This window comes from Phalacrocorax carbo, chromosome 3 (genome assembly GCF_963921805.1).
Source record: "Phalacrocorax carbo chromosome 3, bPhaCar2.1, whole genome shotgun sequence".
NCBI lineage: Eukaryota > Metazoa > Chordata > Aves > Suliformes > Phalacrocoracidae > Phalacrocorax > Phalacrocorax carbo.
The window spans coordinates 92432687-92495597 of NC_087515.1; the positions used below are offsets into that span (position 1 = coordinate 92432687).

At 39.2% G+C, this 62911-nt stretch overlaps 1 protein-coding gene and 1 long non-coding RNA gene across 7 annotated transcripts; one reads left to right on the forward strand and one right to left on the reverse strand.

Annotated features, from left to right (window-relative positions):
- Positions 1-6180: 6180 nt before the first annotated feature.
- On the reverse strand, positions 6181-43550 carry TTK (TTK protein kinase). 6 transcript variants are annotated; one of them, XM_064447746.1, is made up of 25 exons: positions 43410-43547; positions 42775-42841; positions 39822-39998; positions 38948-39029; positions 34734-34878; positions 34227-34452; positions 30687-30793; positions 26561-26704; positions 23340-23448; positions 23163-23238; positions 22986-23080; positions 21865-21967; positions 21081-21204; positions 17795-17973; positions 17537-17673; positions 15845-15971; positions 14633-14725; positions 12540-12697; positions 12297-12448; positions 10921-11045; positions 10524-10604; positions 8403-8579; positions 7897-7987; positions 7631-7728; positions 6181-6429 (listed from the first exon to the last, which is right to left on the reverse strand). In XM_064447746.1, the coding sequence occupies exons 4-25, from the start codon at positions 38972-38974 to the stop codon at positions 6340-6342; spliced, it is 2664 nt and encodes an 887-aa protein (XP_064303816.1). In that variant the 5' UTR covers positions 38975-39029; positions 39822-39998; positions 42775-42841; positions 43410-43547; the 3' UTR covers positions 6181-6339. The 6 variants fall into 6 exon arrangements, with proteins under 6 accessions (XP_064303816.1, XP_064303819.1, XP_064303815.1 ...); XM_064447749.1 differs by lacking the exon at positions 42775-42841 and having other exon boundaries at positions 21865-21964; positions 43410-43550; XM_064447745.1 differs by lacking the exon at positions 42775-42841.
- Positions 43551-43552: 2 nt separating this feature from the next.
- On the forward strand, positions 43553-48519 carry LOC135312640 (uncharacterized). Its single transcript, XR_010372287.1, has 3 exons — positions 43553-43842; positions 44239-44423; positions 46130-48519. It is a non-coding gene; the product is annotated as an uncharacterized LOC135312640 (long non-coding RNA).
- Positions 48520-62911: the final 14392 nt, after the last annotated feature.

Consider the following 62911-nt stretch of genomic DNA (forward strand, 5'->3'; position numbering starts at 1 on the left):
TTGAGGGGTCCAGGCCACTAGATACATCCATATGACAGGTAGCACAGGCAGACACGGAAGTTTTGTTTTGCATTACAGTGCAAGAGCTAGCGCGTTCATCAGCAAAGTGAAACACATAGGCGGCAGGCCTTCCTCTGCCCGTGGAGCCCCTCCACTGCGCGGCAGCTGCTGCAGTGCCCAGCACCCCACAGCCACCCTGGAGGGGACATCGCTGCCTTCTGCTGCGCAGAACTGCACATCCATAAATCAGACCCCCATTGTACGAACATCCAACCACCACATGGATCACAAATTTCACCCCCATTAAGAATATTTCAAAGTGTGATGGCACTCTGCAAGAGCTCTATCCCCCAGAGTCACCGAAGGCAACAAGCATTGTACGGACTCGTGCTATGAAGCTGCCAAGCTGTAAGCCGACAAGGAACGCAAAGAGCAAAGACTCATGGAAATATTTTATCCAAGACCACATAGGAAGCAAGCATCAATGCCAAGAATCTAGTTCGTATTTCTGTAAATATAGTTACTTAATTTATTTTTAATTGTTTTTCAACAGCTATGTAAAATAGGGAAAAAACTTGAGGTGGATAGACAAAGCATGTAACAAGCAGGTGTTCAAATTGTGCTTGCCATGTAACATGCACATTAAGTAGGTATAGACACAAGCGAGAGACCTTTACAATACTGTAAGAGTCAAGACCAATGGGCTGATGCTGTTTAATCATTCACCTTTTCCTTGTGTTTATTAAGGGTTCAAAACAGTAACACCACTGTTCTTCACAAAATTAGTCATCTCTCATTGCAAAAGCTGTCTGGATTTTAGCAATTCATCTGATTAGAGCTGGCATCTTGGAATTGCATCACTGTTTAGCTGTGGATATTCCACCCGCCAAGGGGAGAAACTGAGGTGAGGAGTCAGATTTTTATCTCAGGTTTCATTTCAGCAGCTCCCATGAAAGTGTAGAGGCAGGCTGTACGAAGACCTCTGCTGTTTGCATGTAGCTGTAGTACCTCTCTATGCTACAAGTAAATCACACTACATTGCCTGCATTGAGCAACGAAGGGAATACTTTTTATTAACAGTTTATACTTGGCTGAAACAGGATGTGTCTTAGTCTTAGACATGAGTTTCTAAGATACAAATATGGTAACAAGTAGCATTTTTTTTCTCCTTGCTGCTGAGAACTCAGGCAAAAGGGAGGAGCAGCAAGCCTTTGAGAGTATAGACAACAGGAAGGAAGCAGCAAATAGTTTTCAGCTCTTACTTGCCATAACTGGCGCCTGCAAGGATTAGCCTGTAATCCTTGTGGAGGAGCTCAGGAGTAAACTGGCCTTCAGAGGTGGACTAGAACTCGTTTACTTCAACTGTTTAATTTGATACTTATCAGCACTTCCAGAATTAGTTTAGCATGAAACCACTATCAGGAGCTTAAAGAACAAACCAAAACCCAGAGGAGGGACCAAACATAGAGTGACAGTTGACGTCTTACCTTCAGGCTAACTCACACCCTGCTCTGCACTCTGCTGTGAGGGATTTAACCATTTGCTTCCTGCTCAACTACACATTCAGCAGCAGGAGCTAAGACTGCCTTCAGCAAAGCCAGATGAGAAGCCCGAGTCTGACTCCTCCAGGACCATGGGCATAGACTTGTCTTGCTCCTTGGACAAGTGTCCTGAGCACAGGGAGTTACGGAAGAGAACAGCCTCCTTTTCTTATATTTGTCAAGGACTCAATTCTGGGTGTAAGAGCAGAGCCTCCAAAACTTGAACTCCATTTAGCCTTTGGATTCCAACTATACATACAGCTGTTCAGGCTGAGTCATGCTATACCCATCCATAAATAAAAAAAAGGAAGTCACCTTTCTGTAGTTAGGCTTTTCTTAGTGTTAGCTGCCGAGTAAAGGTTTTTTGGACCAGATTTAAAGGTTTAAGTTTCCAGACCCATTTTTTTAAACAAGAATTACTAAAGGGAACTTACCGAAGTGTTCTCTTTAACCTTTCTACTCTTCATGTAGTTGTGGTATCTCAACGTTAGCTGTTATAGCATTATACTGTACGTGTATCCAGTAACAGTGATTACAGACTTACTCTGGCATAGTCAGCCATCTTCTCTCCTCATTTTATACACACACAATGCCCTGAACTGTGGCCTTGAGGGTGACAGTAACACATGACAGGCATTTTGTAATCTTGAAAGAGCTTCAGGCAGCAACTTCTGTTACCTAACATTTAAGAATGGTATTTTCTGTCTTTTAAAGCTACTCATGCGTAGCTATTCTGTACTTCACACACACTTTTAAGATCCCAGCAGAATCTGAAGAGGGGGATGGTTGTTTGTAAAGCAAAAAACCCGTAGGAATAGACTGAGGGCCGCTAAGTGGCAGCTGCTAAGGTAGGCAGACATCATTAGCGAGTCACTGCGGCAGAAAAAGAGTATAATTCAATTACCCATTTGCAGTGGAAAATTTTTATTTGAAAGGGATGACTGATAACAACCCGCTGCCTCTCATCAGGCCCAGTCCTCTTTCATAAGCCACCTCCCATGCCACCTATATTTCCTGTGGATTCTTTAACAGTCATGGAATGAAAGAAATGATTGATAAACCATACACTACAACAGGAAAAAAAATATGGCATGTATTTTGCTTCTCTGCATATTCAACACTAACCAAAGAAGAAAAACAGTGAAGGTTAACAATTATAACATCAAAATAATTATGCAGAAGTATGTCAAGATCTGTAATCTAGACAAGTAGTTGGGAGACACTTCAATAACTCTTCATGAAAACATGTTTCTGCAGAGTAAATATTTTCTTCACAAGTTTTCCTCTGAAGAGGCTGATACTTCTTTTCCCCTCTCCAGAGAAAGTCAGAGATAGCATTTCACTTCCCATGCCCTAAGTAGCCTCCCAAACTGTCTAGAATATAAAAGGTGCAGAACGTTAACATTTTTTTCTTCAGTAGCTACAAGCTTTATAACTTCAACATTTATAAAACAGACAAGCAGAATACAATTAACATATGTATTCATTATGCTTGAAAAAGCACTGAACTTCCACAGAAGTATTAAAGTCTGGGATTTAAAAAAAACCCAAAAAGTCAGAACAGGATCTTCAAAAGGAAGAAGTCTATCTTTTTTCCCCTAGAAATACGGGATAGCTCCCCCACCGTCCCCGAAGATGACTAATTGAGACACCACAATCTGTTTCATACAACAATTAGATTAACAATTAACAATTAAGTTTATAATTCCAAGTTTGCCCTTACAAGGGATATGTGCTGCTCCTGCATGTGCCCCGTCACTGGGGTGAGCACAGGTTCTCTGCCCCCTGCACCAGCCCTCCTCCCAGACCAGGCTGAGGGGAGAAAGGCTGGTATCAGGAGTAGCTCCCACCCCTAATCACTCTCCCTGTACAATCCAGAGAATAGCTGCTAACCTGAAATAAAGGAGGGCAGGTGCTGAACAGACACAGGAACACCACACCCCAGAATAATTAATGCCCTTCTACGAGCATAGTTCTGTCTCAGCAGGATAGTCTTAACTGGCATGAAAGTGGTGAGGGCTTGGAGTTTTGAAACAAGACATTAAACAGAGGCCTAATAAAGTTACAGAAATATTATTCCTCATTAAAGAACTTTAAAATTATTTGAATAAATGTTTTGCTGCTTTGAATATAAGAGAATTAAGAACAAAGTTTCCCACCTATCAAGGGGTACTTTTATTATATTAGCAAGCTTTGAAAACCTCAAAAAAACCAAAGCTACTAAAGTTTGGGAAAAAATACAATACTTCCAAGTTTCATGTATCATTTGAGATCAAAGTGTGTGCTATTCTTCTCATTCTTTAGTTCTTATAGGGTTATAAAGTAATAAAAAAAACCTGATAAATTGATGGCAGGAAAGATAGAAAGAACACATTGAAATAAGGTCTCTCCTCCAATATTGCCGCTGAGATAAGTATTAACAACTCACTATCTCTTTTCTTGGCTATTAACTTCAGATTAAGACATTATGATAGTGCTATGAGCGATACCAATACAGTTACTGCTGCTTAGTGTGCAAGCATGGGAAAAGGTTCTGCTGTGAGCTCAGGAATCATGCAGAGTACAGATGCCACTCTGCATCTCGATCACTGCAGAAATACCTTTTATTCCCGGAAGGCACAGCTAACGCATTTTCTTTAACTGAAGTTGTCACTAAAGAGTGATCCCTCATAAACACAAAGGGAAAGTAGAAGAGAGCATGCAGTACAATATGCCTATTCCTATAGGTATAAGATAAGCTTACCTAGACAAAGAGAAGATAAAGGTATCTCAGTCCTGGTTAATACACATGGCAAAGGCAGTGGGAATTCCCCTTTTACAGGGTCAAACTGAAACTTCTGGAGAACAATATCCATGTCCTCAGAACATCAAACACAACTACCCAGTATTTTGTGATGCTCAGTCATTCGTAAGAATTCTCTGGATGCCAGCCACGTCTTCCCAGGGCAGCAAGATGTGCTGGTTTAAGTAAGCCTCCAGCAGCGTTTTCCCCCTCCAGGCAGCTGACCTAACCGACCTGCCAGATGGCACACAGATGACAGAAGTGCTATGTACATGCACTTCCACCAGAGGTAGAAAATTTCCAGGCACTTGATTTGTGCTCCAGTGCTTGGATGCGTAAGTTATACTTCTGTCAGGTAGTAAAACCTGTCATTTTAAACAAGACTGCCTCCCTTCTTCAGAAGCTTTATGGAGATTTCACAGTACTGTCACAGGTTCAGGTTAACAGGTCACCAGTAGTGCCATGCCACTCAGATTTTTGATCCCCTAAATCTTCTAAGAGCCATGGAAATGAAAGCTACAGAAATCAACTGGTAGTAAGACATCAGTGAGACCTAACATTCCGATATCAAAGAAAGCAACTAGAACCCGTGAATCTAGGCAATCCAAAGAAAAAAAAAAATACTCAAAATGGGGGAAAAAAAGAATATTTAAATATATGTTTACAATGAAAGACAAAGCTCCCTCAGTTTAGGCCTTTGAAGCTTATGACATCTTTTCCCAATGAGTTATCCAAACTTAAACACAAATACAAAAGCTATCACAAGCACTTTAAAATTTTTCAGCACTCTTCTGAAGCTAAGAAAACATTAACTCTGTAATCTAACACATAGAAGTTGAAGGTCAGCACTAGGGAAGCTTTCCTTGACAATTTTTTCCATCATTGATCAAGGAGTATGGCATACTCTAATTCATGCAGATAAACAAGGAAAGAGCCACTTCAACAGTGAAATTGGGATCTTTATATGTAAGGCTATTATGAAGGAAAGACAAAACAGTAGTTCAAAATGCTCAATCAAGACAGAGAGCTGACAAGCTCCAAGTTTTAGAAGGTATCTGGACAGTATAGCAGCTGTCATGAAACTTAAATTGAAAAAAATCTTGCCTTCAAACTATTAGATATTATTTTAACATCTTTCAATTATTTAAGTAAATTTAAAATTCATACACTTACACCAGATATGTAACTCGGTTAAAACAAAACCTGATCAGTCCACTAACAACTATGTAAAAAACAGTCCTTCTATGTTCCACGCATTTTAAAGAGTGCTTAGTATTAATGCTTTTAAAATTTCGAATTAGTGATTTCTGACCATGATGAATCTTGATGGGTGTTCTATTATTTTGAAATTTGAAAAGCATATTGGATTTATAGTAGCATTTTTAACAGAACAAAAGTCATTTTAGTCACGTAACTCCTCAGAACAGTACTGATGCTTCCACCATGTCACTTAACCACAGGAACAGCTCCAAAACTGGGTGACATTTGCATGTATCTATCAGTATTGTAACCAATCACTTATACAAACAGAGTGCTTATTTCCTTAGTTACGATCAAAGCTGGACACAAGCAGTATTTGTTGGCAAAGAACACAACAGCATAATACTCTGTGCTCACGTCACAGGAGATATTTCAGGAGGTATTTGAATGTTTTCTATGTTCAGCAAAGGGCACTTTAGGAACTTTTTTGTTTTAGCTTCAGGGGGATAAAAGAGCTTGAAGAGACTCATACAAGTTTTTGTACTCCATACACTGTAGTTCTTTGCAAGTAACAAAGACCATAATCACCAACTAACAATTTTCATTCTTCGATCCAAGTGGCATGGCAAGGAGTCAAACAGCCCACAGTGAAAAGTATTCAATTAAATTCTTTTTAATGATCTGCAAGCATTATCAGAAGACACAAAGAACATTTAAAAATGTGAACTTCATGCTGAGTGTCCTTTTAAAAGCTAGCAGCACAAAATATTTTTTGAACAAAACGGACATCTCTGTTGCATCCTGAACAGTAGTACATCATTTTGCTGTCCATGATTTTTGACTCCCACGTTTTGCAAACGCTGATACATCAAGACTTTTACCACTGTTGCACTGTTCATATAAAGTCTGAAAGGTAATAAAAACACAGGTATTCAGGTGAACACAGTTGTATTGAAGATGAAAAACTATCTTTATAACATTGCCACTTGAAGTAAGTTACCACCTACTGCAATATTCCAAACTCCATATTACAATTTCTCTCTCAAATCAGAAAAAGGTACACTTAAGACAGCACAGTTGTACCAGCTGTAATGCAATGTAGTGCCTAAAAGAAAACACATACACTGACTTAGCAGCACGCGCAAAGGTATAAAGCTTCACAAGGTGGCACAGAACAAACTAATTAAAGATTTAAAATCAAGGTTACTCTGTTAATTGTCCCTGATGTGGAAACACCAGCATGGAACAGATGTACTTGCATAGTCAGAGTGACCAAGCTTTATACAAGATAGGAAAAAAATCAGTGGCCACAAGCATAGCCACATCGCAATATTGTTAAAAGAATAACCTCTTGTTTACCCTCATATTTTAAAAAAAAGGTCAGGTATCACTAGCAGTGTAAGTGTACATAAACTTTAGATTTACTTTATGCATACTGAATTTGCTTTCCTCCCCATGAAAGCAAGTTTCCATTCCACCTGAATTTATTACATCTTTGACCACCATCACCTCTTCTGTGAGACAGGTGGAGAGAACAGAGTTGGCAAAGAGTTACCAAACTTCTCTTTCAGGCAGTAAACTGAGAGGCTGGAATCATAATACCTCAACATACAGGGACTAATTTACACATAACAATGCATTAACAGTTCAGGAACTTCCACGAAGAACAATCGCTGTCCAAAACTCGCACACTTGACAGATAAATTTAGACCATTTCTCCATATTGATGGTTCTTAAATTAGAAGACCTCCTACAGTTTTTGGGCAGCTTAAAAGCAAAGCAGCACAGTAAGAACTGTTTTAGAGAGGAGATGCTGGGGCAGCGGGGGGGTTGGAAATAAAGCGATACAGATATACTAGGGAGGTGGAAAGGAAAGAAAAAGTTAAAAAAAATCAAGACCACCATCATCCTTTCAACCCTTCCCATTAGGAAGGATGCAGCAAGATTCTGCATGGTTGCAAACAAAAGCACTATCATGTGTAATGTTCTTCCAGCTATAGTTAAAGCTTTGATATATGTATACTTTCAGCTTTCACTACCAAACATTCTAACCTTTGTTTGCATGAACGCGTGCTACCGTACAAAATAGAAAAGAAGATTTACTTACCCTAGCAGCTCTAGAAATAGAGTTGGGAGAATTCAAGCCAACAAGCTGGCCAAGGATACGTTTCATTTCTTCAGTTGTTCCTTTTGCATTTGGAACACCTGAAGTTAATTTATAATTATGTAGTTTATACATAATTCTAAATCATAGCATATTTATAACTTAAGTTGTATGCAACTATGCATAAATTACCAGCGCAGTTTGTAAGAGGTATCTTAAACAGAATTATAAATACTATTTAATAAAAATATATTTTAGAATAAAGGTACCTGTTTGACAATGACTTTGAATTTGCACATAGGGATGTATCAGCAACTCCGAAACAGATATTCTTTGTTTAGGATTTCTTACCAAACAGCGCTGCAAATGAAAAAAGAGGAAGAATTCTTTGCCCATAAATCAAAAGTTTTCCTAAGAATTAACAATAAGGATATTTAAAAGACCCTACAGATGCATGTCAGAACTACTTACTGCCAAACTACATTACAAAAGCTACTGTATTTACTTTGGGTTGTTCAGCCAAAGGAGTTAAGCCAGACTGCTTTAAGTATTTACTTGTAACCGAGCTGAAAGTAGACATTTACTATGGAAACTCTATGAAGGAGCTCTAGCTTCATTAAGTCTCCTTTTGGAATACGGCCTGTTACTACAAGCAGCAGTGAACATTTATTTGTGACAGAAGTTTCTCAAGCACAAGTCATCAGTTTAAGAAAATATGCTTTAAATAAAGAAGTTGCCATTATTTGAATAAAAATTTATCCTAATGGATGGTTACCTTTAGCACATCTTGAAGATCCTTTTCAGCAATTTCTGGAAATTCTATTTCATAACTAGGGTCAACGATAGCATGCAGTTTATTAATTGGATTTGTTATATGTTGAAATGGAGTCCTTCCATATGTCATACAGTACAAAATACATCCCAATGACCACACATCACTTTTGGGACTTATCTAATATAAAAACAAAAAGTATTACTCCTCATTTAAAGAGCGGTCCCTTCAGTCAATTCATCATGTAAGTGTACAGTCATTTCACTTAAGTGTATCTATTTTACACTGGATAACACATCTTAGTAACTATCACAAAAAAATCACCATGACAGCATGCCATTATCTACCAAGACAGTGACGTGGCTTCATTAATATTCCATAAGTTAATAAAAATAACTATCTTGGAAAATAAAAATAAGTTAGTTATTCAAGTAAGTTAAGTTAGAGGCAGTCCTTAGCAAGTTGAACAGCAATATTCTAGTTTTGGATTTATGAGTAAATACAAATAAAAGCATACTAAATTAATTCAATCCAGAGAACAGTGAGACATCACAGCTATGTCCCCAGAGTGGGAAGCCATAGTTTAGTTCCTCTGGGTTTAAAGGATTGAGATCCAGATTTCAAACACCACACCTGGGCTGTTCCTTATAGGAGGAGTTTCCAATTCTCCTGTCTGAGGCACTTTTAGAAAAGCACATAAGGTTGGGGGCGCAAGGGGGTGGAGCAAGGTGGGGAAAGAGGCGCATAGAAAGCCTGACTCCCAGCACAATGGTTAGATTTTTGCTTAGATGAGCTGAGCTCCAGGACAAGTCTGCACTTTGCATGCAATTTTTAAAAAATGTAAAGGTAAAACTTTGAAAAGATAAAAAGTATCATCCTTAAAAGAAATCCATCTATAAAACATTCTGTTCTTTGTTTAGAAAGACAAGATTGTGTTTCACTACTTAGTAATACTTCTATTCATCTGTTAAAAAGTCACAATCTTTGAGTGTGTTTATGCCCATACATATGGATACGGATTTTTTTGAAACACCTTTCCACAAAACTATGTGCCCCTTAACTGAAGTCTGACTGCCAAAGCGAAATTGCTTTCCCTCAGTACTCATCATTTACATTCCGTTGCTCCAGCGATGTCATAAAAAGTTCTACAATACACAGTACTCTGTAGCATAGAAAAATTAATGGGATACACAGAACTAACCCATGTGTTCCCTAAAATACTAGATTTCATTGTATCATCTTTTAAAAAAATACCTTATTAGGTATCACTTATTTCCTGCAAAGCTTGTCTCTCACTTAAAGAGCTCAGAAATATGACATTGACACAAGCACCATATTTGTTGTTTAAGCAAACATACTAACAAAGGTTTATATCAGAAAGCATATTTTCTTCCTTTCAGAAAAAGGCTTAAGACGGTATTATTTATGCAGAATGCTAAAGCTGTGTAGCAGCTAGCGGTAAAAAAGCTCTACCAGTTTTTGGCAGAAAAAAGCTGAAACAAAAGGGCATAAGGAGCACAATATGTGACCAAGTAGTAACTGGGGAAGGATTCTCTCACTCGACTGTATGGAAGATCCTCCCAGAAACACCCCCTGAAAGCTCTAGCCTGGAGTGATTCCACTGCAAAGAAGGACTTGTCAGAGATGCAGAGCGTGATGGACCCTGAACCTGCTCAAAACAGTTGTAACATTAGTCATGAGTACAGCCTCTGATATGTGAAAGGCTGCATGCATTTCACTGTACTCTATATTGCTGTCCAATGCCGTTCACACTGATAACATAGTGGAAGTCTATTTTAGATTGCTCCATAAAAATGGATTTTAAAGCATTTTTACGTTATCAGTTTAGATATTATATTATTATCAGTTCCTCCAATACCTGAGCCTGTGCATCTGTTTGCTTTCAATTTTACTATTAATTCAGCACTTATTTTTCTAAACACCACCTGCAAAATGCTTTTAGGTAGTTGAGAGAAATAAACTTAACCTTCAATCTTTGCCCAACACCATCGTAGCATAATGGATTTCCTTGTGTTCTACTGCCAGTGGAAGATTTTTGAGATGTATGCCTGAATTACTTTCTTCTTACCATGAACGAAATAGGAGAAAGACAGACCACGTTACCTTAGATCGAGATTTTCCATTTTCTCCATAGGAAGACATATCTTTTATCGCTTCAGGTGGCATATAATTCATTGTGCCAACCTAGCCACAAAAATGTAAAAATATTGCTTTAAGTGAAGCATGCACTTAATTTAACTCACTTGATAAGAAGTTAAGATTTTTGTCTCAAAGCACTGAAAAGCATCTTGAAAATTTGTTTCTCTTAAGGCTGAAGGCCTTTTATTCTGTTCAATTAGAACAGCTGAAGTTAATATACATGAATATTTTTATATACATATAGAACCATTCAACATAAAATTTCAGTATTCATTGAAGTTAACTACACTAATCAACATAATCAGCAAGTACTATAGCACTTTACAGAAAAGTGTACATCAATTTTCCAGAAGTATTTCACCTGAGAATCTTTAATGATGCTTGTCACATCTGGCTGCATTTGGTTCGCAATGCCAAAGTCAATTAGTTTTAACATTCCATCAACTATCAGAAAGTTTGCTGGTTTCAGATCACTGTGAATAATGCCTGTAAAACAGCATTTAAAGTCAATCCAAGTTACTACAGAAGTATGAGGTTTCTTAATTGCTCAATTTCCATAGCCCTTTCATGGAGAGATGGCGCAGACCTGGCCAAAACCAAATTCTTCTTTGCAGATTTCATACAAGTGTTTCTATTTCTTTTTAAACAGTTAAGACTTGCATGAGTTTATAGGTTGAATTATTACTTATTTAAATCTGCAGGCACCCCAAAATAGCTCCAAGAGAATTGAGTTGCATAGTTTCTCTCAGTTAGGGATACTCTCTAACACAGTAAGGGCACACTGCCATACTGAACTGCTGTTCTGGAGCATTCAATGGCCTGTCCACTCCTGTAGCTTTCTCTTAAATTAGCTAAGCAGGTACTTAAAATAAAATAATTATATTGCTTAGTCTGATGTTTTCTGCTTCCTAATCTCAAAGGTACCGTTCACTGAGGATTACACATGACTGACCTCTCACAAACTCTACTCACATGATTTATTATGGATTTTGGTTATTATCCATATAATCAACCAATCCATCTTTATATTTTGCAAAATTGTTTCTTTCAAGGACACATCATGTAGTATGTAGCCTGTGTTTTAGTATTATTAGTATGCTGTCTTTATGTATTATTGAATGTTCTAGTCTTCTTGCACTGTTAAGAGATGATGCTCTCTGCTCTATGTACAGGTCTTCACTTTTTTTTTTCTTAAATAGGAAAAAAATTTGAATCTGCTCTCTCCTTTATGTTATACAGCCAAACAGAATACAGATACGTGCACTTCAATTACATAGGTAAAGATGAAAAGAAGGCCCAAAGAACTATGAGAAGAAGCTGAATCACTATGTCAAAGTAAGGAAGAGCGCTGTGTAAAAGCCATCGTTAATGTCAAAGATTCTTTGGAGAGTAAGTGGCTGAAATTTAAGTCTAATGGAGAACAAGCAGTATTGCGAGTACACAACATAACCTAATACAGGAAAGATGATTTTCTGGCTGTTGCAAGGAAATAGAAAGCATTATACAACAGTGATACTTGGAGATACCTTTGAGTCAGCAAAGTAAGTCTACCTCTACATCACGGTTTACCTTTCCCTTGTTTCACTGAAACTTTTTCCACAATACAGTAAATACCCATCTTTGAATATCACTAGGCTTACACCAAAACTAAGAGCAGTACCACCTCCAAAATTTAAACACATTCGCATTATCTCTGCCATATAACCTATACAAATACCTAGAATTATTTAAGAATACCATATTCATGGATTGTGTGAACAGCTTCCAGCATATTTTTCCAATAGCTCTTTCGTTCCAATGGATCAATGTTTTTTTTCTTTTTGAGCCAGCTATTGAGATCAATATTTCCGCACTCCATTACCATGTAGATATGATGATCAGTAATTTCACTAAAAATAAATAAAATACACTTATGTTAAAATTCAAGGCAACTTCTTTATATCAAAAGATACTGGTTTAATAAAATCAGTGTTTACTCACTAGCCATAAAGGCGGATGATCTTATCACTATGTTGCTGCAGTTTACTCAAATGAGCAATTTCATTCTTATAGCTCTCCACAGTCTGTTGATCAGCTTCCTCTAGATTCACATATTTGACAGCAAACAGCTGCTTCTTTTCATTCAGTACTTGAAACACCTGCAAAACAGTATCAGTTAATAACTTCCTTCAGTCCTAATTCTGATTTACTATGGTCCTTCATCTCACCACAGCCAGAACTTCAAAGAAAAACTGTACCTTTTCAAAAGGAAGAAGCAAAACTGAATTTACAAAGAAGTTCATACAAGTCAGATTAAAGAAAAGCTAAGAAAGAAGCCACCAGTTACAACAGAAACAACCCTCTATCAGAAACCATCTTGGTAACATATATTTCATTAGATGTATTTGATCACAAGGCTGAACTGTTTCTAAGATAAAGGCAGCAAAATAACACCTCCCACAGATATATAATGGTTTGACCTGCCACTGCACATCCATTCTGTCACACCAAGGTTTGGAGGTTAGACCACATGGCACATAAGAACAGGCTGAGAGCACTGACTCTGTTCACTCTTAAGATGAGAAAACTACAGGGAATCTTATTGCTGTCTTCAGGTATTAAATTGAAGGTATTAGAGAGACTCCTCATGAACCATTGATGCAACAGGCATAGCTAACAAGAAGGCAAATTCCAATTAGATATCAGGAAACTTTTTTCATCATCATGTAGTCAAACAGGGGAACAGGCTGTCCAGAGAGGCTGTGAAATCTCCATCCTTAGCGATACTCAAAACTCAGCTGCAAGAGTTCATGAGCAACCTGCTCTATTTTGGCCTTGCTTTAAGCAGACCATTGGAGCAAGTGACATGCAGAGGTCCCTTCCATCCTACCTCGTTCTACGATTGCATGCTGCCAACACAGTAAGTATTTATATTTCACTGCATGCCTTGGGTTAACTAAATATAGCCATTTCACTTTCCACATGCTGCAGAATAAGTACTACATAGGCTGTTACTAAGATTTAACCACTGTGTCCATGTATCAAGTTTCCCTTACACAAATTCTTAGGCTGTGCCTGTGACCAGTAACAGAGTCTTCAGACAGAAGCGTACGGGTGAAGCAGAGGCATGGGAGACAAATTTCTCTTTGGTCTGCTTTCTTCTAACTCACACAAAACTGCTTATGTTATTTTTGTTATAGTTCTTTATCTTCTGAAGAAGAGATTTTACCAAAACTGTTTCTCAAGCTCCTATGACCCCATTCTTCCTTATAAAAAGCATCTCACCACTTCAGTAATGCCTACACTCCACTTCTCACACAAGTTACAGAAGGCTTCAGTAATGGGTGATGGTCTGTCCACTTCAGGAACTTTCAATTAACCTTACAAGCCACACACTTCCCAACAATGTAATCACACTGCCCTAAACAATAGCCTCTCAAATTAAGATGTACAGTAATACTGCAGCATACCTCTTAAAACAGAAGAGCTGATTTTATCAGGAATTTTAGTACTTACTCCAGCATAGAAATTATCTTCAAGAGCATACACAATCTACCTTCAGGCCTTCATGCAGACACCAGAAGGAGGAGGGCATTGTTTAAGTGATGTTTTTAGATGGTCATGAGTTGGGTGATCACTTTTTCCTATTTCTGTAACTTCTGTTCAGTGTTCTGTCCACATCTGTTCAGCATTTCTGGTCACTGTTTATTCTTTATTTCAATACACCCCCTTTTATCTACCCTATCTACTGTTTTTACTTTATTTCTCCATTAAAATAAACAGCACTGTGCTCAACATCCTGTAATAATTGAAGCATCATTTTCAAAATAAAACATTAATTCAATTAGTATTGCTGGCTATCTGAAGACTCAGATGAAACAGTATTGTACCAAATCTAATCTATGCACTATGTTTCTTCTGCATCCATGAGGGATAAAGTCTAACAACAAATTTCCAGATTCTCTGGGTCACTCAAACACTGTACATGTTAGTACTAGGCACTCCTTATTAGATTACTTCAATGTGTATGTAATACACTACAACTACTACTGTGTAAATGAGTGACTGTCTAAAAGGACAAAAGAGCATCTTACCTTACTCGATCCTCCACTCCCTATTTGCTTTAATATTGTATAAACTCTTCCTTGGATGGCAAGACATTCATGGGAAGGTATAGAAGCTGGAACCTGTGTACATACAGAAAAAGTTCAGAAAATAATTATTGGTGTGCATGCAGCTGAACGCGGTAGAGCTCTACTTTGTATTAAGTTAATATGCTTTAAGTTGTCTTGGTCTTTCTGAACAAGACAAGAGTGGTAAAGTTGAACTTGAAATATGTTTATCTTAACAGCTAAAGATTCCCATAGCAAAAATATTTGTATAACGGTCATCACTTGGCATGTAACATCATTGAACTCTTAAAGATACCTGTACTCTGCACATTGGAAAGCAAGAACAGTGTGTTCTTTAATTATGCTTCTCAGATCATTAGAGGCACCTCCTTCTCCACAGATAATGTTGGAAACTAGACTAAGAGACTTTCAGTCACAGCACGCAACTAACTCTGAGCTGTACTCAAATCACCTGGTATTTTATTTGAAGCTAACTACTAGTTAGCAGACTTCAGTGCTGTGAAGCTGAAACATCCTGTATTGCACATACCTGCTATACCAAGCTGTAGAACAGCCACAAATTTTATATGTTAATCCTCTGGTAGGGACCTTAAACCTATCCCTCAATTCTACCTACAATTGGCAAGATGCCTACCTGAACGTGCAACGCATCTATGATAATCCCTTTTTACACGATTTCAGGCCACTACAAATGAATCAATCTGTGAAATCTAACAAAATGGAGAAGGAATGTAATTCTTCATTCTTTTACCTCCCTCAGACTCTTATGGTTTCTAACAGACACTGGTTCTCTTTCTCGGTACTCCACTGTAGCAGGTAGTACCACTATAAAAGCATAGCAGAACAAAAATAGTGACTCTAGTTCTTGCCTCTGTCACAAAGTAGGATCTGAAAAGGCTTAGATTTCAGATGTAAAAGTTCCAGGTTTTTAATACAAGTGAACTGTTTTTTCAGAAGCTGACTTATTTTACCTAAATTGAGACATACATATAAAGAAACAGTTAGTGTAAGAATAAGCAATACAGACTACTTTCCATTACTCATCCAGAAAGATGAACAGCAACTTTAGATTAAAATATATATATACACACACACGCGCATGTATTTAACCTAAAGTAGTCTCCAATACAAATATGCACTGAAAAATGGCAGAAGACAGCCTACAATCATTACCTGCAAGCCAACTTGATTTTGAAATGGAGTTGCTGGAGTATGTGGCAGGAAATATGGGAGCTGGCTGTAGGGAGTAGAAATTTGACATCCTGGTAGAAGGTTGTTCTTTACAACTGGCGTTCTGAAACTAAAGGGAATTATGAAAAATATCTTCATTTAGTTGTATTTTTTTAATATGATTCTAACAACAACGTTGAAATCTTCACTGCTGCTTGAAAGTTAAACCCTATTGACTAGCAAAAGGCTGACCCTCTGCTACATTCAACAATTCGCATTAAGATCACTTCAACTTCTTGACTTAGAAGCCCTTTAGAAGTGCATTTAAAGTTTAACATACTGAGGAAGTATTTCTTAAAACACAAACTAATTAAATGCCCATCTTTAGATACTAGCTGGCACTCCTCAAACTGGAAAATGAAAGCACCATATAACTAGAAGAGTTGACCATAAGACAGCAAGATCATCTGAGCCACAGTTAGTTTTCTTTAGCTTATTGTTCTTTATTCAAACCCATTTTAGATGGAGACTTTTTTTTAAGTGAGCATATTGAGACAAACAACTTCAAGACAATCATGAGAGGTGTGGGTTTTTTTGTTTGAGAGCTTTAGTGACTCTATGAGCGGAAAGATTGTGTATTTAAGAAAACTAAAGACTGCAAGAAATTCTTGATGTTTTTTCCTTTGTTGCTTTGATGTGTCTACCATATATTTAGTTGTATTACCAAATATACTTTTTCCCCCCACAGAATTTACAGAAATTGATGCTAAGATCAGAACTGGAAAAGAATTTATATACCTGGACTTTTTTTGTAGAGAATAAAATGGCAAAAGTTTGAAAAAACACAGTCAAAACCAGTCAAAAGGACAGTTCTCAACGAACACAAAAGCACTCAACAATTCTGCGTATTCACTATGTGCCACACATACTGTGTGCAATGAGAATTTAATTTTTTAAAATTTCCATATTATCCAAGTTTGAAAGAACCAAGAACAGCATCTATTCAAGGATGACTTTTACCAAGTTCCATCATGAGATGATGTACTTAACTCGCTACATATATTCCAAATTCTACAGCTACAGACACACAGGTTCTACTAACAGTGCTTACACATAATACAGCCATGACCTATTATGATTCATCCTAGAGACTTATGAAAATAGTAAGTAATCATATAATTAGAAAGATTTATCAACATATATGCACAGGGGTTTATGCCTAATTTAAGACTGCATGGATAAACAAATGCTAGCATTTTCTAACTTGAGTGCTCAATCCTGAAAGCCTCTAGATTCCTTACGCTTTTTTTTCTTCTCTCCAAAATGCACACTCACATCATGGGAACCAGACTGGTATATAGTTATCAATCTAAAAAGCCCATCAGCCACAAAAGACAAGGCATCTAAAAGAAAGTGTAGTGTAGCACAGATGAGAGAAAGAGGTAAGTGCTGTAATAAAGACTTATTGATTTCATAGTGTACTTCCAAATGCTGAAAAGCTGACCAGGAAAACAAAGTTCCCTAAATGCAATCTGAATCTTCAAGTCACATACTTGGCATCAGGTGTTGGAAGCACTCAGAAATCTTGTTTGCTATCTGAACAGAAAAACCTCAAGAAACCCTGTTAAGAACTGCTGAAGGCTTTCCAGAGATCAACTACTGTTCATGAGCGTGCAGCCCAAAGAGGTGGCTTACCAGTCCATATAATCATTGTATGTGGTGCTTGGTGTTCCACAAACATGTGATGGATCGCTTTTCTTAGAAACAGCATCTGGTGGTGATAAACCTCTTGAAACAGGATGACCAGATTGTTCAAAGCTCGATTGTTTTCCCTACAGAGGGCAAAGCAAGATATTATTCCACACAAGGAGCCATAATTAAGACAGAAATCACTTTTTCAACACGTGAAAGCTGCTGCAGCTAGAAACCCACTACGTATTCCTGTTACTTTACCTCTCTAATGCAGCTTTTCTGTGTAACTTCTTGAACTGGCCATTTTTTCCTGGCATTAACACAGTTTAGTTTAATCTGATCCAACTGTTTTCTGTAGCTTTCACCAGAACTAGATGGTTGCTGTTGGCTTTCCAGGCTCCTTGGCTCTGGTAGCTTCAGCTTCTGATGCTGGACTTTTTCTAGGGGGGTGTGATGGAAAAAAGATTACTAGAAAAGACTTGATATTTAGTACTTGAAAAAGTTCCTAGCAGATTTATCCCACAGTTTCTAGAAGAATTTTACCTCATTTTCTGTATCCAGAATAAATGAACACAGTTGACTTACTGGAATCAGGCATTAGAAGGCATTAATGTAATCTTCAGGATTCATATTCAGTTCAGTGTAGTAACATGACAACTTCCTTCAAAATCTTAGGATACTACTGTAACAGTAACAGCAATATAACTGTTTCCTTCACCAACACACAGAACAAGATTATATTCATCATTTGTACTATAACATACTGGGAAACTGCACGGGTTTATAAAGCATTTAAGATAAGCTTTTGCAACACTTCAGAACATAATTCTGTTGTCTGTGACAATAGGCAACCTATAATCCAGTGTGACCATAGAATAGAATCATAGAATCATTAAGGTTGGAAAAGACCTCTAGGATCATCAAGTCCAACTGTCAACCCAACACCACCATGCCTTCCAAACCATGCCCTGAAGCGCCACGTCGACATGTTTTTTGAACACCTCCAGGGATGGTGACTCCACCACCTCTCTGGGCAGCCTGTTCCAATGCCTGACCACTCTTCCAGTAAGGAAATTTTACCTAATATCCAATCTAAACCTCCCCTCACACAGCCTGAGGCCATTTCCTCTTGTCCTATCGCTAATAATTTGGGAGAAGAGACCAACTCCCACATGACTAAAGGCAGAGGCATATAGGCACAAGGCATGCTCCATCTCATGGTTCCTTTTGCAGAGGTAATAGGACATTGAATTGGTAGAATATTGCAGGGCTGGCTGCAAATAGTACAGTTTAAGAGTGTTCCTTCACATACTCATTTTCTTTTCAAATGACTAGAAAGCGATATCCCATGCTAAGCAGAAGTTGAGTGCAATTCAGCTACCGAAGGACTGAGATACTACAACCAGTATCTCGTCCGGAAGCTTGAATAAAGCACAAACAGGGAAAGTAATACCTGAAACCTAAACTCTTATCAATGCAAGTCAATAGGAAAGATTTCCTGGGGGGTTGAGGGGACACTGAAATTGAAAAATCACCGTTCTTCATATTACATCTTTTTCTTTCCTACAATAGGTAGGTATATTATCCTAAATCCAACTTTTGCATTATTAGACATTTTCATCTAATTTCTTTCAGCATGATCAGAAATCAGAAAGCCATCTAGGGAACTAGATTTCTGATGAAACATGGATGTGGCAAGTAACTGTAGAAGATTAGTACATGTAATTCCATATTCCACGTGCTTGTGTTGGTGCTAAGTCATTTGTAGTAACCTTATAAATTTTACCAGCCCTGAAATACTTGCTGTAAATCTGAGTTGTTCACAACATTTCCCAGAAAGACCACAATATAAGGCAGTCTTATGCCACCCCTATTTCTCTGTCATGAGGTGACTTCACACATTAGTCAAACTCTATGCATTAGGTGAATGCTTAATTAGAGCTTAGGTTATTTCTGGAATACACCAAAAATGTCTGTTTATAAAGTAACTCAAGAATCATTGCCCCAAAGTATGTTAATAATGCAATAAGAGTCTCAGCCATCCAAATGATAGCAAAAATATTTTTGTAAAGAAATTGAAGTTAAGTTTCTAAAAATTAGACAGAAGCAGCATCATTGTGCTATCTTTAAAGATAATCAAGGAGCACAGGAACAACACAGTTAAGGCTGAAACACCATGTTGTTTAAAGCAAGAGGATTTACAGTAATTAAAAGTGTACCAGTGCCTTTGATTAACACTGACATTTAATAAGCCTCTAAAGAGCATACATTTATTTAGTACAAACATCATTCACAAAGGATCCCTGCAGTACAAGTTCATAAATTGGATTACACTAACTATATGGAAAGAATGGTGAAAATAATTCAGGGTTTTTTGCAGGACATAGGAAAAAAGGGGCAAACAATTTGGCTTTTGACAAAGTGTTTCCATAATTTTGGGAAGCCTCATAAGAAAATAACTATGTCATTAAAGAAACTTACTTATTTTATACTTTGCCCAAAGATTAAGATACATGTGTATGCTGTGTTAAAACTTAGGTGAGGAAAACACTATATTACAAGTTAAGAAATGCCCAAAGTGACATAAATTTAACATTTCGAAGTAAAGTCCATGGGGCAGTGAAGCTGACCAAAGGCAACAGACACTTAACAGATGAAACCAAGACAGAAAAGAGAAACCTGACCACAGCGGAAGTAAGTAATTCAGGAATGCAAACAATCCTAATGTGAGAAAAAGTCTGGTACATAGGCAACAGAAAAAGCTACCTAGAGTTTCATGTGCTAATGGGTAAATAGGATAGAAAGCAAAGTGTTGAAAGTAACAGATGACACGGGTGTTCTGCAGAGAGAATTGCGAGAGCTTTGTGCTTTTTTCAAGGGAAAGAATGTCACCATCTCACCTTTTTAAGCTTACTTCAGCCAAAACAATCTCAAATTAAACTTCAACAGAAGGAATTAGAGCTATAACATCTATAGGGTAAGCTAGGAGCATATACAAGAAGTCACAGGAGAAGCAAACTTCTATAATCTGAGTGTCTCGAAAAAATCTGAACAGACTACCCCTCAAGAACATTATAATCCTGAGTTGGAATTTCTCTCAGCTGACACCCACCTCTTTTTGGCATAGACTAGCACTTTTTCCTGATACTCTGGCAGTATTTTTCTACACTCAGGCTGGCAAGTCTTAATCTGAAGCATTGCATTGTTGCTATTTCAATGCCTATTTATGTTTTGTGTATTGTAAGAGTGAAGGATGTAATGAATTAGGACTATACATTGATATTTTACTTCAAGCCCAGCACTCCACTCTTGTAGACAGTGTTGCCATGAGGATTTTTGTGGGGTTTGGATTTGGCGGGCTTTTTTTTTTTTTACTACTTTCACTCAAAAGCAAAATCTTAATTAAATGCTGCTCAATTCCAAGCAGACCAATTTTTCACTTCTTGAAGAATTCTATTTAGCAATGCCTTCTTTTTTAACATAGAACAGTAAATTTTCAATACATATTCTATTTACAACTACTAAAATGTCACATATTAATAGTTACCTTCTCTTCTCATTGCACGACTGGTATCTATTTTGGTTTTGAGAGTCACGGTTGAACCGGTAGCTGTTTCTAAGCTGTTCTCATCCAACATATGCAACTGTAAAGAATCTTTTTCTTGCAAGGACTAAAGAAAACAAGAAGTATCTTAAAAATAATCAAAGGAGATCTGAAGCATAGTGCCCAAAAGACATTTCCTTGTGATAATTAATGACTGACGCACCACAAAGCAAATATCCTTCAGAAAATGATACAAGTATTACTGATACCATTTTTCAAGGCATCAACACTCTGATTTTCCATCACACAGTTTCCACAACAGAGACCTAAATGCTTTCTATTCTTGAATTTTCTTTTGGGGGACATGAAAATGCAAGGCACAGCTCAAAATTAACCTCTATCAAAAGCCATAATTTACAGCTCTATAGAGCACTTAGTGAACTCAATTAAACAGACCTCACTGAATAGAGTACTTCCCATGATAAAACTCATGACTACAGCTGAAAGAGCTCCTGTAGTCAAGATGAAATCTGTTTATCCCCTCTTCACCTCCTATTTCTCCCATCAGATGTACTGTTCAGAGAAAGCTTTCTTAATGCCTGATTATGCATAACAACTTTCAAATTTAAAAGCCACAATGAACACTTCTAGTCACAACTGATAACATAAAGGAAAATTCTGCCTTATTTCTTTCTTGAATCGATAAAAGCGTTATTGTTTTCCTTTCTAATACCATAGGACAGCCAGGTAGAGTTCCGTATATCTATTTTTAAAAGATTTTAGTTACCTGTAAGTCTCTCAGGTCATATGAATCACCCCCACTAGATTTTGGTTCTGACGGTGGAAAAGGTGCAATGAAGGCTGTGCATTTGGAGCTGGATATTTGCCTACTGAAATAACATTGTTAATTACATCACATGCCAACACATAACGTAATGATTGCCTTTTGTGAACCAGATGAAAAAGGTAGTTGTGCAAAAACATTTGGCCACAAGTTTCACATATACAGAAAAGCAGGTCCACTCTGACAGCCAAGTGAGAAACAACAAAATAACACAGTCTAACAATGCCACCATCATCCTATGAAGTGACAGGTGACCTAACTGGTTGTCTTCCATATAAAACAGTAATAAGCTACAACTAGGGTCCTAAACCCCAATGGTGTGTTCCAAAGTAAATTTTGCAATAGTTACAGAACAATATTATGTGAAATACCTTATCCCACTACTTTCACAGATTCAGAATATTGGGCTTTAACTAGCTTCTGAATGGCTAACTATGCAAATTTTACTCTTTGGTTACTTATTTCTCCCCAGAATTCCCATTTTGGCATGAATTTAATCACACAGCAGAAAGAGAGGAAGAAAGTTAGCATAACAGACTTGATGGGGGCAGCTGGGGGAGGGAACTTTCTCTTCTGCTTGCTTTCAAGCTATGCTACAGTCAGGTAAAATGTAGCAATGTGCTATTTTAGTTGGCAGATTCTTCCACCACTGAACAGTTATTCACAATAAAATTAGCATAACAACTTTATATAACCATTATCATATAGATTATGTTAAAATGAGGATTTAAAAACGTTCTGGAAGTTGCAAGGCTGCCTTATATCTAATTGTAGAAACTGGAATATGCAAACGTAAAGTTATTTTGAACAACATTTTTGCTTTAGTGTCCATTTCTTTTGAGCCTACTGATTAGCCAGAACAAGAAACGGATCTTCGCATGATCTCATACAAAGAATCTGAGCAGTAAGACAGAAGTATGTTATTGCAATGCCTGTTGCAATTATGACTATTTGTCAATAATCTTCAGATCAATGTTAACATTCAGCATTTCCACTAACCAATAAACACACTGTTGAAAAGGAGTATTCAAATCTGTGTACTGTAGTAAACCCAATAACCATACCTCTTCATAACACTAGCTGTAAGCGGGACATCACTCTTCACATCATCACCAGCATCAGTTACTAGTTTAACAGGAATCCTCCCAAAGGGGCAGGCCTAAGAGCAAATTGAAAGTTATCAGATGTGTAAAGCAGAATGAAAAGTTTAAGACATTGAAGGAAAATGTTACATGTTCTACCTGGTTAGATTTGGTTAGTGGTCTTAATGGATTGTGGTAATTAACTACAGCATCAAGTTCCTGAGACTTCTCCTCCCTGAAGACAAGAAAAAAAAAAAAACCCACAATATTGTAGTATGTGTTTGGTTTTGGTTTAAATAATGTTTTAAGAAATTAAATAAGAAATCAGGCCATTACCCAAGAAAAAGTCTGGTAACAGTAGAAGAATTTTCACCAGAATCGTTCCTTTTTATGCTTCCGTGATTTCCAACTATGCTCTGAAGTCCAGATTCTTGTGTACTTGATACTGTAGGTAAATTAGAATTATTCAGATAATACTGCAGATTGTATTTGTTCCAAAAGAAAAGTGTTCTTTCAAAATAAATTAAATTCAAAAGTACATATAGTTACAGTAATCTAGTATCAATGACATATCACTATTTCCTACTGATCTAGACAAACATTTTATATAATTACGTAAGACACAATAATTCAGATGAAAAAAGAAAAAAAACCAGAGACTTACAGCCAGAAGGAGCTTTCCAGGATAAGCACAAAATGGCCTGTACAACTGTTTAATATATTAGCTACTTGTTTTCTACACAGCTGTAGTTGTAAACTGTGTCCAAGAAATATCTTCAACTTCTAACTGAGAAGCCTCACTGTTAGTATTATGCTATACACAGGAGGAGGATTATAAGCACCAAACACATTGGTTTAAATAGTATCTTGGTGGAGCAAGAAGAAACCCACGCTTTCAGAGCAAAGCTACATTTTGAGAATAAACCTCCACTCCAAAACAGCATAATCTGAAGGATGCTTCCGTGGCTTGCTCTACAAGGACTTATGAGGAGATTTAAAACAGCTTACATTTGGATTCTTTCTTTGTTCATGCCAATTATTGATCAGCACAGGTGATGAGGACACCCACACCTAGGTAGCTATAAGAAATCCTAAATTAAGCATCAAACCTAGCTTGTTTCAGAGATAGCATCTCAAAGGTACAACTATCTAGACGATCCTCACAAATTCCCTGCTACTGCAGAGACCCAAGATATTGACAATATCCCTGATCTGTCCTGTTCAGTTGAAAACTTGATTTTGGACTCTGACTTCATTTATGTGGTATTTCGTTTTCATACAATGTTTTTGTGCTACCTCAGTTATGTTTTTGTAGATCTGTCTGGATTTAAAGCATTTAACTGGTTCCTGCAATTGCAGAAACATGCAGCCTTTTCAGTTCTAGTGAAAATTATAAAAAAGTAGCAATCGCAAAATAAGTAAATCTTTCACAAGAATACCTTCTGGTTTAGGTTTTTCAGTAAAGTTTCTGGAAGGCTGCAGGCTAAATCCCTAGAACTACCTAATGTGTCAGAGGTAGGAGACAGGAATCAGGACATCAGAATTACCAATCATCAATTAAACACTTTGTTTTCTCCCTCAGATTCTCCCTCCCCCTCTTTCTAAGAGGGGCACTTTAAACAGAGACAGTTTTAGTCATTGAAACTTTAAGAAGCTTCCAAATTTCAATTACTGAACATGGTTTTCATACTGACAAATCCTAGGCTGAAAGAAATTTCAGAAGTCACCTCCAAACCTCCTGACAGAGTTAGGCCACAGGCACATTCCCTGCTAGACCCAGCTCTACTAACCAGCTGAAGAATTTACTGGCTCAGTGATTTGTTATCAAAACCTTTTGCTGGTCCCTTCACCTCACTGACCTGCCAACACAGCACTCATGAGAGTAATCCCTAATTCATATCAGGTAAATTCAACCGAATTAGTCTACACAAGTAGTTGGGGTAAATTACACCAGTTGATTTCACTGATAGCGGTTTTATAAGCTGTGCTCTACTGCCAGGTCAAGGAAGATCAAGGCAGGCAACAGCAGACAGCTTATTCACCATCCCCGTCTTAATCCAGTAGAGAATCTTGCTCGATTATTGAGGATCTGACAGAATTATGAAGTTGTACCTTAATCTTAAAATGAAATGTCAAGTCAACTCCTATTCCCATTATTAATGAGCTTTGTAAAAATGAAGTATTTATTTCAGATATATTTTACAGTAAGCACAACCAGAAATCAAGTTATTTGAAAAGTAATTCTAGAACCTCAAAACCACAAACGAAGAGCTTAAAACAACATGGTCATCATCCAAGCTATTTTTGCCTAGAGGTGAAAGTAAGGTCATTTCTCAGAGATGAACAAGTGACCATGAGAAGTCAGAACACACTAATGCAAATACATCAACACTTCAGTAACTGCCCATGAACACGTTCTGTTCATGTGCTACAATATAGAGAAGGTAGCTTAATTCTTCGTTTAGGGAATGCTGCGGAGTACAAGCTATTTTAAGATACTTCAAATATACATCTCTAGCTAATATATCCTGTTATTCGTTATAATATCCTGTATTATGCTGTATATCCTGTAGATATTCTCCCGTGGCCTAGTACAGCAGCTGTGCTACTTATGATGTCTGTTTCCAATTAATGGTAAACATAATAGGACCAAAAATTAAGTTAATTTAAAAATTAATACTATAACAGACTATTATTTCAAGTGTTGCCAAATGTTTGGTGTTTTTTCCCCCCCCACAACTAGTGTTTCACAAAAACGTTGACTCAGCAGGAGCCAGCCAAACCTCAAACCACATTCCTTAGGACATATCCCTAAGGAAATTAAATCAGACCTATTATGCACTAATTCTGTCCTTATACAAAGCAAGAATATAGAACTGTTAGACACCACTCTTGGAAGAGTTAGTTACATGCACTTCAATATTAAGTCAAACTATGGTGGGTTTTTCGCTCAATTCCACGCCAAAAAAAATTATCTTTTGAAAACTTCATAAGGTAGCTGTTCCCTTACTGAAGTTATATACCCAGCAACCACTATCAGTTATGTTTTATGATATAGCCAAGTACTTCAATTTTGTACTGATAAATACATGGCTTTGTCCATTTGTAAAATAAAGTTGAAATGGATTATTTTTGCTAGATTTGACTGCACTGAAATGACTGCCAGAACTTCACCAGCCTGTCACAAGATACACCTCAAAGTAAGCTGTCTGCATCATTTAGTCTGTGTCAGTTCTAATTCTTCTCTGCCACCAGTAGCTCTTATTTCACTCTTTCAGCCGTAAGTCTCTGTTACAAAGTCCAAACACCTAACGACAGTCAGAGGAACACCATCTGCAGAGTTGGAGAATCTGCCATTCTATGGCTCCTGCAAACTACAGTCACTGCCTTGAAGATGGAACCGAATACTGAAGGAGAAAGATAATATAGATAAATAGACTGTTTTAGACAATAGCAGATTATGAGTTCGTATCTAGAAGGGACAGAGATTAGAAATATTTTTTTCAATTTAGAATTACCACATGCATAAAACCCGACATTTTAAGAAATTGGAATACCTGCTAAGTTCTCCTTCTCCTCATCTGAAAGCAACTGCTTTTTTTGTGAATGAAGGTTTTGTAGAGCAGTTTCCAACATTTCTAGTGGAACAGCAGAGCACTCCACAGCTTTCTGAAGGAGCTGCTTACACTTCTTCACGTTTCCTAAGTAGTAAGGAACACAGAGATCAAGAAAATAGAAAACAATTACACTGGGGTAACATGGCCTTTTTTTTAAAAAAAAGGTGATTACATTCATACTGTCTTACATTCACTTTGCATTGTTCTCTGAAGCCATTGTTCATTAGGCACTTCCCCCCTTAGATATCCACTTTAAGGATATTGCCTGGAACTAGTTACAAGTGAACCACATAAGTCAATTTTATGCATGAAGTTGAGCACCAAGTCACAAAATCTGCTCTATGAACTCACAAAGCTGCATTCTCAGTATTTGTTTAGTGTTAAAGGAACTGCAAGGAAATACAACACAAATTCTAAAATCCATTTTTTCTGTAGTATCAGCAAGGAAAGACAACCTTTATGGACTTCCATTTAGAACGGACCAGATATAAACTTTATTACGCATGCATTATAAAACATCTTTAATGCACTCAATAGACAAAGTTAAAAGCAGCTGTTGTTAAATCAAACATCACTACTCCAGAAAGTACTGCAGTTAAGCAAAGAGGAGTGAAAGGAAGAATACTCTTTCATTACAGTTTTATACATTATTAAGTGCCATAAACAGAGATTGAAAAGAACTCAGCGGGGTAGAGGGGATGTTTTAACAACAAGACATATTGAAAGCAACCAGTTTACATAGGTAAGAACATACACATACAGCTATTAAACAGTAACAGTCAAAAAGAAAGAAGCATATTGCAACCAAGGTATTTTCCTTGGTTTATAGAGCATCAGGCCAAAATGATACCATGTTTTATTACAGTTATTAATGCCCTGAAGTCCCAAATGCCCTTCTTCCTCAGTTCCAAAGCAGAAAAACAAACCACTTTGTTCTTACAGGTGCCACATACATATATAATTAGGTACTTCTTATAGTATATAATAGTATACTTCAGAGCTCCATAATGTCTCCAGCACTCAAAAATCCACTAATAACTGGAGTTAGACATCAGCGTTGCCTACAGTTCAGACTGGAGAGGAGTGCAGTGTATATATTAGGAACTTATGCTTAAGTAACCTATTTTAAGAATATTAAATGGCTGATGTGGACACTGAAGCAAGGAAACTTCAAAAGAAGATTGCCTACAATTTCATTCAAATCTATTTTGTGCGCATTTGTTACAACTTGTTTTATAACCATATAATGAAATACTATTTTTCTCCCAAATCCCTAGCAAGTAGATAAGCTTAGTATTTCTTTTCAAGAATCCTTAATCAGCATTCTGCCTTTGGCTATATTTAGTAACCACACATTGCTACAGCAACACCTGCTACTCAAAATAAAAGGTAATTTCTCCTAGTATTATGTGTCTCATTTAATAATAACATGATATCAGAACACCTATGAGAAAAATTTACTGCTCCATCCCCCTTAACAGATGAGGGACAAAGGCACAAAAGTAAAGCCAGAATTATCTGTGAGTTTCAATCAGCCCACTTCATCAGAAACAAAAAGCCAGAATGATCCACCCAGGCATAATATTTTATATAGCCAAAAGTAGAGTTTTATTTATGGTCATGAGTTCCAAGCAATTCACAGCTTCAAGCACACTGCCCAAGGCAGACCAAAAGTAGGGAAGGTCAGATGAGGAGCTGCCTCTATTTAAATGAAGTTGTACTCAGCATTTAAATAAAACCAAAACAGAATGCCACCTTTATTGTGTCACTCCATTTTTATGTCACGAATATTCAATTTACAAGGAAATGAGTATCAATTTGCCAACCATAATTTCAGAATTTTGACTTGAGCTTTAGCTCACAATTTTGCTCAAGACAGGGAAGTGAATGTGTAATTAACTTTTTCTTCTTAATGGAACTGGATTAATCTGTATTTCCCAAAGCAGTTGGCAGGTGTGCCAAGGCACTGCTGGAATGACCGGGATGAGGAGGTCAAAGCACTACCCTCCTCCTTTCCCTCTGGCTTAAAGTGGACACAGTGAAAAAGTAACAGAACTTTTAAAGTAACAATATACAACTCACATGTTACATTAATCCTCTTTGAAGCACCCAGCAGGGACACTATAGCTCCCTACACATTACCAAATGTCAATCAGACCAGCTCAAGGGTATCAGATACAAATCGGAGAACACACTGGAGATAAGGCAAAGCCAATCATAAATGGCTTATTCCTTTGGGATTAGCATTTCATTTCAAGTTGACTGCTTGCTGTCAATGTGAAAAACTATTGCATTAACATATCCCATAGCTACGGGGTAATTAAATCCACAAGAGATTGTGATAGGACGAATTTAGTCATTAGTAATCACTATCATAGAATCACTAAGGTTGGAAAAGACCTCTAGGATCATCAAGTCCAACCATCAACCCAACAGCACTAGAAACATTTCTACCCTTTACTTCAATTACACAATAGGTTCTTTATTACACTTTGACAATATCTTTATTATTGAAATATTACTGTTTAATTATCTTTTAATAAGCATACAGTGCTCACTAAAGATTTTTGGTAGGCAGCACAACACTGCTACAAGGTACCAGGGCCACCTCCCCTACACACAATAGGAAAGAAGTGACATAAGCCAAGGTGAACTTTGCGGACTACTGGCCCAAAGTGTTGAGACCCTATTGTTCTAGATATATTAGAGCATAATTTACATAGTCTGGAATAGCTGAGAGAACTGGAAGAACAAAGGAAAGAAAAAACTCCAAGAGTTTAATAAGTGAAGAAAGAAAGAAGAAAAAAAACAGTGATGCGAAGGCAATCATTTGTTACCTCTTACCAGCAGGCCAATGCCCAGCCAGTCTCCAAGCACCTGCTACTGTGGAAAGACTATCCCCCAGCTTTTTGCTGCTGAGCATGATGCTGTGCGGCATGGAATATCCCTTTGGTCAAATCGGGTCAGCTATATCAGCTGCATCCCCTGCCAACCTCTCGCCCACCCCCAGCCTTTGGGTAAAGGAGAGGCTGTGCAAGAAACAGAAATCCTTGACGCTGTGCAAGCAATGTTCAGCTACAGCTAGAACATCAGTGTGTTACCAACCCTGTTGTAGTCACAGATCTAAAAAACAGCATCGTATAAGCTGCTAAGAAAATTAACCCTACCTAAGACAGAGCCAGTACACCAAGGAACAGGAGATATTAATTTAGAAAGTTTGTTCTCAGGGCAACTATCCCTACACCAGGGCAGACAGGTCAGGCATCCCCTTACAGAAGGAAAACAGAATTTTTAAGACATTATCACTCTCATATCAGACTGGCTTGCCTAAAACAATGCTGTATGGCACCATATGACAGAGATTACCATTCTGTTTTGAATCCTGACAAACCCTGCCTCCCTAATGGACTGGAACATGGCATCTATGATACTGTCAAAAAAGTGAGTCCATGACATTTATGAAGCAACAGAAGATGTCAGACATCTCCATTGTCCCAACATGGATGTTCAACAATGGAATAGAAAACAGAAGAATCAATTAAAATTGCTAGCTACTTAAGAACCTGAGTGGCAGAGGAGAAAGTTTAATTTGACCAAATTGCACATTCACAGCATATTTTGGTTTAATTGAAAAACAAAAAACAAACACCACACAAAGAATCAAGAGTTGCTTTTTGGAAGGAGCCAGAATGCCTTCAACAATCAAGCTGAAAGTACCTGAAGCGAAATTATCACCCAATTTTGGGCATAATTTTTCAATACAGCAAGAGCCTTCCTCATACCTCCCACTAAGATCTAACCTTAAAAACAGAAAATCACTGCCAATTTTCATCTTAATATTTTTTTTCCTTTTTAGAAATAACTTTCAGAACTGTACACATATTTTCATTAAAAATGAACACACATGTTCTCATTAAGTTTCAATCAAAAAAGAAAATCCAGATTTTGATTTTTCTGATTTAATACCTCTCAGTTTCCTTGCAAGTTCTGTAACAGAGCAGAAGTTTAGAACAACAAGATCTAGAACACCACAGAAGAGCAACACGAAACAAGACTTTCTACACACCTTGTGATAGTTCAAACTGTGCAAAAGCCACATGCACAAAAGCAAATTTCTTGCAGTTCAGTCTGGCCAGATGAAATTGGTCCCGTGCCTCTTCTGGATCTTGAAGACTGTAAAGACAGCATAATAATAGTTACACAAGGTTGAAGGACTTGAGTAACAAGGATGAAATTCCACGTGCTGGATGATGGCTTTAGATAATTCTGGAAAAGCAATCTGTCTGTAGCTGAAGTCTTTCCTCTTCCTTAGAGCCATTAGTGAAGTGCAAATAAGCAGAGTCTTTAAATTATTAGCTTTTTAAGATATCAAGCTGATCCTTTCCAAATACCAGACTGTGCTTAAACCTGAAGAGGAAGATTAAGGATTTCTCTGTCACCGCTTGTATTATTCCTCAAAATATGTAGGTATTTTCCGTCAGCATACCCACCTGTCGCCCTCCAGGCTACATGCTGACACTATCCAGAGGAAAATCTCAATTCTTCTAGATGCATCTACTCCTATACAAAGGAAGTTGCAAGCCAGGGGGACAGGAAGGGGATTGCTTTAGAAACACCAATCGTGGAAAAATGCACCATATTAATCAAGTCAGGAGAACTATTATATACACTTAATTATATTCTGCAGCAATATGGTCAAAGTTTCCAATCCATCACATTAAAGCAATACTGAACTCCAAAATTTTGCTAGAGGTTATGAGGTTTTCTACATTGAAGAGCTTCTGCAACTGCACCCAAATTGTCAGATTCCCTTAGCAGAGAAATAGGTCACTGAAAGAAGTTGTTTCTGTTGGTACATCTATAATACCATGCCTGTAAGAAAACTAGGACACAACAAGAGCATTCATCCATAGCTACCTCTTATCAAGGGTTCTATAGGAACATCGATTCCTTACAAGATGTAGGGAATTCATTCCATTTCCCCCATAATCCTAGGCAACACTCTTATCAGTTAAATTCAGTAGCACAAGGTAGATTTCAGTCCATTTTCTGCAGGCACACCAGAAGCAGCAGTGGCAAACTTTGTATACTTCAAAAATGTAGAGATTGTGCCACAAAGTCCAGACATGATACTTCACATTTAATAGTTTTACTTTTACTGAATTTTAATCCTAGTTTTACATTCAGCCATAGATTGCTAAGTAGGACAACTGAGATGCCTGCACAGAGTACACCAACACTTAAATATTCCAGAGGATCCACAGCTTAATACTTGTCAAGATAGAAAAGGCCCTAATCTATATCACTATGAAATAAATTAACATCACATGTCAATGGACTCCCTCCACCTTTTTAATATCTATTTTAAAAAAACCACTACTCTAACACTTCTATTCGCAAAATCCACAATCAAGAAATAAAGGACATTCTTCTAAAGTTCCACCCTAGTTCAACAGGTAAGCAAAGGTAGTACTTAGAAGTGGGGATTGTGAAAAATTTATGACAATTGCTTAAAAAAATAAGTACGGAAAAATACAACATGCTAAAGGCAACATATTTCCAGTAGGATTCTGTGGAATTAAGAATGAAGTCAAAGTCAGAGTAACACAAATTAAGCTGAAACATGTGAATTACATTCCCTTTCAAAAAGCATGTTAAAATTTAAGTTCCTGTAGAAAGCAGCAATGACTTGGATAGCAACCTACAGAACAAGACCTAATATTAGCAACAGGCATCAAGTGCTACACACTTGGTGGCACTGTGCTACAGCCAGAAGCATTACATGAAAGCAGGCCTGGTGTGGTAAACGAGCAAGACAGATATTCAATCACAGATGCAGCTGGCTCTTCACCTTTGCCTGTTTCAGAACACGTTCAAGGGTTCTTCAACCAACCAAAGTATCATAAGAGGTCAAAAAGTTTTGGCATAATCAGGCTACAGCTAGAGAAGATACAAAGATAAGACAGATCCAGTGCCAAGAATGGAATAATCCAGCTTTGATCAGAAGAAAATAGTGGTGAGGCCAATAGACACTAAAATCTCAAGCTGCTGTCACTGCTTCTGGAGTTTGTGATGCTCTGACTTGCTTTTCCTGTTAGGTAAATCATTTGGGAGAACACCAAACAGAACTTTATATTATACAGAACCAGAGAATGCTGGGGGTTGGAAGGGACCTCTGGAGATCATCTTGTCCAACCCCCCTGCTTGAGCAGGGGGCACAGGAACACATCCAAGCGGGTTTTGAATGTCTCCAGGGAAGGAAACTTGACAACCTCTGCAGCCTGTTCCAGTCACCCTCAAGGTAAAGAAGTTTTTCTTCATATTGAGGTGGAACTTCCTGTGTTCCAACTTGTGGCCATTGCCCCTTGTCCTGTCGCTGGGCACCACTGGAAGGAGTCCAGCCCCATCTTCTTGACACCCAACCTTGATATTTATAAGCATTGACAAGATCCCCCCTCAGTCTTCTCCATGTTAAACAAACCCAGGTCTCTCAGCCTTTCCTCGTAAGAAATGCCCCAGTCCCTGATCATCTTGATAGCTCTCCGCTGGACTGTCTCCAGTAGTTCCCTGTCTTTCTTGACCTGGGGAGCCAGAACCAGACTCAGTACTCCAGATGTGGCCTCACTAGGGCAGAGTAGAAGGGGAGGATAATCTCTCTTGACCTGCTGACCACACTCTTTTTAATGCACCCCAGGATACATTTGGCCTTCTTGGCCACAAGGGCACATTGCTGGTTCATGGTCAATTTGCTGTCCACCAGCACTACCAGGTCCTTCTCAGCAGAGCTGCTTTCCAGTAGTTCAGCCCCCAGCCTGTACTGGTGCATGGAGTTGTTCCTCCCCAGGTGCAGGACCTTGCACTTGCTTTTGTTGAATTCCATTAGGTTCCTCTCAGCCCAGCTCTCCAGCCTGTCCAGGTCTCATTAGATGGCAGCATGGCTTTCTGGTGTATCAGCCACTCCTCACAGCCAACTTGCTGAGGTTACACTCTGTCCCATTACCCATGTCATTGATGTTCTGAAACATCCTTCCTACCCTAACAGAGCTATTTAATGCAGCTGGGATGCATCTTCCCTAGCAAGGGAGAAAGGAGACTAGACAAGGATATACCACTATCCTTGTTTGACTAGATGGATTAGATAATAGCAACTTGTCTACCTCACAGCTGAATCAGTTATAGAAGTCGACAGGGAAATTAATCCTAACTTACAACATACACAGTTTAATACAGATTATAGTTACCCAAAGTTATATCAGATTCTACCCATGCTGCTTCTTTTGAGCTGAACTAAAGCTGAAGAAAAAAAGAGGGTCTCATGCTATTTCCGCATGTACCTTACACTCAGAACACAGAAAAAGCATGTAACCATCTCTAAATCAAATAGCTCTGAACAATCATCTATATTAGCATATACCAAAAAATGCAAGTAATGTGGAGACATCAGATAAGCTGACCAGCAAAAGCTGCTCAAATTCAAGGAGTTGATATGAAGATATCCCTATTCAGAATGTTTTGTTGCAGAACCTACTAATGAAAACAAACTATTTTTATCATTCAAATTCAGAATTTTGAATTATGACTTCTCAAACTGAAAATTTATACTTACGCTTTCAACTCAGCAAATCTCACAAGGATGCGAGCGTAGCTTTCATCTTGACTATGCTTTTCCGCAGGTAATGCGGTCACCGCTTGACTGTAACGACCAATGAGTCTATTCAGTAGGCTAACATCCACCTGAGGGCTACCCTTTTTCTCTAGCCTAAGCAAAAAACACAGCCAATCTTCTGGATTATTTGTTGTCATCATTATTTGATTAACAGTTCCAGAGTTATCTGACGGAAAAACAAAGGAGAGTGATTAAACATGCAGCAAACATGAACAGAAGAAAACACCTTTTATTAGCTTTCATGTAAGATGACTAGTGAGGCTTTATTTTCTTTACACAAGATTAGAGCAACGCAGTTAACTAAAAGAAATAAGAAGAGATTAAATGTATTTCGTGGTCATTAATATTGAAGAAATGCAAAACCTTAAATCCTTTTGGTTAACCTTAGAGTGAAAGAGCCATTAAGGTCAGTTGCGTAAGCGACAACATCATAACAAAAATACATACCTGTTGTATCAGCTGAGATTTTAGTACAGTTAAGTTCATCTGTGATATTGTCTTCATTTCTGTATTTGTTTTTCAAGTCTCTAACTCTGTTCATGATTGAAGCAATTTGTGGCAATCCTCTTTCACTTAGGTCCTCCTCCTCCATCTGCAGACACAAGGTTAAAAACCAGTGAGGTTACTGAAGAACCCTGTTGTAGCTCACCTTAATTGGAATTACCACAGGAAAGCCTCTCATGTACATTTTGCAGATTAATTGAGACTCAAGCATGTTATGTAACATAAATACTCTATTAAGCCTTTGTCAGTGTAGTTATACAAGTAAACTTCTTTGCAGAAGCCAACATAGATGAACAAAAAGAATCTGTACTTATCAGCCCAAATATTAGTCACAGAATCACAGGTTGGACGTGACCTCAGATATCATTTAGTCCAACCGTTCTAGGAAGAGTAGTCCATGCTTCAGAGTAGCCCTTTCCAATAAGGGATATCCAGTGTTTGAATAAAGTGGGGGGGCAGAATATGTTGCCTGAATAGTTGAGTCTGTCTTATTAAATCACATCCTGAATCCATAGATTAGGATGACTAAAAGGTAATCCTCCTCCTAGCCAGGTACTCCTGGGACTTCTCTTGAATAAAGAGTGATTGAACAGCCATTTGTCAGACTTCACAGTGACCTGGGTCAGGGACAAACACCAACAGAAGACTAAAAAAAAAAAAATAATGGGGAGAGCTTATATCTTTTTGCTTGATGTTTTTCCTGCTCTCTCAACTGTGTCACCATACGGAAAGAGAAAGGAAAGGCAGGAGGGAGAACTTGCATTTGATGACACCTGTAAGGTTGTGTTAGACTACCTTAGATGTGTCACCCCACACATACACCGTAAAATGTAAACATTTTTCATATAGAAGGAAAATTTAATACTATAAACTTGATGTTTTAACAATATTAATATTTTCTATCACTGGTATAACTTACAGTAGAAATAATAAGTTTCAAGACATGAGAGACACTTACAACCCATCTTTTAGCATTACCTCCTCTCTGTAATGGGCATGATATTTTTATTTAACATAATACATGTATAGTTGGACAGTGAGATGTGCTCTGAAAAAATATCAGTTTATTCTCATTATGCTTCAGTTTTAACATTCTCCTTCTCTAAAGCAGCACTTAATTGCAATGTGGTACACTTATTTATACCACTGAGATACTAAATCAAACATTTTGAAATAGTTCCTAGTCCTAGTTCCCGTTAAGTTTCGCTGTTGCAAAATTTTACCACCTAGACGTCTGTTCAAAAGGATTTGTTCTAAGAGATTACACAAAGCACTGAATATAGGTGAACCACTAAGCAATATGTAACAAATTACTATACTACATTGCTCATCATGAATAATATTCAACTTTTGTATTAATTCCTGGCTGAAACGTCTGCTTTATTAGGGAATACAATCCAACACTGAAACTAAAAACTAATGGTGGAGGGGAGGGCTAGCCAGGAGGCACTAATCAGGAGATGAGAAAAGTTCACATGTGAAACACCAAAGACAGATCTATGCAGAGTTTCACAGCCTGTGTGCAGGCTGAGAGAACCCTAGAGCAAATTTGTGTACTTTGTCAGCTACTAAGAATTATCTCCACACAACTGGAGTAATTTGAGGCTTACAGAAGTAAATATTAGGAACACTGTTAAGACAAAACTATGTATGTTTAAACTTTGTATAGTCTCTCTATTCAGGAAGGGCTAGAAGTGGGCAAAGTCATAGGCAGACATCCAACTCCAAACCTTTGCTCTCATGGTTAGCAGTGAAGACAGGGAAATATTTGAAGATTACCACTGCTTTCACATATAAACTAAACCAAGCAATTAATAACTATGACTAAGCCTTAGCAAAATTAAGGCTGTGATAAGACAGGGATAAACTGAAAAGAGCTCAGGAGAAAAACAGTATCAGTAAAAAAAACATATACCTTCAAAGATACACTATGCATCCACAGCATCATCTTGCAGTTTATGACAGTAAGAGGACCCAGGAATCCTTTCACCACAAGGAGAGATAGTCACAATCTTGCAAGTTTAATAGACATGTAGAAGTGTGAGAAGATATTATGGGTGAAAGGAAAGTCCAGGAGAGGTAGGATTCTTTCTGAAGAACAAGCTAACTAGGTAACAGCTTACAAGTTCCTACCTAAGTGCAAATCAGGGCAGAGCACACGCAGGTTTGTAAGAGTGCACTGAAAGAATGAATGAATGTAGGGAAAATGTAAAAACAAAGTTAAGGTAAAAGTGACTATCACTGAACTTAGTATTTTGGAAAACTTACAAGATTTTTTTAATCTTTCATAACAGTAGCTTAGCTATTAAATGCTACATGTAAGTGTTTGCAAGCATTTATTAAGCTGGTAATTTAAATCCAGGTTCACAGTTGGTAACATGTCTAAATAAACATAAGAAGCCTTATGGCCCTCACCCTCAAGGCAGTGGAGTGGTACTCAAGACTGATCTGTAGACTATTAGGGTCTAACTTTCAGATCAATGCAGACTAACAAAGACACAGCAAATTAAACTATACTAAAATTGTAACCGTCCAACACTTCATTAGAAGACTTAAAAGATCCACCAATAAATGCTGAAAACTCCTGCTATAGTAAAATATCTGTTGGGGATATGCAGAAAGCTTTGATTTTCTTCCAGCAGAGCTAGTAAACACAGAAACACACTCAGCAATTTCAACAGATATAGTGCTTGCAAGAAAAATGGCTTTTTTTCTCCTCTTATTTGATACTTTCACATTTCAGCCACCTTCCTAGCTCACATCCCCTTCCCATCACATTAATCAATTAATATTCTAACAATCATTAATGCAAGTTTCCATATTCCTTACTATATTGCACATCTGGCAATTTATTGCAGATATGTATTTACTTCCTAAATTATGTAGCCAAATCTGTACATCAAAAGCAAACAAACTCCTATATCCTCTCTGTTTAGCCCAAGCTTATCCCATCCTGCTGATCCCCTTCCTTCAGGGGATTCCCCTACTGCTTTAACAAGTGGTATATGCCCAATATACAGCAAGTAGCCAAAGTTCAGACTACAACAAAAACCAGGGGCTCAAATTCTAACAGCTCCAGGACAAAATGCCTCACAGAAAGAAAGATCCTTGCAAACTTTATCTCCCACAAAATTAGTCTTCTCTTCCTCTTCACAGCCCCTGTTCCTCCAGAGGAGTTGCTATAGGCAATTCACAAACAGGAAAGACCTAAACTCAGATGTGTTCTGCATGTACATACCCATAAAGCCAACATGAGCTATGATCCCATTACATCCTTCTCCTGTAAAAGTTTAGCGCACAATGTTAATCTAAACTGCTTGCCACAGGTTGCAGCAATTAGTTTTCACAGTGGGTAAGCAGAGAGATAAGAATCTAGGCAATCTGAGCAGAGCAAGCATGCTAAAACGAACTGCAGAAAAACTGATGACTTTCTTTTTTCACCTACAACAAAAGTCTTTTACATTTTCATGAAATGCACCAATCACAGCCTTCCCCACATTAATCAATGTCCCATGCATCTAATGAACATGAGAATTCTAATATTAAAAACTGTGGTTAATTAAGTCCATATCCAGGGGATTTAACTTCCCGATTACTGTGAAGTTGGGCCCAGAAACAGAGAAGGTAATGCACTCTGGACAGATTAGGTCAAAGAAAGACTAAGTTTATTTTTACAGTGAATTGTTGGTCTTTGTTCCTTTTGTACTCAGGTATAACAAGTCAACAAAAAGTTGCTGGGAGGCCCAGAGAGATTACATCTATTTTAGATGAATTATTGATAGAGATGTAATTGAATGGGATAAAGCAACTTCATCAGCCTCTAATTCCACCATCTAAAAAATAAACCTGGCACCACTTTCAGGAAGCCTCACAATTAATTTTTAGAGCACTAGTTGTCACAAGTTTGTGCTTCTTCAAAAGCAGCAGACTCTCAGCTTTCTCCAAGCAGCAACCATAAACCAAAAAGATTTTCATGTTTACAGAGCTTCCTTTTGCAGCAGAAGCAGGTATATTTCTTGTTCTTCCTGTATTAGAAATGGCCCACCATTGGCAGATATTAAGTCTGCTCTTCTTTATATAGAAGTGTTTTAATAGGTTCAAAACACAGGGTTTTTTGTGTGAACACCAAGATTTAGTCTGGCAAAAGCACCACATACCTTACAACTATAAAATGGTCTTAGCATCACTTTACCAACTCTTGGAGCCCGGTGAAACGTTCAACATACGACTTCATAATATCTTTGCGGAAAAGCAAAAAAAAAAAGCAGTAAGTTCTGAAAATGGTTCCTTCCTTCATTTACAAAATGGAACATTTTCAGTGGTCTAAGAAAAGTAGAAGCAAGCATCCCCCAAATAGAGCTGTAAGCAAGACCTATACAGAAGAAAAGCTATGAAAACTAGAGACAGCATGCTAAATCAGTGCTATCTGAAAAACAATTTTTGTTTCACTAAATAAAGACTAAATGGGACTAAATAAAGAACCCTCCCTTCATTTTTCTTAAAAAAAGTAGTACATTGAACAAATTCTAATTTCAGTGCTCGTTTGGAACTTCCTTTAATATCCGTTTCTCCCTAAAGTACATAGTCTTAGAAAAAAACATTTGTCTCTTCATAAGGAAGATCTTGGTACACATTGCAGTTTTGCCTGTGATAAATACAGCAGAGGGGGCCACAGGAACTCAGTACTCCAAGTCTCCTCTTCATGGGTGAGGGGATCCTTAAAGATCTGTCCTTGAACTGTATCCATTCCCCCAAAGCATGGATGAAGTCAGCTTCTCAAAAACCTGAAGTACCAAGAAGGTCTAAAGAAATTTAACTCTAGTTTAGTAATACAGCAATCTCTCATTACAATTGTAATTGCTAAAAATTCCCAGGTGAATTTTTTAAAAAATATTTATATCTTCCTCACCAATGTAAAAGGTTCATTATTCTTTTTACAATGATAGCTTGCCTAATGTAGCAGACCAAAATAAAAAAATCATGTGCCACATAAATTTGATCTTAACTCTCAACAATACATGTCAAACTTACATTTCTGGTATACTGCTTAACTGTTCAAGGTTCAATGTGTAATCTATGGAAAAAACTTCTCCTGAAGAAAGTATATGCCCAGTCAAAAAGGTAACGTGGATGAGGGTCAGACTATCTCAGATGATCCCAACAATCCAGCAGAGGCAAGAAATGTAGCTCTCCATCCTGAAGAAGTTCCTGTGTATCAAAAATGGAACGGTTAGACATTGAAATGTAAACAGATACCAGTATATGCTGTAAGCTTGACTCATCTTCATGACATCCCAGAAATATAGTTTTCTTTTAATCAATAAAACTATTCTTAGTTAGCAATGAAACTGTACAAAAAAGCTCTAATATTGCTTTTGGACTACAGGCAAGCACTTCCAAATGTGTCAGCTTGTTATGACATTTACATATTTTAAAAACTGCCTAAGGGCATAATCTCCTGTGTATTGTCACAATTTGCAACTAAAGTTTCTACTCATGCCAAAGTTCAACTGTAAGCAAGTGTTCAGACTCGTTTTGGCTTCAGCTGCTGCATGATTTTTAAAGAAAGCATTTGCCATTCATTTATCTGTGTGAAGCATGTTCAAAATCTGACAAGACTACAAAGACCTAAAATAGCAACGCACTGTTATGTTATATGCACTCAACAGGAACTGAGTTTCTAACTGCAATGGCTACATGGCAGCACATCTGAGATCTAGAAAAGCCATGCAGGAGAGGTTAGAGACAGGGAAGCAAAGAACAGGGAGAACATGTGTGCAGAGACAAGGAAGATACAGAACAACCTTTAAAAAAAAGTGTAGTAAAGTAACTTCAACCCCTCATACAGACCCACTAAATAAGGAGCCAAGGGCCAGAGACTAAAAGAGCAGTATAGGTTGTAAATGGATGAAGTGGCAGTATCCATAGGATTTCATGTGTAATACCCCCTACAATATTTATTGATAATAAAGACAAATAATAGTATCCAGTCTTAAAATACCAGAATTGCTGTGCTACGCTATTTGCTCAGTTTCTGAACCGAGCCAGATGCAGTTTTTCCTCAAAAGTACAAAAACGCATTTTTTTGTTATTTAACAAAAAGGTATATTCTTCCTACCCCTGGAACCAACTGAAATACTGCATCTGTTTATCTAACAAGGTGTAGACGGCAACAAAAAGTTTAAGCATGAGCCCAAGAGCTTGCCTGGCTTTTTTCCTCCAAGTGAATTGATCAGCCTAGTAAAATGTTATCCTATTACCTATATTTTCCTCAATGATCTTTTGTGATTTTGTTTTTTAACCTGAATTTGATGAGGGATTTCGGGAGAGGCATTGTGGCTACAACTGTTATGTTATTTATTTGTTTAGCTCTGCTCCTATGGTCTCATTAAAATGTCTACTAGTGTCAAAAGACTGTATGTTGAAAAACTCTGACTTAAGCCCTCTACTCTGTGTAGAAGAGGTAGATATGCCACTTCTAATCCAGGAACTTTACCCATGCGTGTGTTGTCTGGTGCCTTCCTTTCTTATGCAGAAAGATCACATATATGACAAGAGCAGAAAACTAACTGTAGCCTTCATCTACAGTATTTGCGTTATTCTGCTGATACATTCAGTTCACTATTTAATAGCGCTCACCATTTAAGCAAAGACAGACATGCTTGCTGGTAGCACAGCAAATGCTGTCAGTTACAAGAACTAGAACTATGTCCAAGTGCATCAACACCACTGCCAAAACACACTACAGGACTAGCAAAGACCTTTCCTGAACATTGGGATCTATTGCACAGACATATAAGTGTTTAAAAATTCTTGCCTTCAAGATTTTGCCACCTTGGTTCAAGGCAAGTAAGAACGCAAACACAAAACCATCTTCAGAAACACCGGCCATTATCTGCCATTCATCCAGTTACCAATTATTATTCTGTAGATGTTGCAGCAGAAGCTCATCTTTGTTACTCCTCCGAAGGGACAGATACCAGCTGTCACAGAATCATTTAGGTTGGAAAAGACTTTTAATATCACTGAGTCCAATTATAAACCTAACACTGTCATGCCCACCACTAAACTACATCCCATGAGTTTCTTTAAAACCCACGGGAAAGCAGATGCGTTTGATAGATGATACAAGCTTTTAGGTTAAAGTCTAAAGAGCAGAATGCAGTGGTAGGAACATGAAAGAAATCCTGCCACCTTTGTTTGCTCCAGATAGTAAAAAAATGCTATTACTAGAAAGCATCAAGCTAAATCATTCCATAAGCAGTAATGAAAACCTGAATTCAGACAAGCAGTAAAACCCTCCAAATACTCTCCGACTTCAGCTCCCTTCATGTCCCATATGATACCCTGATCACAAGACTGGATTAAAAGACTATTAATTGCTGTCCAACCACACAAACTTGTTAACTCACTTCTAACATGTTCCCTAGTGCAGGCACTGGTAGAAGTCTCCCTTCTACCAAGCCACTATTTCCCAAAATACATAGAAATGTGATTTCAAAGAGCCTCCACTCAGGCTTTAAAAAAAAAAACCCAACACCTATATGTGAGCATAACCTTTGTTTGGTTTTGTTTACAAGTCCTACAGCCTAAACCAGGTTTTTCTTAAAGGCTAATAAAAACGCCCAACATTAAACAAAAAAAAAATCATCATTTTAAACAGTTAGCAGCATTAACTCTGACTAGAAATAGGAAAACTAGAAATTCTACTGTTAGCTACAAAAAAAAAAAGGACTCAAAGATATAAAATAGGGCTAATCAGAACAAAGCTCAACAGCAGAGAAGCAGGTGAGCTACTGTAGCATAAACAAACCAGAGTCTGTACAGCCTGTAAAAAAATAACCAAGAGGCAGTGAAGAACAGGGCAGCACAAAAAGACAATTTTAAGTTCTGAAGGCTTAAGGACACAGCCAAGCAGTAACAAGGAACACAACTGAGTAGTTTTAATTTAAGGTACCATTTCAGGATAGGTATTGCTTCATACCTGCGCTAGCCAGAGCTGAACAGATACGTATTCCAAGATCTTTCTCTCCTTGCCTGTGCACGCCTTCCTGTTTCCAAAACAATCTGAGTAAGTCAGTATCAAGCAAGGGGCTGCTTTGTCTGTATTTCTAGAAAGCGGTATTCCTCAGCCTAATTAAAAATAGGTTGCGCGATAGATTGATACCCTCACCCAATCACACCTTATTACGTGTTGGCAAGCCTGCAGCCAGCTACGTTATCCTGAATTTCTTTTTCCTTTAATTTCATAATATACCAAAATTTAAATAAGACGAAAAACAACACACACAACACCTCTCTCGAAACCCCTCATCAAACTCTAGTTAAAAAACAAAATCACAAAGAAGGAAGGCAGTGAGAAAAGGCCAGCGAGGGAGACGCGGAGAGGGACTCCAGGTTACCTCACCCGCGGGGCCGCCAGCCCAGCCCAGCCCAGCCGCAGGCCCCGTTCTCCGCCAGCCGCCCCACTGCAGCCCGCCCGCAGGGCCGGGGCGGCCGAGGGACCCGCCCCATGCACTGCCGCCTCCCGCGGCTCAGCGGCCTCCGCAGCTGCCCCGTCAGCCGCGCACCCCGCTGTCCCCTGCCGGCCGGCAGGCCCCACCGCCCTCACTCACTCACCGCCGCGGCGGCGGCCTCTGCTTCAGGGCCGGGAGGAGGCTCCGGCCAGACAAGGGCGGCTGCGGCGCTCTCAGTTTGAATATCACCAACGCCCAAAGAGTCCCCTTCCCATTGGCCAGAACGGCTCACGGGGCAGGGGAGAAAGTAAGCGCTGATTGGTCTGAGGAAGGAAAAACAGTGTACCCCGCCTAACGATTGGAGGGGAGGGGAGGGGAGGGGAGCAGCGGCGGCGGCGGCGGCGGCGATGGCGATGCTGCTGCCCGTAACAGCCGCGGCACCTTCCCGCCCCCAGCGCCTCGTGGGGGCCGCCGTGCTCGCGCCGCTCTCTGCTAGCCCGCCGCGGGAGCAGGACTTGTGCGCAGGCGCGCTGCGGCGGGGCCATTAGCATCCCTGGCCGCTGAAGGGGGTCATCCCCTACAGCTGTGAGGAGGGGGTGAGCGCCGCCCCGCTGCCCGGCTGGAGGGGCGGGAGCGTGGGAAGGCCTTCCCTCGGCGGCCGTGGCGGGTTTTTCCCGGCGGGCTGGCTCTTCCTTGGCGAGCTGTGGGGAGCCGTGAGGGGAGGGGCGTTCGAGGAGGCGTAGCGACAGCCGTTATTCCCGACTCCCACAGAGAGGGGAAGGGTAGTGGGAGGTGGCCGGGGTCAGTTCTTGATTGCAAAGTGCAGACCACAGAAACAAGATAATACTTAAAATATATCTGAAAATATTTTCCTCTTTAAGCGATAACTGGTTTTGGTTTTTTTGAAGCCTCGTTTAGCTGTAACAGAACTGTGGGACTGTGTGTCCTGACCAGCTCCTTTATATGACGTACTTCCTCTACCTTTTTCTCAGATGGATCCTTCACACGCTGATCCGGTACCCGCAGTATGCCTAAGGCTGCTAAAAGCAGCTGTTTCTTTGAGCTGGCCCTTTTTTCTAGGAGTTGGATTACAGTAATGCAAATGCACTGAGCGGAACAGTTCAGCCTTTCTCAGTTTACATTCTGGCTGTGTTCTTTATAGTGTTCTTTATAGCAGGTATGGTTCTTCTCATTCATATTTTGAATATGAAATATTCTGAATATTTTCAAGATTCTCAACACTATAAAAAACAGTGAGGCATGTGTATATATGCCTTATTAATTTTGTAAGTTACTAATTAGCTTTCCACAGACACCATGTATCTTAATAATGTCTTAATAATATGATACCTAAAGTGGCCTATCATTGAGATTTATCTTACTCATCTGTATTCACCTAGAATTTAAGTATCTTGTCTAATCTAGTGATACAAGTTCACACTACAATCAAGGAAAAGAGGCTATTTAAGACAACGAGAAAGAGGTTTTCAGTACAAACATCAGCTTTAGAATGTAATGGATCACTCAGTGGAGGGAACTCTCATTTTTTCTCTACTAAGTATAGAGCAATTCTAACTTTAAGGTATCTAAGTGAGATTATGTTTTCTTCTATATTTATTCCTCCTTGCATATACATGTTTCTGGTGTGTTTGATGATTTTTTTTTGGTTTTGTGTTGGAGTTCTCATGTTCCACTAGAATCCAGATCTAGTGAAAAATTAAAGATGAAGAAAAAGTTGCATGAATCCGCTCTGCATCTGTCTTCACTTGAGGTACATGATCATAGATTATTTTATTAGGAGGACTTTTGATTGGGTCAAAGGAGATGAGAGTTGTATTGTTGTTGTGAGTGAATGATGCTGTAAACGGCTGTCATTTCTGTAGCTGTGACAAATCAGGATACCATGTAGAATCCTGGCAAAGCCAAAGTGAATGTGAGAAAACTCAGGGTAGACGTCTGGAAAAAAGCAGCAAAGAGAGAAAAGGGTCAGAGGAAGAAAGGCTGTAATACCCTTAGAAAAAATAAAGGAGCTTCCATTTAGTATTCTTCAAAAAAATGTAAAATATATGTGGTGTTTGGATTTTGGTAGAACCATTATCTATCTGCTTATGCTTGTTATTCATTATCAAGTCATAGATCTATAGGGAATTTAACACGTACACCAGTTGAAGTCTTCACCTAAAGGTGATTCCAGTCTAAATGACAAAAGTGATGTGTGAGTCACAAACAGCAAGGACAAGATTGGATGACAAACGAAAGAGAGGTCAATGTTTTGTAATGAGTTACCCATCAGGAGAATCCTGTTACTGTTTTAAATACCTGATCATATGGTAAGATTTCGTACCAGTTTGGATGATAGTATTGCAAATCCTAGTGTAACAATGGCACAGGTGAGTCATGAAGGATTTTTCAAATGTTGATAAAATCTTTATACCACACTGTGGTGTTTTTTTTTGTAAATGGAAGTAAAGGAAAGGCCTTTCTCTTCTAGATGAAAATTTGGCAGCCACTGACCCTTCCTCTTGAGTTGGTATTTGAGATTTAATGTCTCTGATATGAAGGGTTGATCTAAAAGAAAAGAGACATCCATGAGAAGAAGCAAGTAAACGTTCCGTCTAGAACAGATGGCAGAGTCACCTCAACAATTGAGTTGTTCTGAAAATAAGTGGGTAATTAACAAAATATTAAGACTTTCAGCAGCAAGAGTAATCACCAGATATCTAGTATTCCTACTCATTCTAGCTGTTATGTTTCCATGACACACTACTTGTTTGTCGCTACTGTCTACTTTGAGACTTATGTGTATTTTTTTGTCTTATTAAGAGAGAACGATAGTTATTTTATACCAGTGGATCTCATCCCATTGCTTTTCTTCATTTACAGATCTGATGCATGCTTTGTGACTGGCCTTAGAAAAAAAACTTTTATTCCATATCGATGGACACATTTGATCACAAAAATAATGAGAACCATTGCATCTGGGCTTCGTGTTGCCTGATACCATTTTTTGCTGAAAGTCTGTAAAATGCACAGATGTACACACACAAAATACTTATTTATGAACTGGCTAATCAACAGATCCCAAAAAGGAGGTATCAAGAAGTGTTGAAGCTGTTCATTTCAGAAGGATACCTAACAGATTGGCTATAACCATGACATATGTTGAGTATTTTATTGGTGATACAGAGGTTAATATGAAACAGCTGCCAATAAACTTGATACAAAGGTGGTGTTAAGGCTGGAGGCAAGTGCCTGGGTTGTTGACTAGGTCCTGGCCTGAGGTTAAGCCAACTATGGGGATGTGGAAATGCAGTGAACGTGAGGTGAGAAATTGCTGAATGTAAATAACTTTGAGAGAAGCTGATGAAAGCTACAGCTCATGCTGTGGAAGGTGGCTGGATCTCACGTGGCTATGGGGGAGTTATGTATAGAATAGCCACACTTCCTAGGTATTTGAAGGGGAATATTTTGGAAGGGGCATCTTTTTGTGGAACACAATCTTACCACACTGAGAGCGCCTACATAACCACATTGCAAGTATGGGATCGCTTAGGTACGGTACTGGACAGACCAGATTTGAAAACGAATTTATCAAAACTGGGACCAAGGGAGAAAAAGGAGTCCTGTATTTGTGATGAGTCTAGGACTGAGAAAGGGAAGCACAAGGTTGGTGAAAGCTGAGAAATGGGAAAAGAGATGATAAGCTCTGGAAAGAAACACATACTTTTTCCTGCTTTTGGCAGTTAGGTTAAAGCTTGTGGTAAAATATGTTATGTTTAAGCCTAACTTACTCTGATCAATAGTAGGGCTACTACATGAACGTTTCTAAACCATGCTAAGAAGAGATAGGGTAGGGTTAATTTTACTTCCTCTGAGCTATCTGAAAGGCAGATAGCCAGTCAGAGCTGGTGATCTGTGTTCCTTCTGCAGCCAGCACAAGGGAGACTGCCAAACCCTATGTCCTTCCAGTCCATAGATGAGGTGTGGGACTCTCTGGAGGTGTCTTTCTTCTTCTCAGCTGATGTGAGGGAGCGTCTGAAGCTCTGTTAGTCTAAATGTGTAACTTGCAGTCAATTAAATAAAGTTAATTCTTTCTAAACTGCTTCCTTCCACAAGTAATGCCATTTCTCGCCATCCTGTCCTGTGCTGTATCCCCTAACCTAACTTGTTACTAGCTTCCTGCCTTCATGGATATACTTTTTCACTGGATGATCTGCATTTTGGTTTTAAGTTAAAACTGAATAGCTTTAATTCAGCTGATCACCCACTTTCTAGATTTTAACTTGCTCCCCTTGGAAATAACAAGGCAGCCTGTGTATCTCAGTGATGAATTGCTGCATAGTTCAAACATCCATTTTCATCCTGCCAGTGCCTTTTCATTTTCAGATGCTTTTCTGTGCATCTCCATCTCATCAAAATACCTTGAAAATATCTGAGAATTTTGTTTTCAGCATCTGTGTAAGACTGAGAAATATTATTCACATCTTACATTGGAAAACTAAGGCATGGGAAAGTGAGAGGCATACCTGAAGTTGTACAGGATGCCCAAATCAGATCTATAGATCAACCCCAGAGATCCTGATATCCATTCCAGCACATTAAGAACTTTCTCATTTGAGGATTTCTTCGGCACTCACTAGTTGCAGTAATCTTCGAGGAGATGTATATTATTATATATAGCCACTTCAAACAGTGATAATTTTACACCTATGATAGGGTCAGCCTATACAGGTTGGCACTGAGGACAACAAATAGGTGATTGCTCACCTGCATACTGGATAATTACTAATCTGCTATGAATGACTTTTCAGCTAGAGTTCTCCTGTGTTTTGTTCTGTTATCTGGCCAGTGCAGTGTATGTATGAGCCCACACAGGAAATCCGTGATGATATGAGAGTTGTGGTAGCTTCAGTAGGAGGATAATACCCCACTGTACATATCGATTTCATCAGATCCAGCTGGTGCTGTTCAGTAGCTTACTTCATATATGGCCAAACTGAGTTACAGATTTGTGTGGGCTGGAAATAACTAGAAAAGAACAAGTTGAGAAATCATATGAATAGTCTGTTGTGCAGGTTCACAACTTCAGGTCATGCTGGATCTATATGTTCTGTTGGATGTGCATGTAAAAAGAACAGAAGAAAACATATTTTGTGTATATATCTTGTTAGGAATTTCCTTTTGAGTGTCCATCTTTCAGCAGCTAAGCATGGTACAGTTGTCATTTTTACTGCGCTACATTTGATGTAAGTACATTCTTGAATATTTCAAAAAATGTCAGGTATTATATATTAACTGCAATAAAACCTATCAAACTTGTTACACTGGCTGCTAATCAGTTCCTTAGTGGAATTTGAAATCTGAGTTTTGACCTGTAAAACTGTAGATAATACTTGTGTGATTAAAGCTTTGGCAGAAGTGGTCTTTTCTGCCCACATTCTGGTCCAGCTTTTCAGAAGACACACAATTGTACTGGAATGGTCCTCTGAAACCTGCCTGAGAAGCAGCACATGACAGTTTGTGCATAATATACCTCTGTACAGCCCTTAGACTGCATATGGTTTCTATGTGACTAGCTTAAGCTTGGCCAGAGAAACTTGAACTTATTTTCACCTCTCCCTTAGAAAGCCCCGAGAGACTGCAAGTTACTTTTTACTGAAAATAAGGGGTGCAGGCAGAGGGACATGATCTGTGAATGCCTTCCAGTTTAAGCAATCTGAGACCTGAGTTTGTTCAACATCTGTTCATGACATCTTTCCTCATAAATTACTGACTCAAGACTTAGCTATTGTTAGGTTTTGGAGAAAATTCTTAGACCATCAGAAATAACCGAGTAAAGGTAGTTTTACTTGGGCAGCTCAAAGTAGTAAATTTAAGAACGTGCATGGGTGAAAGATGCACTTGTTCACAAAGCTAGATCAAGGCCTAAAGTTATTGCAACATCTTACCATTGTTCACTGCATTGTTAGAGTATTTCAAAGAGTAGGTGGCCATAACGCAATAATGTGCATCAGTCATTTTAACATACACCTTTCAAAAGAGGTGTAACAGACACCTAAACAGCAATCACCATTATAGCTGTAATATGACATACAGCTGTGGTATCAGACAATTCTTGTTTCAGTGTCCAGAAAAAAAAAGAGATAAATTCCGAACCACATTTGTTTATTGTCAGGCTGTAGGACCCTGCAGAGAAAACAGGATACTGATTTGGTTCTGCTAATTCACCAGTCCATGTATGTGTGTGGGGGTCTTCGGAAGGTTGGGAGATCTGTAAAATGTTGGGCATCCTGCTCCACAGACTGTATAACTGTTGAGAACATTGCAATTGTTGAAAGTCTCCTTTGATTATTCCTTCACCACAGCCAGTAAAGACAAGAAAAGATACTGCATATAATTGTGAATTTGGTCCTGGAAAAGTGATGGCAAGACCTAGATTTGGGTAATCTAAATGATACTCTTAACCAGAAGAACATGAAGTGACTTCTAAATATTTAACCAAGAAGTCAGTTCTTATCAGACTGGTTTCTTATGCAGTTTCTATAAGCCCATGTAACTATGATATTTAGTAACAGAAAAAAAAAAGAAAACCACCAACAGATGGGTTGATTTTCCAGAAACCATCTGCTGGGAAAAAGAGTAGACTTTGAGGATGACTACATCCAAAAAGGCATAATCAAGGTCCAAGAAGCCTAGACAGGGTCAAGCCTTCAGACACTAAATCAAACAGATGGAAACACTTCCTCTGTCCCTCAGGAGTAAGTATGACCCCATATCTACACCACCTCTTACTTGCCACCATCCATCTTCAACAATTTTATAAAAACTGAGCTGATGAAAAGCTAGTAGGGAAAAGATTTGTGTTTTCTTTACAACTCTCCCACCATCTTACAGACATCTGTAGAATCATAGAATCACAATCATTTAGGTTGGAAAAGACCTTTAAGATCATCGAGTCCAACTGTTAACCCAGCACTGCCAAGTCCACCATTAAACCATGTCCCTAAGCACCACATCTACATGTCTTTTAAATACCTCCAGGGATGGTGACTCAACCACTTCCCTGGGAAGCCTGTTCCAATGCTTGACAACCCTTTTGGTGAAGAAATTTTTCCTAATACCCAGTGTAAACTTCCCATGATGTGACATGAGGCCATTTCCTCTCATCCTATCACTTGTTACTTGGGAAAAAAGACCAACCCCCACCTCACAACAGCCTCCTTTCAGGTAGTTAGAGAGAGCGATAAGGTCTCCCCTCAGCTTCCTTTTCTCCAGGCTAAACAACCCCAGCTCCCTCAGCTGCTCCTCAGAAGACTTGTTCTCTAGACCCTTCACCAGCTTCATTGCCCTTCTCTGGACATGTTCCAGCAACTCAAAGTCTTGTAGTGAGGGGCCCAAAACTGAACACTGTGTTTGAGGTGTGACCTCAGCAGTTCTGAGTACAGGGGAACAATCACTTGTTCCCTGTGTAGCCCTGCAGGCTGCACTATTCCTGATACAAGCCAGGATGATGTTGGCCTTCTTGGCCACCTGGGCACACTGCTGGCTCATGTTCAGCCAGCTGTCAGCCAGCACCCCCAGGTCCTTCTCCCCTGGGCAGCTTTCCAGACGCTCTTCCCCAAGCCTGTAACATTGCATGGGGCTTTTGTGACCCAAGTGCAGGACCTGGCACTTGGCCTTGTTGATCCTCATAAAATTGACCTTGGCCCATCGATCCAGCCTGTCCAGATCCCCCTGTAGAGCCTTCCTAACCTTGAGCAGATCAACACTCCTGTCCAACTTTGTGTTATCTGCAAACTTACTGAGGGTGAACTCAATCCCCTCTCATCCATATTGTTGATAAAGTTATTAAACAGAACTGGCCCCAAAACCAAGCCCTAGGGAGCACCGCTTGTGACTGGCCGCCAGCTGGATTTAGCTCCATTCACTGCAACTCTTTGGGCCCAGCCATCCAGTCAGTTTTTTACCCAGCAAAGAGTACACCCATCCAAGCCAGGAGCAGCCAGTTTCTCCGGGAGAATGCTGTGGGAAACGGTCTCAAAGGCTTTACTAAAGTCTAGGTAGGTAGACAACATTCACAGCCTTTCCCTCATCCACTAAGCGGGTCACCTGGTCACAGAAGGAGACCATGTTAGTCAAGCAGAACTTGCCTTTCATAAACCTGTGCTGACTGGGTCTGATCACCTGGTTGTCCTGTACCTGTCACGTGATGGCACTCAGGATGATCTGCTCCATAACCTTGCCCAGCACCGAGGTCAGACTGACAGGCCTGTAGGTCCCCAGATCTTCCTTCCATCCCTTTCTGTACGTGGGCATCACATTTGCTAACCTCCAGTCAACTGGCACCTCCCCAGTTATCCAGGACTGCTCATAAATGATGGAAAGCGGCGTGGTGAGCACTTCCTCCAGCTCCCTCAGTACCCTTGGGTGGATCCCATCTGGCCCCATAGACTTTCTGTGTATCCAGGTGGTGTAGCTGGTCACTAACCATTTCCCCTTGCATTATGGGGGCTTCATTCTGCTCCATGTTCCTGTCTTCCAGCTCAGGGGGCTGGGTACCTGGAGAACAACTGATCTGACTATTAAAGACTGAGGCAAAGGCAGCATTAAGCGCCTCAGCCTTTTCCTCATCCTTTGTTTCCCCTTGCATCCAGTAAAGGATGGAGATTCTCCTCAGCGCTCCTTTTGTTGTTGAAGAATTTCTAGAAGCATTTTTTATTGTCTTTTTTAAGTTCTAGTTGGGCTTTGGCCATTCTAATTTCTCCCTGCATGACCTCACGACATCCTTGTAGTCCTCCTGAGTTGCCTGCCCCTTCTTCCAAAGGTCATAAACTCTCCTTATTTTCCTTTAGCTAAGGCATAGGGCTTTGCTTTTTTTTTCTTCCTTATGTATGAAAAGTTATGACAATAATGGATTTGTAATCATTGCAGTTTGTCACATGAAAGATTTATTACAAATATATAAATGCATTTATCATTATTATTGCATAAATAATATATTTGTACTGGAGTGTAGTGTTCCCTCATTACTATAAGTAGGGTTCAAAATTTATTTAAGTAGCCAATCATTAATACTTCACCCTCTGAATTATCAATGCATCCAATGTGTTATTATGCCACAAAAATTTCACTTCTGACCCTTCTTTATTAATGACCTTAAGAAGGAAGTAAATAAAATATTAGTGAAATTGCTAAGTGAATGGGAAGAGTTGGAATAGAAGCAACATAGAACAACCTTAGGAGAATAGAACCAGAACAGAAAACAGAATTATAAAAAAACCCCTGGAAACATTCAAAAAGAATGACTAAGTGGGCAATCAGTAATGCTGCAAGGGAGGCATAGATGATGTTACACAAGGATGTAAGTATGTCATAACTGCCCCCCAAAGCAATTGCCATTTTAAGCAATTAAGGATTCTGACAGAGTTCTCATGAGTCTTGTTTTTCACCCCTTACCTGTTTTCTCCCTCTTTTATTGGAGGTCACTACTTCCATACCGCAGATAATGAATGCAACATACTTCTTTAATCCCAGTGAAAGTGGGATGCTCGACAGAAATGGCGCAGCTCAAATACACATTTCTTTTGATGCACTCTTCCACCTCTGAAAGTAACCTCAGGCAGTGAGATGAAGGGAGTCTCCCAAACTGGTTCATCTCTCTTCTCAGCAGTATGATCAAAAGATTCAGGCCAATTACTCTCAAAATCATCTCATACCCCTGGAAATGAATAAATTAATTTCTACCATGAAAATTCTCACTCTTTTTGCCAATCATAATGAGAAAACAACTCAAATTTTAACAAAGTGCAATGTTTGACATTTGTCTCACACTTAGCATTAGTGGAAGACTCCAGTGACTCTAAGCATTCATCTGCTCATTTCAAAATGAGATTTTGATATGGTAGATGAACTGTGAGCATACACAAACCACAGCTATATAACAAATTAATGATCTGCTGACAAAGCAGCCTGTAATTTCAGCCAGGATGGCAGGGACATGAATACCTTTGCTGCCAAAATTACCAAAGAGATCAGATTCAGACTGTCCTATCTTCTTTTTCTTAACAGCCCTGGACAGATTGCATCAAAAGCATAACTGCGGCTCCTGACTACCACATTATCACAAAGTTATTTACAAATTGGGTCACAAAAAACCAACAGGGCCACAAAAATGATCCGAGGGCTGGAACGCCTCTCCTATGAGAACAGGCTGAGATGGTTGGGGTCATTCCACCTGGAGAAGAGAAGACTGCAGGGAGACCTTATTGAGGCCTTCCAGTACATAAAGGGGGACTACAGGAAGGATGGGGGCAACCTCTTTAGCAAGGCCTGTTGTGACAGGACAAGGGGTAATGGTTTTAAAGTAAAGGAGGGTAGATTTAGACCAGATGTAAGGAAAAAATTTTTTACAATGAGGGTAGAGAAGCACTGGAACAGGTTGCCCAGAGAGGTGGTGGAGGCTCCATCCCTGGAAACATTCAAGGTCAGGTAGGACGGGGCTCTGCGCAACCTGATGTAGCTGAAGATGTCCCTGCTCACTGCAGAGGGGTTGGACTAGCTGACCTTTAAAGGTCCCTTCCAACCCAAACCATTCTATGATTCTATGATTCTCTGAAATCGGAAAGTGTTCAGAAAGACATTAAAAAATTCAGGCATTTGGCAAAAAATGACATGGGGACAAAATTGAATGAATTTGATTTGTGAAGCTGGACAAGAAGTAACAATGTATCATACTATAATATTCAGCTGGACTGATAATTAAAATTACACACAGAAGAAAGATTCTAGTACTATACAGATAGGTCAGCTTTGTGTTGCATCATCTTGATGTTAATGTCTTGAGTACTCTCTGGAGGCACATTGTAATTATGTTCATCAGTATTGTTGAGAAAGTGGACCCTGTTATTTGTAATCACATAGGAAATAGAGATTAATCAGATCTTGCCAGAGAGGAAGATAGAACCTGAGATATAAATTGTTTGTTGCAGTCTTAGAAAAATACCTGCTTGTGGATACTGCTTAAGCTGAAATTACGTAGATTATTTTTTAATTACCAATACAGCCAAATAATCCCATCAACACTCTCCACAAAATGCTGAGTGTAGAAACTGGGGATTTTTTTTCCATTTTCTCTGCTGTGAAATTGTTTTTCTCAATTTATTTTCTTCAAAATAGTCAGTAGTTCCCTTGAGTTGAAGTTTGTGGTTTGATTTTTAATGCATCAAGAAAATTAACATAGATTTTCTACACAACTTTTTGAAGTGTGATAGATTTTAAATTAAGGCTTATTTTCCTGCATCTTTTTAATGAAAAAAAGAAAACTTTGCTGAACTGAAAAATAATCATTTAAGGGAGCTGAATGTTTCTTTGGCTATTTGGGATACCTCCCAGTAAATGGAAGCAAAGAGCTTTTTTATTTTCATAATATGAGACTATGTAAACAGTGAAGAATGGTAAGATTTCAAATATCAGGGATTGTTACCATTGCTGGAATTAAAAAATAGATTTTTAAACTTTAGCAAAAGAGAAGCAAACGGAAATTTTAGAATAGACACATTTATTTAAATGCTGTTTCTGTAAAGCATGAAGGAAATGAAAATTTAAGCTGAAAGAAAAAGTCTGGTGCCCAATACTAAGTTATTAAAAAGAGCTAAAATAATGATATCGGATGACGTTTTCCCACAAAAAGAACTGACTTTTCCAGCCGAAAATGCAATTCAGGATGATACAATGAAGCAAAGCTAGTGGAAGTTGTTACTAGGCAGATTGCCCAGAACAGAGCGTCAGGAGGTATTTAGAAGAAAAAACTGATCTAAGCCTGCCAAACGTGAGCTGCATTTTAAGATCTTACTACCAGGAATAAATACGTAACTGGTTTTTATCACAGCTGTAAGTAGCAGCATGAGAGCCAAAAGATCCACCTCAGGACATCCTCGTTAGAGCTCTTAATTTTAGCTCATCTTAAATGAGCTAACCTGGTTATTGAAAGCAGTCCGAGGGCAGCAACAGAGGGCAACGTGGGCTCCTATATGCTGCTGAGAATTGTCAAGCTGAGAAGCCATGCTCTTATCCTGCGTGGTCCTCTGTGCTGCCACTGTTGCTTCTCATACCCAAATAGCATTTTTTAAGGAACACCCTATAATATATAGCGTGGTACAGACTACTGCCTGATGGAAAGGATCGCTTGCTCCACCTGAATCTGGCTGTAACTTAAGAGACTATCATGACTTTTTACAGAGCCAGTTCTTCTGTTCTGTCCTGACAGGTTTGCAAGGTTGATAATGAAAAATCAGGTTACTTCCTTGGGAATCAGGTCTTGCATGCTGAGCTGCACACTTCTGTAACTGATGGGGTATGAAAGCAGCAAAAAATTAGGAAAAGAACCATGGCTTGGGTAGCAAACAGAACTTGTGTTAACTCATGGCAGCAACACCTCCTCCCAGGTTTCTCAAGGAAGGAGGTTACTCAAAAAGGAACCCATAGATTAATGGCACAAAGGAACCAATCACCAAACGTGATTTAATCAAAGGCATGAGAGGTGAAATTAGCAATTAGCAAATGTCCAGACACATGGTACTGATAAAAAGAGATTAGAAGGTTTTGTCCACCCTGCTTTCCACTGGGTGAGCAGCATGAACAGACATGCACAAGTCAGTTTTAATCCAGTAAGCAGAGGTAACAGAGCAGTGAAGACATGGCAGCATGATGTGGTCCAGTAACCAATGTATTCTGTATTCATTCTATAGCCCCAACTACTGTTGCAGTTACTAAGGCTGTGGTTAACTGAGCTAGCCAGATTACAGCCACATAGTGGTACTTAGGTGAACATGTGGAGAAGCCAGTGGAGACAGCGGGGTACGCTACCCAGAGCCAAGGTAACTCCAGGCTCATTGGAAGGGCTGACCTACTTGCTGTAGTCTTGCTTGTTTTCACTGTGCATGAAATAGGTACCCAGAGGTAAGACAAAACTTCTTTTTAAAAGCAAAGACATGAGAAAAACCAGTTATTTGATACTTAGAGTGCATCACAAGACTTGTCCCCAGGGAGAAAAATACAAGAACAGAAGAAGGAGAGTCATCATGACAGTGAACATTTCTGATGCCATCTAGGGGAGAAACCGCTCCAGTTGTCTGGTTTATTACCTTATGCCCTGGGAAGGTTGAAATTCAGGTTATGACACCTTAGAGGACCTTAAAACCATTGTCCTAAGTGAGCAAATTATCTTAAAGTTGATGACATTAAATCATTCAAAACCGAAGTACGATCACAGGTAGGTAAAGTTGTTGAGATTTTGACCTTACCTTTGCCAGCCGTTTCATATGTATTAGGAGAATTTGATTATTGGCTACAGTAATCCCTTAGTAGGGCATTGGCACTTAGCCTCATTCTCAGTGAATAGTTCCTTACGGTGATGTAATCAAAGGGTGCTCCACCGTATGCTTATGTAGACTTTGCATGAAAACTGCTTTGAAAATCTTGTGCCTGTTTGCTGTAGCAAGAAGGGAATTTAATTACGACCAAATTAAATATCTTGATTGTCAAAAAGCAAGACCCTGTACAACCAAGAAAGCACTTCAAGGGCTGCCTTCCAAATAGAGAAATCTGTCAGGAACCCTTCAAGCTTAACACTGTTTGGAGAATTATGCTGGAAACTTTAAGCCATTAATATCTGAAATGCCACTGGATGTTTAGAAAGTACTGAACCTGTTGAAGATGGCCTGAGTGTTGAACAAAGTAGCAGCAAAGATCAAGGACTGAGCTAGATTAGAGGAAAATTGTGCAGAGGAGATGACTGGGATATGTTTGAATTAGCAATTAATCTGACCTATCAATGAGTGATATAAAGGAAAACTACTATATAGATATTGAAAGTGGTTTCAGCAGATGATCTCTATAATTTCTGTAAAGAGAACAGAGTGTTTACAAGTACTTCTGTAACCCAGCCGCTAACCAATACAGGCATGTTTCTTGCCTCGGTACCAATCCTTCCATACCAAAATGTAAACTAACCCTTTCAAGAGGCCTTAGAAAAACAGATTGCAAATAAAAGTTGTCTTATTCACCAGTGTTACTCTTTCCAAAAATAAATTATAACTTCAGATAACAGAAGTTCAATTTTAAAGACTTATTAGAGTAGGAATAGTGAATTATTCACTGTAGCATGCAATCCAACATAATCTAAGTGGAAAAAGAGGAAGATTTTTGTTCTTCATGTTAAACTGAAAGAATCAAGCATTCATATCCAATCCCTTATAGCTTATATTATTCTGTGAGTGCTGTATGAAATATTGAGTCCCTTTTTGTCCAAAAAAATGCCTGCTGTCTTTCTGAAGTGCATCACAGCTGAGTGCCTGATTTATTGATTTCTTCACAAAAACCACAAAGCACCTTAAAAACCCCTGCGTTTTCACCCAACGTTAGACAGACATAGCAGAATTTTCTCACATTCCAAACCATTACGCTCAACGTTGACTGTGTCATTGGCATCGGAATTCCCATGTCTAAAAAACCCACGTTTTAAACTAGCTGGCCCAATGACTGGCAGAGCAACCAATAACATCACATCTGGTTTTGCCTTAGTCTTTATCTTACGTGTCTTCTGAGAAGAAGCCATGTGTGGTCTCATATTAATACCAGGAACGTAAATTAAAGAGATTAAGGTATCTGCCAGTTACTGCGGGCTAAGGTAGGGTATGAATTTACAATGCATCAGCTGTCCCTTAATTGCCTGTGTTACCACGCATTACCGTCTGGTTTAATCTCTGAAGAATGTGGTAAATAGATCACCCCTCAGTGAAGTCACTTTTACCACAAGGTGAGAGTAGGCACATAGGCAGATACCGATGAGTAGCTGGCTTGTGGGGACTTCCAATCCCTAGATTACTGTCTGGCAGTCTGTACACTTGCTGTTCTAAGTTTGATTGCTTATGGGTCAGGGACAGTAACTGCATTTAAGAAGAGCAATTCTTTTCATTCAGGAAACTTGCAATATCTGGCTTGAAACAGGAAGGTGTATTTCAAGACTTGTCCACAAAGCAAAATCCTTCCCTGTTTATTTACGGAGATAGCATATTAACCTGTGATTTTGTGAATGCCACAACATATTAAAGATTGCAGAATCAGATGACTTTAAATGAAATACGTTCTAATACTATCTACAGAAAGATTTTCAGGTTGATTTTTTATATAAAAGTACACCTTTTCTGAGAAAATGTGTTACAGAATACCGTTGAAAAGCCAGCAAAGACATTTTGTTGGAGGGCTTGGACGTTTGAAGAGGTAATTATTCCATTTTCTCAATTTTTGGCAATGCAGAACTTCTTTAACCCATCAAATCTACCAGACAGCCTATTCTAGAAGTAGTTTTGCAACTTGGAAGCAGGATCAAGATTTTGCCAGGTTTTTTTCACTGCCAAGCCAGGGACATAAATGTAAAACCCAAGAGAATACAGGAGTCTTTCTTAAGATTTCTGCCCTGACATAGCCAAACTATTGGTTTGACCTGGATAAAAATGGAAAACCAAGCTAAGAATTTAAATGACAGTATATGGAGAAAATCCAAAAGCTACTGAAGGTAGTTGCATACCTAAGAACAGAGAAAATAATTAGATTAACGAGATACTTGCTTCACTAGAGCCCAGGGAGCACTGCTTTATTGCACTGTAGAGAGGCACCCACGCTAACTTGGAGTTGTATTAATGACTGCGGTAGCAGCAGAACCATTTGGCTCAGGCACCATTTGTACCCCCCCTTTACCAACCCAGTTACAGTGCATCACTTTATTTATTTGCCCACAGCTTCCCACTGGCAAGTCAGGCAAGTCTGGAATAGGTAGGATCTTTCACATTTTTATTTTAAAATCTGGTTCTCTGCATATTTTAGATATAACTGAGGTGTGAAGTTTATAAATAATGTAGCTAATGCTTCAGAGCATTATTGTGAAGCTGCAGTGTCTTACCGAGATGTCAGCAGTAATCTGCTGTCCCCAGTAGGAGGACAAGAACAAAAAGAATGGCTGAATCAGTCTTTACTGGATATGTTTTGTTTCGTAAGTGACTCAAGGGGGCAAATTTCTTCAATTAAAAAAAAGTTTAAAATACAGTTTCAAATACTAACATTAATATTAAACAAAGAAATGGCAAGAAGAAAAAATAAATTTACACATTGACATCAGAGTCTTCTCTGCGTAACGAATGAAAAGTACAGTTGCAGGTCTGGGATGTGGCTGGGATCACAGAGACATGGTGGGTAGCTCGCAGGACTGGGATGCTGTTGTGGATGGATACAGGCTCTCCAGGAGGGGCAGGCCAGGATGGCAAGAGTGGGAGTTGTCCTTTGAGTGAGCCATGAGAATGCATGGAGCTCTGCCTGGGGACAGCTGAGAGCTCATGGGTGGGTTAAAGGGCAGACCAACATGGGTGGCATTGGGGTGGGCATCTGCTACAGGCTTCTTGGGGAGAAGAAGTAGATGAGGCCTGCTTTGGAAAACTGGTAGAAGCTTCCCATTCACAAACGCTGATCCTCATGGGAGATCTGAACCACCTGCTGGAGGACCAACACGGCAGGGCACAAGCAATCCGTGAGGTTTCTGGAGTGCACTGATGTCAACTTCCTGGCACAGGTGATTGAAGAGCCAATGAAAAGAGGTACTCTGCTGGATCTGATAGTTACAAACAAGGAAGAACTGTTTGAGCATGTGAAGGTCAAGGGCAGTCTTGACTGCAGGGACTATGAGATGGTGGAGTTCAAGAACTTATGAGGGAGGAACAAAGCAAAAAACAGGATCACAATCCTGGAGACAGACTTTGGCCTGTTCAGGGACCTGCTTGGAGGAATCCCATGGGATACAGTTCTGGAAAGAAGCGGGGTCCAGGAGCCCTGTTTGAAATTCAGGGATCACCCTCTACAAGCTCAGGAATGGTTGATCCTGACAGGCAGGCAGTCAAGCAAAGGTGGCAGGTAGCCTGCATGCATGAACAGGGAACTCCTGACAAAACTCAAACACAAAAACGAAGTGTACAAGATGTGGAAACAAAGAAGGATGGCTCAGGAGGACTATAGAGACATGACCTGAGTGTGCAGGCATGGAATTAGGAAAGCCAAAGCCAGTCAGGAGCTGAATCTGTAGTCCTTCATCAACTGTTCCAATGAGGGTCCTTCCCACAGGGTACAGTCCTTCAGGAACAGACTGCTCCAGCATGGGTCCCCCACAGGCCACAGTTCCTGCCAGAAAACCTGCACTGGTGTGGGCTCCTCTCCATAGGCTCCTGCCAGGAGCCTGAGCCTTCCCTTTTCAAGGCTAAGCAATTCCAGATCTGTTAGCCTCTCTTTGTGTCAGGATGCTCCAATCCCTTAATCATCTTTGTGGCCTATCTCTGGACTTGCTCTCTTGTACTGGGAGCCCAGAAGTGGACGCAGCACTCCAGATGTGCCTCACCATAGGACTGAGTAGAGGATAAGAATCACCTTCCTTGACCTGCAGGCAACACTTCCCCTCATGCAGCCCAGGATGCTGTCAGCCTTTGTTGCAAGGACACGTTGCTGGATCACGATCAGCTTGTCCACCAGGCCCCTAGGTGCCTTCCTGTAAAGGTGCTTTCCAGCTGGTTGGTCCTCAGTGTGTACTGGTACATGGACTTATTCCTTCCCAGGGCAGGACTCTGCATTTCCTTTTGTTGAATTTCAAGAGATTCTTGTTGGCCCATTCCTCTAGCCTGTCAAGCCCCTCCAAATAGCAGCAAAATCATCTGGTGTATCAATCACTCCTCCCAGTTTTGCACTGTCTGCAGACTTGCTATAAGTACACTCTGTCCCATCATCCAGATCATTAATGAAGATATTAAACAGTATTGACCACAGTATCAACCCCTAAGGTACCATTAATGACTGGCCTCAGCTGGATTTCATGCCACTCATCGCAGCCCTGAGCCCAGTAGTTCAGATCACTTTCAATCCACCTCACTTCATTGGTTGGTCAATGAGGATATTATGCAAGATGGTGTTGAAAGCCATACTAAAGTCAAAATAAACAACATCCACTGCTCTCCCCTCATCCACCAAGCCATTTGTCTTATTGTAGAAGACTTGGTCTTCAGGTTGGTCAGGTGTGATTTCCCCATTGTAAATACATGCTAACGGCTCCCAACACCTTCTTGCCCTTCCTAAGCTTCAAAATAGTATCAAGGAGGATTTGCCCCACCACATTGCCAGAAATCCAGGTGAGGCTGACCAGCCTGTATTTCCCTAAATCCTCCTTCTTGTCCTTTTTGAAGACAGGACTGTTGTTTGCTTTCTTACAGTCCTCAGTTGCCTGTCTCGGTTGCCATGACCTTCCAAAGATAACTGAGAGTGTCCTCCAGTGACATTGGCCAGTACCATCAGCACTTGCGGGTGCATCCCATCAGGTCCACTGTGTATGTCCAGTTTATTTAAATAGTCTCTAACATGATCCTCCTCCACCAAGGGAAAGTCTTCCTTGCTCCAGAACCCTGATGTATCTTGGAAAAGGCTGAGATTTATATGGATTTTAAGGACAGCAAACTTAAAGCTATGATGGTATTGCAAAAGCAAATTACTCAATCCTCATGTATAAAAATCAGGTGATTGATGAGTAGGAGCTGAGAGGTGATTTTACTTTCATATTGGTGCTGTGAGTCTTATATCAGAAAACAGCAAAGGATCCTAATTTCAAATAATGAGTCATTAAAATGCATCAAAGAGCCACAAAAATACTTCAGAGCTGAACAAAATGCCTTCTTAGTTATTTGAAGAGATAAAAAAAGATATTTGAGAGATAACTTGATTACTGTGTTTGTCTTTGCTGGGAGCAGAAAGTAGGTGTTACAGTGGTCTCTAATTTAGTAGAGAAAAAGTTCAAAGGAACTGATGTCTGGAAGAAGAAACTGGACACATCTGAACTGGAGACAAAGCACAGCACTGACCATAACCACTGAAATAACGCTTTCAAGGGGGTTTGTGAATAATCATCTTTGCATCAGATTTACTTATTCTGAAATAATGTTTTTTGTCAAAAATTTCTTTGGCTCAATACAAAGGTAATACAATGAACTGCAGTGAGTCATGATATCTCAGCATAGATGTTCACTTCACAGTCCTGTCTGACTTAAAACTCTGTGAAATAGTTAATTTCAGAGGTCCTGACAGTGAATTTGAAGGCTAAAACCAATCATAGAATCATAGAATCATTAAGGTTGGAAAAGACCTCTAAGATCAAGTCCAACCATCAACCCAACACCACCATGCCTCCTAAACCATGCCCTGAAGTGCCACATCGACATGTTTTTTGAACACCTCCAGGGATGGTGACTCCACCACCTCTCTGGGCAGCCTGTTCCAATGCCTGACCACTCTTTCAGTAAGGAAATTTTTCCTAATATCCAACCAAAACCTCCCCTGATGCAGTTTGAGGCCATTTCCTCTCATTCTATCACTAGTAATTTGGGAGAGGGTACCAACACCCACCTCGCTACAACCTCCTTTCAGGTAGTTGTAGACAGCGATAAGGTCTCCCCTCAGCCTCCTTTTCTCCAGACTAAACAATTCCAGTTCCTTCAGCTGCTCATCACTAGACTTTTTCCCCAGACCCTTCACCAGTTTTGTTGCTCTTCTCTGGACACCCTCCGGCGCCTCAATGTCCTTCTTGTA

Bases quoted from the DNA above. Each gene is read 5' to 3' on its own strand.
- TTK (XM_064447745.1), bottom strand. From the start codon at position 38,974: ATGCTAAGACCATTTTATAGTTGTAAG. The intron at 21,205-21,864 runs GTAACTAAAATC...TGTTTTCTTTAG, and splicing joins ATGACCTGAGAGACTTACAG to TCCTTGCAAGAAAAAGATTC. The intron at 11,046-12,296 runs GTATTCTTAAAT...GCTGTTTTACAG, and splicing joins TCACACAATCCATGAATATG to GCATTATTCACAGTGATCTG.